At 39.0% G+C, this 72,089-nt stretch overlaps 3 protein-coding genes across 3 annotated transcripts; 2 read left to right on the top strand and 1 right to left on the bottom strand.

The window, feature by feature from the left end:
* The first annotated feature begins 20,343 nt into the window (after nucleotides 1-20,343).
* LOC306761010 (15-hydroxyprostaglandin dehydrogenase [NAD(+)]) lies at nucleotides 20,344-28,708 on the top strand. Its single transcript, XM_079247082.1, has 7 exons — nucleotides 20,344-20,507; nucleotides 22,393-22,516; nucleotides 23,035-23,141; nucleotides 24,888-24,984; nucleotides 25,920-25,996; nucleotides 28,078-28,235; nucleotides 28,517-28,708. The coding sequence occupies exons 1-7, from the start codon at nucleotides 20,415-20,417 to the stop codon at nucleotides 28,635-28,637; spliced, it is 777 nt and encodes a 258-aa protein (XP_079103208.1). The 5' UTR covers nucleotides 20,344-20,414; the 3' UTR covers nucleotides 28,638-28,708.
* A 3,972-nt stretch (nucleotides 28,709-32,680) lies between these two features.
* On the bottom strand, nucleotides 32,681-36,199 carry LOC306761712 (15-hydroxyprostaglandin dehydrogenase [NAD(+)]-like; the record flags this gene model as incomplete). Its single annotated transcript, XM_079247982.1, has 7 exons — nucleotides 32,681-32,795; nucleotides 33,391-33,545; nucleotides 33,636-33,712; nucleotides 35,111-35,207; nucleotides 35,372-35,478; nucleotides 35,829-35,952; nucleotides 36,107-36,199. The coding sequence occupies 7 exons, from the start codon at nucleotides 36,197-36,199 to the stop codon at nucleotides 32,681-32,683; spliced, it is 768 nt and encodes a 255-aa protein (XP_079104108.1).
* Nucleotides 36,200-39,602: 3,403 nt separating this feature from the next.
* On the top strand, nucleotides 39,603-58,035 carry znf346 (zinc finger protein 346). Its single transcript, XM_079248214.1, has 7 exons — nucleotides 39,603-39,667; nucleotides 43,816-43,919; nucleotides 45,103-45,192; nucleotides 46,796-46,943; nucleotides 47,118-47,333; nucleotides 47,469-47,568; nucleotides 55,150-58,035. Exons 1-7 carry the CDS (start codon nucleotides 39,610-39,612, stop codon nucleotides 55,475-55,477), a joined length of 1,044 nt encoding a protein of 347 aa, XP_079104340.1. The 5' UTR covers nucleotides 39,603-39,609; the 3' UTR covers nucleotides 55,478-58,035.
* Nucleotides 58,036-72,089: the final 14,054 nt, after the last annotated feature.

The raw sequence follows: 72,089 nt of genomic DNA, 5'->3' as shown, positions 1-72,089 counted from the left end.
CATTTTTAAGATATTTGCTTTGTTACAAACACTGTTTTATAGTTTTACTTTGGTTTGATGAAGATACACTCATCAGCCAATACATTAGGTCCACCTTGCTAGTACCAGATTGGACCCATTTTGCCTTTCGAAGTCCTTTAATACTTTATGCCATACTTTATGTACTTGGAAGATTTCTCTTGACATAAAGCATCACACAGTTGCTGGAGATCCATCATAAGAATCTCCCGTTCCACCACATCCTAAAGCTGCTCTAATGCAGCAGTTGTCAAACTTTTAGAGTCACAACCCCAAAAATAAGATACTTTGGTGTTTACGACCCGCACCTCCCAGCATCGACTGACTGATTAGTTGGGTGGTATATCAGATGAATCATCCTGCAGCCGTCTTCTAAACATTGGCTGGAAAACTGTCAGAATCTTCTCAAATGAGGAGAATGAAGTGGGTTTTGGTGGATCCGGTTCATCACTATGACACTGCACCTACATGAACAAAATCAGCATGTCTTGCAGAGATTATGCCAAATTAAGATATTTAATACAACATGTATTAACTATGTTCATGTGCTAAAAAAAATAACAACATTCTAATTTCACAGCTTTATCTTTATGTTAATGGTTTCATTTTGACAGCTTCAGTAAAAACCCCAAATTTATTTGATAAATGTCGGCTGTATTTTCGCTACAATTATCTGGAAACTCCCTGAAATTATTTTGTGACCCCAAGTTTGAGAAACAAACTCTACTGGACGTTGATTTGGTGGATGTGGAGGCCGTTGGAGTACTGTGAACTCATCGTCATGTTTGAGATGATGCTAGCTTCATGGTGCATCATCCTGCTGGGAGTTTCCATCTGAAGAGGCTGCACTGTGCTCATAAAGAGTCAGCAACAATACTCAGGTAGACAGTGGGGATTAAAACATGCTTATTGTTACTAAGGGGTCCAAAGTGGACCAAGAAAATATCCCCCCACACCATTTCATCACCAAGAATAGCTTGAACTGTTGATACAGGACAGGGTGGATCAATGTTTTCAGTTAAATGTGTCACTGTGTCCCTTTATATGTCTTGAGAAAACCATTTGTGACATTTATAATGGCCTTTTTTCAGTAAAGACAAAGAAGAAAAAAATTTGTTCAGTGTCTGAATACGTTTGTTTGGACTGACAGACACAATGATGAGTTTCTGCTTTGAAAACTTTCAAGTTATTTCCTGATTTCTTTTTGGAGTGGTCATAGTGAATTACTGTGTCAAATCCAATCTTCTTTCAATTAAAAACGGCAAAGTGCACACAGATAAATGACAAACAAATAGCAAAATACAAAAGAAAACCAATGCATTGGACAAAAAAAAAAAGAGTAATTTAGACCATTACAGAAATTCATTCTGCTTAATGTCGTTACAAAATATTCTAAACATTTACTGTTCATTCAGTATTTGGAAATAAAAGACAGACAATACAACAAAACATTGCAAGAAGAGACCAAAAAAAGCCCTCAAGATGTTTATAACAAGCCTTTACAACACTACAGGGAAAAAAGAATAGATCTTTAAAAAATTCTTTGCAATGTAAAGTTTTTAAATCAAATATCCAAAATAGTAGAAACAACATACTGTTTGAATGAATACATATCAAATACTAAGCAGCAATCACAACCTTTGAAAAATCTCTTAAAACGTTAAACATGACTTTTTTTTGCTACATGAGTGATATAATTACACAATTTAACTCGTCTGTGTCTTTTCTAAAACTGATGAGTAGCTGGGGAAGATGAAGCTCTGCTGATTGTTGAGTTACAGACGTCTGAATTAACTTGGAAAGAGAACAGAAAATGATCAGGGAGTTTTCCTTTCGTTTGATTACAAATTATAGGAAAAACATGAGTCTGAAAGTTTTCATGGCATAAATACTGACGTTTTGTAGGTTCTTCAATAAAGGATGTGTCATTCTGGGTTGAAGCATTTCTGTAAGGCCAAGATGATTTTAATCTGGTTGGAAAAGTATTTGCCTGTACTATCTCATAGTGGAAACACAATGATCATTCAAACTATAATAAATAGTGAGCAGACAGTAAAATGGCAGATCTTCCTCAGATCTTTGTCAGAACGAACCCAGTCTACATTCATTTATTTTTCAGAGTTCATTCAGATTTCTAAACTGATTACACAGATTTTGTTTTAATTCTAGCTAAAAAACCAAACAAACAAATAAAAAAACAACAACATATTTTTACATGCACCACACATTTTTATCTCCTTTTTGTTATTCAACAGATAGAAGTCTGGCACGCCCTCAGGGCAGCTGGTCACAACTCCCCGGAGGTGTTAAGAGGTCTGTATGCTTCAAAGAAACATCTTTATATGGAGTGTTACTTGAATATATCTTAATAGTGATGTGTAATTACAAGTTTGGAGTGGCAGGATTCAGAGGCACTGACTCACAGTGTTGCACTTTGTTTGCTGAATACGGAGGCCTTTAAATTATCTTCAGCAAATTTGTACTTCTAGAAGCAGCACAGTGAGTACAGTAAATATGGGCTCCACACAGCAAGACATGGGTCTCCATGGCCCATCCAGGTTATTTTATAAACAGTCATTTATTTTGGTCTTTCATCCTTCTCAAACTTGCAGCAACCCTGGGAGTAAAACTGTTTGATGTTCCTAGAAAGTTCACACCAGTGTCAGACCATGTGATGTTCAAGGCATCTGGGAAAAAAGAAATAAGAGCTACATCTCAGACTCTACAGACCTTAGTTAGTATCTTAAAGGCCCATTTATGCTCCCATATGTACGTAAACAGGGCCATCTGTTACAGATGTTTTCATTTGTTACAGCCATCCATCCATCCATCTTCTGCCACTTATCCGGGGTCGGGTTGCGGGGGCAGCAGACTAAGCAGGGAAGCCCAGACTTCCCTCTCCCCAGCCACATTTGCCAGCTCTGTGGGGGGGATCCCAAGGCGTTCCCAGGCTAGCCGAGAGATGTAATCCCTCCAGCGTGTCCTGGGTCCTCCCGGGGTCTCCTCCCGCAGGGACGTGCCCGGAACACTTCTCCAGGGAGGTCCAGGAGGCATCCTGACCAGATGCCTAAGTCACCTCAATTGGTTCCTCTCGACACGGAGGAGCAGCGGCTCTACTCTGATCTCCTCCCGGATGACCAAGCTCCTCACCCTATCTCTAAGGGAGAGCCCGGCCACCCTGTAGAGGAAACTCATTTCAGCTGCCTGCACACAAGCTCATTCTTTTGGTCACTACCCACAGTTCATAACCATAGTTGAGGATAGAGAAATAGATTGACTGGTAAATCGAGAGCTTCTGGCTCAGCACCTTCTTCACCACAACAGACCGGCACAGAATCCGCATTACTGCAGACGCCGCACCAATTCGCCTGTCAATCTTACACTCCATCCTTACTTCACCTGTGAACAAAACCCAGAGATATTTAAACTCCTCTACTTGGGGCAGGACCTTACTCTCGACACAGAGGACAATCCACCCTATTCCGACTTCATACTTCCATGTGTCTTTTACATTGCCATAGTGTGCATTCACCAGAGGGCAGTACTAAGTTCAGGTTCTCTGTGTGTTTTTAGTGGTACTTTATAGCCATGAAGTTGTTTACGACCATCCAAAAACACCAGAAGAAGCAGTACAATGTATATTTTTTGCTGTTCTTAGCTTCTTCTGACTCTTTTTCTGGAACTTTTTATTTGGCCATTTCTTCTCCTTGTTTTTCTTCTTTTTCTCTGGTTTATTTCTTTCACCACTTGCATGTTGGCTATATAACTCATTACTGCCCCCACGATTTCCAGTGGAATTGCTCCGTCATCTGCGTTGACTAACGCAACCTGAAAGGACTCTGAAAACGCATCAGATTACGCACGTAACCAACGCAGAAGACGAAATAAATACCCTGTCTGTCTGCATATCTGTCTTCTGTGTCAAGCATAAAAGGACATAAAATGTTAAAGTTAATGACAACACAATTTTTAAAAAGTGGCTTGTTTGCATCAGGAAACATCTTCTCTCTAAAAGGAACATTGTACCACAGCTTAACCAAGGAAAGTTTGTATAAACTAGTGATTTGTATCAACAGAAGGAGGTTCAGTGTCTTTACAGAAACACTGCAACATTAGATAAAAAAAGAAACATAAATGACAATGAAAAACAAAAGAGAAAGAGAAAAAGAAAGAATATTTGATTAAAAAAACTGTGACAAAAACATTAACAAGTTTAAAAAAAACAAAAAAAACCAAAAAAAACTTCAAGCTTAAATGAAGCAAAGCAGACTTGTTTTTTTCATGGAAGCTGCTCAAATGCAGCCGATATCAGGTTGGTCTTTAACCAGGAATTAAAATGAGTTCAAGCTGATCTGAGGCTTAGGTTTACAAAGCTTCATCTGAACGAACCACTACACGTCCAGAAGTATATGCTCTGTGCAGCGAAAACCAATGTGATGTTTTTCTTCAATGCACTTCATCCCATCAGGTGAAAACCAGACACTTTATACAGCCTTGTTATACCGTGTTATACCTTGTAATACTTTTGCGTTATCACTTAGTTTTTATTAAACGAAGACACAGCATCATATGCCATGTTGTTCATTTGAGGTTCTGTTCATGTGATTTTATAACCAGGTAAGGATCAGATGATTTACTTTAACATGTTCTGATACAAACATATTCAAATTGAAAGAGGATATATTTTCTCTTCCATGACTTTATTATCTGTTTGAGATGGCTAATCAACTAATCAATGTATGTCAGTAATGATTCCCATTTTTAATTCCCGTAACTGAAACTTGCTGTCAGCCAGCAGCAATTGTAGTTTCGTAGTAGCATAGCGTAAACAGATGCATTGTATTGGAGGGCGTAAACTTGGTTGCAGTGTGTGAATGGTAGGTGTGTAAACAGGGTGTGCAGGAGAGAGCTATGCTGTGAATGAGAAGAGGCATTTACAATCATATTTTCACACATTCACAGCTACTCTCCAATGCTGCGCAGAAAAATCTATAATACCATAAAAGATTTACTATTAAACTTAATTCCCTTTTGGAACAGTAAATGCTCACGATAAAACAGCGAATAACTATTTCTTGTATATATCTGTGTTTTCTTTTTGGGCACAGACATAAATGTATTGTTTTGTTTTTTTTTTCATTGACAAATTTTTTGAGTTTTTTCAGATGTGAATTTGGGAACAGTCCACATGCGGTCCAGGCAGCAGTTCATGACATGAGACACCACAGAAAATATGAGTTCAGCAACACAAATCTATGGGAAGAAAACTGAGAACCCTCCCATACATGTCCTCCCTGATAAGGACCAAAACTGTCTTCCAGAATGGGGTGTGGCGGACAAGACAGGACCAGCCTCCACTTCTGACTGCCGTCACACCTCTGGCTGTTGCCAGACATTTTAATCACATGTCTCTCCTTCAGTCAGCGTTATAGTTCAGAAAGCAAACAGTTGCATGTGTCTGTTACAAACAAACAGTAGTTGCATGTTGTTTAATTGAAATAAAGAATATTTGGTCATGAACACAGCAGTTTGGGGAGAGATATTTTATTTATCTTGGCGACTGTTATGTTAACTTTTTGTACCGTCTTTGCATTATAGAGAAAATCACACCAAAACGAGTGTATTTAAACAAGGTTTTTTTATTGGTTGGTATACCTGCCAAGCTGATTCAGTAGCAGTAGTGTGTTTATCCTCAGCGCTCTGAGGGCTAAGTCCATTACACCGCAACCTCTCTGAACAAGTCTGTGAAATGACAACATAAAGGAATGGCACTGCAGTATGGACAATTTCTGATACCGTGATGAGATTAGTTCAGTGTTTTTGATTAGACCACTAATATCTACCCCATATATCAGGAACGATCTGGGGCTTTCACACACACACGGTTCTGGCTCCGGTATCAGCATCGGCATTGGCATCGGCATCGGCATCGGCTTCGGCTTCGGCTTCGGCATCTGCACTGTCATCACCATCACCATTGGCATCAACATCACCATTGCCATTTTCATCGCCATTGACTTCGCCATTGACTTCAGCTTCGGTATCGGCACTGGCACCACCATCCCCATCACCATTGGCATTGGTATCACTATCACCATCACCAGCACCAGCACCGTCGCCATCACCATCACCATTGCAATCGCCGTCACCATCACCATCACCATTGGCATCAACATCACCATTGGCATCAACATCACCATTGGCATTTTCATCGCCATTGACTTTCCCATTGACTTCGGCTTCGGTATTGGCACTGGCACCACCATCGCCATCACCTGCGTTCACACCAGTTTAATCATAACCAAACGGGTTAGACTCTACTGCGCAAAAGTAAAAAATAAACATCTTGGAGATTTTGTCAACAAAGTTGATGGTTAAGTAGTCAGGCTCCATTATAACCACCAGTTTCCCAACATAAACAATATATTCTACTGAGTGAATTTTGTAAGATGATGGGATGTCAGCCTGAGCTTACATAAATCACCTACCTAAATTTAAGCTAGTTGCCCCACAACAGTGGGGTCCAAAGTCAGTCCTCGAGGGCCACTACCCTGCAGGTTTTTGATGTGTCCTTGTTCCAACACACTTGGCTTTCATTAAATGGATCCAACAACCAATGAAGTTCTAGACAATGACTGCTGAATTTGAGTCAGGTGTGTTGGAACAGGGATGCGTGGAAAACCTACAGGACATCAGACCTCAAGGACCGACTTTGGACACCTCTGCCCTACAACATAAAGCAGCAACATTTAGGATTTACTCTTTATGAATGATTCCAGTGTTTATCAACCTACATTATGTGATCTGTGCTTTAGGGCCCATTCTCACCAGAATGGTCCACTGGACTCGGTATGATTTGGGGGTTGCAGCATTGTTAGGGTACAGGTCTCCATTCACACTGTACTACTCAAACAAATCTGACCTTTTGAATAACTTCTTCCACTCCTTAGCCCCCCCCACCCCCCCCACCTATCAAGAATTACTGATAGAGAAGACGAGACACACAACTAAGCAGAAAGCAGGTTTATTGACAAGTTAATGCAAGACAACTTCTGTTTCCACAACATCAGATTAAAACTTGGAGTTGCATCAGATCCTAGCAGTCTTGGGTAGACCATGTTTCCATCAAAACGTTTTCTGCATTCTTCCACATCTGACAAAGAGGAATTTCTCCCAACCACAGGTTTCTGTCATTCTCCATGTGCATGTTTTGGTTGAATTTACCCACAATGCACTTTGTCGAAGCCACAATGAGTTATAGTCCACTTGTGTTTTGTTCACTGCAATTATACGAAGATCTACATTTGTAGGCTGACCGCAGTTCTTCTCTGTGATCTACATCAGTTTGTTTGCTCATTCACACCTCCCCAAACAAAGCAGACTTTCCGAGCAAACAAAGATGAACTCATAACACCATGTCCAGCTCCATTCTATCCCAAGTCTGTTTTACTGATAAGGTACTCCCTCCACTTTTTGAACAGCCTCCTGACTGCCTTTTCTTCTGTTTTTTTTGTTGTTGTTTTTTTTAACTTTATTTATTCTGTCTGTCCATCTGTCTGTCTGTCTGTGAGCTGTCGCTGCCTTCTGGATCAGTAAAACCAATCAGTTTTTGTTGATGACTGGTTTGTTGTCAGCTTTCAAACCTGTGTGTGAGATGTTACAGTCTGTAAATGTGTTTCTGGGAAGGATAAAATGAGTTGCGCTTGTTTCACAAGGAGAAGTTCTGAAAATCCTGGGGTATATTCAGCCATTACAGAATCTCAGTGAACTTTTGGAGCCGTAACACACTGAAGCAAATGCTTGCCCATTGCTGCACAACCACATGGTGAGCTAACTCCTTAGGTCTGGGCTCAAGGGTCCAAGCAGCAATTTTCTCCACATGGAGGAGATGGTCTGTAATAGTGCTTCCCAAACCATTTTCCTTGAGGACCACTTTAATGGAACTGTCTAGAAACTGTCACACCCCTCATACAATCACCAACATTGTATATTTTACAAAAGAGTTTTTTTCCGAGCACCTCTAAGAGACAACTTCTTCAGAGCGTGATGAACAAACATGATGGCTTATCGGGAAAATGACTGAGGTTTGAGGTAAAGTGGCTAAAAGCCCTTTATGCTGTGTTAGTTTGTAGTTGGTGTTGTCCTTCAGTCCCCCCCCCCAACACCCACACACATTGCATACTCAATTGTTAATGTTGTTGGAGCTGAAATAGCTCCATACATGACTGTGTTTGCATTCAGACATCATTTCCAACTGGTTTAACTGGACTGAGTGAGTAGAACTCTTCTTTGCTGTTCCAGACACCACTACCAGCCCATATAAGCTAATGCTAAAACGTATTATATATGTGTATATATATATATATATATATATATATATATATATATATATATATATATATATATATATATATATATATATATATATATATATACTATATATTTATGTTTGTGTGTGTATATTGTATTTGTATGTATATATGTAGTTCTATTTCTATTGAAACACATGAAAGAACTGCGTGTTTGGGTGCGTGAGTGTGTCTGTGTGTGTGTGTGTGGGAGAAGCCCTTGAAATAGCACAGAGGTCCTCTTGGCTTGATGATCTGTTGTCTGGCTCACAGATTGTCTATCAGAAAGATACCAGAGTGTGTCATTGTGCACCTGAGTGAGACTCTTTCATTGTTTGAGACAAACAGACATGTCTGAATGCACAAGAGATGAGATGTTGCTGTCTTCCTATTAAGCTGTACCACCCGTCACACACCCTGAGACCACAAGTCTCTGAGCACACTTACACCAAAGTCGGTGCATTAACAGTCATAGTCTCCTGTGGGTCAGGGCATGTAGACACAGACACATGGACACAAGCTTCCCTCCACCTGTCTGTTGAGGCCCCGCACTGTAAACAGGCTGAAATGTTCTTCAATGGTGGCGGGCAGCCTGCTCTTTGTGGCCGATGACACTGGTGAAACGTAAAGCTCTCTGGTATTGTCCAGCACACTGCTGCTCTTTAGCAGTGCAATCACCAGTGAAATGGCAATGGGCCACTGGGATGAAAACACAGATCAGCAACTGGTCAGCAAATCACAGCTGAAAGCCCTTAAATGGTGGATTTGCAGAGTAAGCAAGACGAGGTCGTGGGGCCTTTGTGAAGCTCGTTTGTGCTTGCAGAGCTAGAAGGAGGGATTTTTCATAACCATTTAGACGGCTTAAACTCATACCTTGTCATTTTGGAGCAACATAACTTTAACATTTAACATCTTTTGCACAGAGACAGACAACTTATCAAACTTTACTGCAATACTGAGGGCACATCTTTATCTTTTTTAACACAAGTCCTCATCAGTATTATAATTTGACAAAAGAGAAATGTGAGGTGAACTTAGTATCTTCGCTGTGGCCTGCTGGGGCAGCAGTACATCCAAAAGGGACATCTCTCGGATTGACAAACTGATCCGCAAAGCTGGACAGGTGGTTGGCTGTCAACTGGAGACATTTGTGACAGTGAGGGACAGGGGGACTCTGGACAAACTGCTCTCTATTATGGACAATCCTGCTCATCCACTCCACCGGACTGTAGAGGGGCAAAGGAGCTCCTTCTCCAATAGACTTTTACAGCTGCGCTGTCACAGTGAGCGCTACAAGAACACATTCTTACCATTCTCTATTCAGATGTACAATAACTCCCCACTTTGTGACAGATAACTAACATTCATTTCAAAGCCCCTGTGTAAACTGGCACTGCATTTAGTCACATGTTGTATATATTGTAAATTTCTAAATTTCCATATTCTATATTGCCAATTTTACTTTAGATAGTTTTATTTATCTTTTATCTTTGTAAAAGTGTACATATTCCAGATTGCTTTATGGATAGTACCTATTCTATTCTATTTTATTATTATTATTTACTTTTTTTTTTTTTTCTTACCTACTATTGCTGTTCTGAGCTACTGTGACAACAGAATTTCCCTTGTGGATGAATAAAGTCTGTCTAAGTCTAAGTCTAAGTATCATTTCAGGAAGTATTTTCTAGTTAATAGGAAGTCAGTTTTGCTTCACAGCAAGATCATATTTTAATATTTATTGAATTCTGTTTTGAATACAAAAGCTAATTTAAGAGATGAGGACAAACGAATGAATGATCCTTGTGAAATATCAGCTGTGCATCTTTGTAAGAGGCCCAAACAAATGTAATCTTGATAATTCATCATTTTATTTTGTTATTTTATATAATAGCTATGCATTTAAAAGCCTCCTGTTTTCCATTTTAAAAAGTATAAATTAACATCTTCACACATAAAGAAACCTTTTTTCTCTCTGTGCCCTGGTGTTTAACATGACTGTGTGTGAGAAACTATGATGTGATGGTGGAAGTTCACCTCGATGCTCCATCTAGTGGCGGGTCCGGGTCACAGCTTTGTGCTCCTCTTCATCATAAATTACTATAAATACATATTGTATCTTTTCCAGAGGAACTTCTGCTGAACAACAGAATAACAATTCATTCTCACATATTATGTTAACCGTGTGTGTGCAACCTAAGTGCACCTGATGCGACGCAACTTGAACAGAATCACCTGTGATGAAGCGCTAAACAAAAAACTGTCTTTTATCCAAAGAACAGCTCAAGCTTGTTGGAGCTGTGCTGGTTTTTACAGTCAACAGCAATGTATCTGAATACAGCCTCACACTTTACACACATTTCATGACAGGTTTCACCATTGATGGGAGGTCATGCTTGTTTTAAAGGTAGAGTATGTAAGATTTTCAATATTTAAAAAAAAAAAAAACTAAAAAAAAAACCTAAAAAAATAACTACAATCATAATTAGATAGTTTGTTTTAAACATGTAGGTTCCAGTCTGTCCATATTTGATGTGTTTATTAAATTACAAGCTTAATTAATGACAAAGACCCTTCTTAGATGTTTGCCTACCAGTAAAAAATGTACATTTTGTCTTTTTTCATTAATTAAACTTGTAATTTAAGCTAATTTATTTTGAAAATATTGAAAATCTTACATACTCCACCTTTAAAGGTCCAGTTCTTCTGGCTCAAATCCTTCATCCAACATCACTTGGAGCCTTCTGTTTTAGTCTTTAGGCTTGTCATTGATCCTGCTCTGATGGATATTTTCATTTGATGCATTCTCCATTCTCTATTAGGATTGAGATGCAGCTCATTTATTTCATTTTCCCAACATCCTTCCATGTAAACCCAGCTGCCTTGTTGCTCTCCTTGTTTGTCACCCGTCTTATGCCTGAACTGTATCACGACACTTTCTGTCCTCAGAGCACCTGGCCTCCCTCCTTCTTTTCCATTGCGGTGTGATCCCAGCCTATCACATGTGGTTAGTGGAAGTACAAAGAATCAGCTTATAAAGTCAGCTGTATTGCAATGAAACTGCTTTTTCATCTTTATTGTGTGTAATTTCATGCAAAAACATACTGTTCATATGAAATATATAAATATCTAAAAGTAAGAAACAATTCGAAAAAGCCATTTGCTTATCAGATGTCTTTCTTACGCAAGTATTCACACACAACAAGCCGAGTGTTTCTTTGTTAATTCTTGTCCTTGAAGTTCACATGAACTCAACAAGTGAAATTGTAACTAATCAGATTTCTTTTTTTTTCTTTTGTGCAAGTTTACACCGAAGGAAGTCGTTTTCTTCCTATGAAGTCATTTTCCCTGGACTACCTAAAACACTCTGGACTTGATGACATCACCATGAAACACATTTGCATCATCATGCCACCCAAATGAATAGTTTGGCATGCCAAGAGATGATGGTACGTTCTAGTTGTCTTGTTATTTTGAGCGGCTGAAAGCAGGCAGAAATCATGACAAAGTAGTTGGCATTCAACTTGGAAAAAATGGACGCCTCAAAACCAGCCAGTTTGCGAGCATCTACAAAGACTATATAAAAGAAAAAAACCGCAAAACTGCGACATGTGAACGGCAGCCTTGTGTTTAAAAAAAAAAAAAAAAAAAAAAAAAAAGTACATACTGTCTCAATTTTTACTAACAATAACAACAACTCTGCCGTTTCTGCTAGAAACTTAAAGGACACACACACAAAAAAAACCCAAACATGCAGGATTTCTAATAAAGATAACAATGAACTGGGCAGAGCTACTGGGAATCCTCTAAAACTAATGAGTTTCCAGCTCAGAATTCTGAGATTGCTTTTTCATTTCCAGCAAAAAAAATCTCCAGGTTTGTAGTTCTGAGGAAAACTAGAATTTACGATTAATGAGCTGCTGACCTACAGATCAGCTGACCAATCAGAGCAGGCTGGACCCAGTGGGCGGTGCCTTAAAGAGACGGGAGCAAAGATGTAGTGGAACAACAACAACAACAACAAAAGTCTTAAAGAGCAACTAAGCAGGGGTAGGAAAGTTCAGTCCTCAAGACCTGCAGCCCTGCAAGTTTTTAGATATTTCCCCATTTTACCACATTCGATTCAGATAAATTAGTCACTTTGCAGAATTCAACAAGCTGTTGAATCATTTCATTTGAGTCAGGTGTGGTCCAGCAGGGAAACATCTGTAACCTACAGGACTGCGCTAGGACTCAACTCTGTACTAAACCAGTGTTTTTCAACCTTTTTTTGAGCCAAGGCACACTTTTTTTTTCACTAAAAAATCACAAGGCACACCACAAACCAAACTGTTTTTTTTTTTTTTTTTTTTTAAAATCCATATTATTAATATAAAGTCCATCTCATCCAATCCTCTTGAATACAAATCAGATGAACACAAGAGGAAGGAATTTTATTTATATCTTTCACTGGGGCCTGCTTGGATGAACAGAGAGCTGCTTTTTAAACCAATTCAGTGAAACTGAGTCATTTCTCGTGGCACACCTGTGTGCTACGGCACAGTGGTTAAAAAACACTGTACTAAACCACTGTATATATACATACATATATATATATATATATATATATATATATATATATATATATATATATGTATATATATATATATATATATATATGTATGTATATATATATATATATATATATAAACACAAAAATGCCACCTCCTTCTTTGGAAAAACCTATAAACTACAAAGCTATTTTAAGTATTCATCGTGCCTCAGCAATGCTGTTGCTTCTGTTGCAACCGTTTCTTATGTTTGTGACAGAATGCCTGCACAGCGAGTTCAACCATGATAGTAACATGTACTGTCTTGCAAAGTATGTTTATCAAAACCCCTTTAAGCAATAGTTGCCTTGAACCAACACACTTGTATATTCAACCATACGCAACGTGGAAAACCCAACAGACAGAGTGCTTACTGGACTGGGAAAGGCGGAGGTACGCCTGTAAACGCTTTTAAACTACTTATACAAGAGGCTGAATTTTGACCCTTTGTTCGTGGCCATCCATGAACTCCATAAGTGAAGTGAATACACCGAATTGAGACAATAACATCAACAATGTGCCCATGTTTGGTTGGTAAAACCATCTCCTTAAGCTGCCGCTTAACTTGTAGTTTGCTTTAGGAGCAATAAACATTTAACCCATTAAAACCTATTTGATTCATATAGCTTCTATTGCATTGCTATTGCATCAGGTTTGGTAGAAACTTAGCTAAAACCCTTCTGCATGCAGTCTGAATCTTGTCCTCCTGTTGCACTCTTATGGTCCTGACATTTCACACAGTGAAAAACTGTAAATGCATGCAAATTATTTTACTTTATTGCATTTTGCTAAATGATCAAAGACTTCAGAATAAAATAATTAGAAAGTTCTGTCCATTATTTCCCGGGTTAGACATTAAGAGGTTAACCAAACAGGATTGGGGATAGATAAGAAGAGTAGCTCTTTGGAAAACTTTGCTTTTATTTTATCAGACAGATCAGAGGTTGCGTATCTGACAGGACATTTTTGCGTTAAAAAAAAGCTGAGTGAGTAAGAAATCCAGCTACAGTGTCTCAGATGATAGTCTGGATAACGCGAGGAATGCCGATCTGTTGTGCTTTCAGGGAAAGACAAGTTTCTCCTCTTAAAACTGGACTTTCTGAGCAGTCAATGAAACGCTTGAAACAATGATCTTTAACTTTTACAGTATTTCAACAGGAAGTAAAATCTGTTAGAGAAAAACCACCAGGTGGGAAAAAGGAGAGAAAGGTTTTCTACATGGTCTTTGAGCTAGTTTTTCTGGATCACTCTGAAACCGGATGTTCCTGATTATTAATCTGATGAAGGTGAAAGAAGGTGGTCATAAAAACTAGCTTTTTATGCAAATTAAAAGAATTCCAAAGTTTCTTTAATACCAAAGTAAATACGTTGCTTGACCGTGTTGGTGCTTCAGGAATTTCGCCCAATAATAATGATTTTTATTTCTAAAACACTTCAGGTGCTGTAAAACACAGAATAATGAAATGGTAGAAAATTTTTTTAAATCACGTGACAAAAAACAGTTCAGATCAGATCAATTAAAACCAGGTAAAATGGGTTGAATAAGATACCATAGTCATAATAAATCGAAGCAGTAAAGCGGTGGGTTTTCTTCTGGAAAACGTTGCACAAAGGCCTCCTCAGTTCTCCTTGCTGACAAGTTTAAGGGAATATTCACACATTAAAAGTCATTAAGGTAACTGAAACTACCCATAATTTCATTAAATGAAAAATACTTTATCAATCGCCTGAGGAGAAATAACAATTCCTTAATACGCTTTCATTTATTCTGTTTTTTTCTTTTCTGTAGAGAAATAATTCTCCTCCGTCACTCTGCTCTGGAGGGGGATGGATGTTGGCAGGAATTACTTCCTGTATCTTTCTTTCTTGCAGAAAAGGAAGAATTTAAAGAAGCTTTTAAATGTATTGCAAGGTGACCACAAATAAATTGTATTATTATCATGTTTCTAGATCCTCTGGCTTCCTCAGACTGTCCATGAACATAATTGTTTGATTAGTTAGTGTTCATAAATTCTACTTAAGAGTGAATACGGGTTGCTTTTCTCTCTGTGTTGGCCCAACAATGGATGGACAGCCCATCCTGTAGCCTGCCTCTCAGTGTGACAGGCTCCAGCCCTGCATTGAAATAAGAGAGTATGTGATCTATCCCCGTCCCACATGGAATAAATTATGTCTCTCCCAAGAAAAAGTCCTGGTTTTTTTTTTGTTGTTTTTTTTTACCAGAAAATGACCTATATTTGCCATATTCCATTGATGACGTGTTTGTTCATACATGAATCATGTGAGATTGTCCTTATCCACTATGAAACACAAACCTTTCCTCCAAGCTAAACGAATAAAATTACTGAAATATTCTGAAGGAAACAAATAAATTAGAAAAGTTGAAATAAAAGTGATGTGTCTCTATAGCGCCCTCTAGAGGTCACATCTATCTGTAGCAAGGTGAGACCTTCTACCTGCTGTTGCTCTGATTTCTGCTTAACAGTGTTATGTTACCAGTCAAAAGTTTGGACACACTCTCCCATTAGATTTGAGGAAAGTGTGTCCAGTTTTTTTTTTAAATTTTACTGGTTGTGCAGATAAGCAGCTTAACAAACAGACAAAGAGAAAATGAAAATAACCATAGTTGCAGGTGAATATTAAACGCCACAGCAGGCCGACACACTGCTGATGTGTTGAGTTAGAGAAGTTCAATGATCAAATATTAGTGTGATAAGCGGAACCCTGAGCTTGTCCAGACATCCATTTTTCCTTTTGGGGGCTAAAAAAGAAATAAACAAACAAAAAAAAAAAAAAAGAAAAGAGAAAAAGGAAACAAATTAAACTAATGATTGTTGCTTTTGTAACCAGTGTGCCTCTCTGAGTTTATAAAAGGCAGTAAGTGTGAGAGGGTAGCTGGGGTTTTTAGAGGCTGCCAGTGAGGTGAGCCTGGTGTGGAGAGTGAGCTTGTGTGGCCACAAGAGTTTAAAGAAACTGCATCGACTTGTTTGTGGCCTTGTTATGTTGGTTTAAGTTTTAGTTTTGTTGTAGATAGTCTTAGGCCTCAAAGGGCATAAGGAGTTGTACTGGTCTGCTGTGAGGTGGACTAATTATTCTTGTTTGTTTATTTTTCTTTTCTTTTCTTTTCTTTTCTTTTCTTTTCTTTTCTTTTCTTTTCTTTTCTTTTCTTTTCTTTTCTTTTCTTTTCTTTTCTTTTCTTTTCTGGGTTCATTTGGATTACTCCCCCCACCTGGTGGTCATGTAGACTTTGATTTCCTGGGCCTCTGAACCCTGACTTCTGAAGGTTGGTATTCACGAGTGAGACTTGCAGTGATATTTGATTGGTGTGCTTTATTGTGCCACTTTTGGGTTGTTCCTCAGGGTTCTGGGTATGCTGGGTCATTTGGGAGTGTATGACCAGTCTGGGTTAAACTGAGGTGGGAATTTACTGAAGTTTATGCTAATAAAATTGTTTGCCTGTTTAAATACTGAGTTCTTTGTTTATTGGTAGAGTTTCTTTGGTAACGTTATCTCAGCTGTCCTAAACTGATAATGACTTTCCAGTTCACAGTTTCGCCCAAGAGGCTGAAGTTAGCTTATGATTCGTTGCTTCGCCATATCTGTAAAGGGTGATTCCACTGAAATTTTTGGGAAACTAGACTACGTTAGACCAGGTCCTCTTAACCCTTTCATGCATAGTAGCCATATAGTGGACACCTATTTACAAGCTTTTTATTCTTGCGTATTCATGAATGAGGATGGTATTTTTGTAAATAAACCACTCCAGTGGATGTTAGTGAGACATTCAATACGTTTCCACTCACTGGAGAATAAATAAATGATATGATTGAACATAGTGTAATTACACAAGTTTGCCTTTGTGATAAATAGGAAAAGAAAATGATACAGCTATCTTTTATACAATATTTACATAATTATGATAAATATTATTTTATAAACATTTTATAGAATATATTAAAATAAATAATAAATTGTGAAAAATCCTAAATATCACCAATAAATAAAGAGTATAATTGCATATGTCTGTAGAGGTAAAATACTGTATTTAAAATAAATGTTGCTTTTTCCTTTTTTTTAATTTAGTTATTTTATTTATTTATTTTTATTTTTATTAATTCATGCATGAAAAGGGTTTTAAAAAAAAAAAAACTACAAAACTAAACTCATCAAACCTGGACTGAAAAGATTCCCAGGGATGAATGTGAAAATTCCTGCTCAATTTTGATGATAGAAATTGATTGATTCATTGCAGCAACAATTCATTAGGCAGTGAAAGAGTCCTGAGATTGTTTACCATTGAATGACAATAAATATTTGTTTTACTCAGAGTAATTTAAAGTCATCATTAATTTTATTAATTTAGTTATTTTTCTCTTGCTGTAGGACAAAACAGCTGAGGCTGTAAAAAAAAAAAAAAAAGGAGAAAAGAACAAAACGAAATAAAGAATTTGTCAAATTCATTAATGATGGCAAAGGTGGAGAGGAAAGGTTGAGCATGTATTTTACTGAATCTGGATTCCGTAAGGCCTGCGATGGACTGGTGAGCTGTCCATGGTGTACCCTGCCTTTTGCCCAATGACTGCTGGGATAGGCTCCAGCTTCCCTGCAACCCTTCATCGGATTAAGTGGTTAGGAAAATGAATGAATCAATAGATTCTAGTAGGACTGGCAAACTGTCCAGGATTCACCTGCTTTCCAACATTTAGCTTGCCCTGTGATCTGACAGTCTGTGGTTCGAGTCCTGCTCCTCTACGCTGCTGCAGCCCCGAGGGGACACTATTGTTCTCTGAGGGCCGGTCCCAAGCTTGGATAAATGCAGAGGGTTGTTGGAACCCCTTGCATCAGGAAGAAAATACTATTAACCTGGGGGGAAGGAGGGTCTGGTAAAAACACAGAAGAGAGGTCGCAAACAGGAGAGGAAGAGCAGGGTCTACAATAATGGCACACAATAATGGAAAGTTAGTTAACATGAATAAACTTTAAAGTAGGCTAATCAGAAGGAAGTACTGTCAGAAACATTGGTCAAATTCTCTAGAATAAGGAATCTGAATTGATGTATGTCTAATACAGGCAGCAATACAAGCATTGCAGATACAGAAGAGCATGACATGGACTGAGACAATGCAGCTGGGAAACAGAGAAAAACTGACTAATGATAGAAAGAAGAGCATGAAAACAGAATTAAAAAATGTTTATAAATAAATAATAATACTTTGATCTAGTGTTTTTGTCAGTGAGAAGTAGGACCTTTCAGTAAAAATAAAGCTTTTTATAGAGAAACAGGCCTTCTTTAAACACAAAGGAAAAGAAAAAAGCAAGGTTTTGTGGAGGAGATTTAATTCTTTTATTTAATTTCTTATTTTTTCTTCTCTCTTTCAGACAATTTCTCATTTAAACATTTCAACTTATTCAAACTCAGCAAACAGCCCACGGGAAACCCATATTTCTGAGTCCAGAGCGCCACACACTCCACATGCTCATAGCCATGTTTCTCTCTCACACGATCCACAATGAAACTCAGGAACAGACACAGGAGAATTTATCAGATTTCCAGATGGGTCAGTGCACACACTCTTATTAAACTGTAATAACAGAGTCGGATTACTGCCCCAACCAGTTAGAGCCTTATTCTGATCACTTTCAGAAACCAAAACTTCCACCCAGAGATGGTGGACCTTCCAGATGCCTTTCAGACCAAATGTGTACAGAATGACATTTCTCACCAGATCAGATTCTATAAGGTTGATTTGGATTCCAGCGAAAGCAACCATGAACCAGTCCTCTCATCTCTGAGTCCATGAGGTTGGAGGCTGGAGTCTACTTTCACGATGATCAGTCACTTCGTCTGGGCGGTCAAACGAGGAATCCCATTCCTGACACATGATTGTTCTGGGGGAAAAAGAAGTTAATCATGAGTCTCAATGAGAAAATTCAGACTGAACTTTATTAAGACTGATGCATACGGAGAGCTGTCACACAGATCCACAAGGACTCTGCTCACAGATGTGTTTTCCTTACAGAGGTCTTTTGCATACTTACAGGCACAAACAAAGGTTCACTATAGTTTGGTGTCTTTGGTGAACTGTCTGCCTTGTTTAACTTATTGTGCTGAGGTTTGGGGCAATACATATAAAAATTCTCTTTACTCTTTGGTTATTTTACACATAAAAAGAGTAATATGAATGATTCATCATGTTAAATGTCTGGAACATACTACTGCATTAATTTTTAAATAAAAAATATTAAAGATTATGGATATTGTTGAATTTCAAACAGCACAAATATTGTACAAAGCAAATAACTTATTACCATTTAGCATGCAAACACTGTTCTGGGAAAACAAGGAGGTTTATAATCTCAGGGGAAAATTGAACACACAGGGTGAGGACAACACTGAGGGGATGCTGTGTTTCGGTACGAGGGGTAAAGTTATGGAATGGATTAGAACAAGGGTTGAAGCAGTGTCCAAATATAATACAATTTAAAAAACTGTATAAAAACATAATATTTGCAGGTAGATGGCAGCAGAAGAGAGTTAATATTCAACAAGGGTCACTGATGATGCTGGATATATTTTTGTTGTTGTTGTTTGTTTATTTGTCTTTTTCTTTATGTAAATATGTAAAGAACAGTTAAAAGTTCTGAAATATTATTTAACATTTGTAAGTATGTACATATGAACACGCAGTAAACACTGATGGCAAAGGGGTGGGGTTTATTAAGTTTTTTTTTTTTTTACTTCTGCCCACTCCTTTTTGAGTATATCTGGTTTTGTTGTTTCTTTCTTTCTTTCTTTTTTTTTTTTTAAGTTACTTTAGTTTTTTTGTATGTTTTATTTTATTTTATTGGACATATCAAAATAAACTTTCCAAACCATAAGTTGTGAATTGATCAAGTACAAACAATAAAAAATAAAATAAAATAATTAAATTTCCTCCACAGTTTGAAAGTTCACACACTATGTAATTTCACAACCTTCTCTCTCTCTCTCTCTCTTCATATTAACATTATGATCCATTTTATCTTTCTATAAAAGATCAGTGAAAAGAGAATACCTCATTTGGGTGAAGTTTGTGCAACAAATATTTCCATATAGGAAGGATTTTGACAAATGAAGTAAAGGTTTCAAAAACCAGAAACAATGTTTTCGTGAATCTGCACATTGTGAAGAATATTTCAGTCCAGGTTTGAAGAGTCAAAGTAGTTTCATTTTTTATGAGGAACTGGTCAATTATAACAAGTTTCCCAAAAATTCAGTGGAATCGCCCTTTTACAGAGAAGGCGAAGCGGAAGCTCCGAATCGGAAGCTAACTTCAGTCTCGTGTATTTCCCAGAAAAACTTTGTCAACTCGCACGAGCGTGTTTAAACTCATTTAGAGCCAGAGGGCGGCGACAACTCATCATTCAACAATCGACATAAACAATCTAGTTTCCTGGTGGTTTCTTAATCTCTCCACTTAAAATGGCTTTAAGCGGTAAAACTGCGCTGGTGACCGGAGCAGCGATGGGAATAGGAAAAGCAATAACAGAGATTCTTCTGCAAAACGGCGCCAAGGTAAAGTTCCGCCTCAGCCCAGATGTTTGGGTCAAACATCTGTCCTGGCTCTGAAATAAGGGGTCAAGTTGAGTTAAACTCAAACAAATAGTTGTTTAGATCTCTGTACTTGATATGACTCGTGTACTTTTGTCTGGTCTGCTTCACATGTTAGACTAGTTAATGGCTGTTAACCAACAAGAAGTTTGCAAATAACTAACAGGCTACATTACGCAATACTAAGCCACTGAAAAATACTGAGGATTTAAAAAAAAGAAAAGGCGTTGCAAAGTCCACTGTTCTGAAACTAAAAGTTACTTTTCTAAGAGTAAAGGTGAAAACCCCATAAAAAAAAACTCCCATAAGGTCACTTAAACATTTGCAACAATGTGACGGGTTTGACATGTTTCACCTGGCATGCTTTCTGTACAGTGGCTTTTATATATGTCATTATAATTTTTGCACACCCTTTTAATTATGTCTTAATTCAGTGGTTACCAAACTGGGGGACGGACCCCCCAGTGGTGGGCCCAGATTTATCCCTAAAACTAGGCTCAATAAAACTTGGGAGTTTTTACACTGGATGAATTTGTAAACAATACTCATAGGAAATTATGATAAATCAGCAAGAGAGAATTCAAGTAACCAGCCACTAAAACTAAAGAGGCATTTCTTACTATGTTTCTTTGTTTCATGTGAGGAGAGGGGGGTATAAGATTGGCACTGACTATAAAGGCCCTCTTCTAGCTGTATAGACCGAGCATATAGTTGATGCATTCAAACTCTATGGCTTGTTTCTATGTTCTTTACTAAATCTTTTCAGCGTTACAGGAAAGAGAAAAAGGATATACAAAAAAATAAAGGTACTCCTTATGATTAAATACACTTAAACATGGTCAAAGACTAGTGTGCTCTCTAGGCTCCACAGCAAGAATTAACAGAAAAGAGAAACTTAAGCTTCAGTGATGACTTGTTTAAAAAGAACCAATCAAAAGCTGGAGCTCAGAGCGGCCTTAATTGTCCTCAATTAAGCTTGTTAAGCCCAAAACTTTCTCATAATAAACAACTGAATATTTTACCAACAATATGAACTAAATGGCTCTAACAGGGTCTTGACTGTCGATGAAAAGGGGGCCGTGGAGAAAAGGCTTGGAAACCACCATCTTAATGTGACTTTAATTGTTTCATTGTGTATTAGTCTCTGTATTCTTTCTGTCGGCAAAGCAAACTGAATTGCTTTCACGTATGGAACTGAAGTAAAAATGCAACAGTACCATAGACTGTATATAAAAGATGGACGTAGCCTCCGTGACGTCACACATAGGTTTCTGAAGAGCTGAATTGAAGCTTGGTGGGCTGTTCCTACCATCGCCATCTTGCAGAGGCGCGTCGTCTTGGAGGTAAGCGGGCTAAAGCTAAGTCACATTGTTAACCGGCTAAAAACTGCGGTTGTTCTACGTTCTCCTGACTTGAAGCAGGAGATTAGGTACCTGTCAATCAAAAGGACACGCCCCTAAATATGCCGAACTTCGAGATTAAATTACGTTTAAACGAGCGAGTTAGAAAAACATTCACTCCCCCCACAGTTGTCATGAAGGTAAACCTGACCTATTAAACCTAAAATGGATTTTTGAACCAGGCTGTAAACATGTTTATTTCTGCTGTGAAGTTGGTCTTTTTAACATGGGAGTCTATGGAGATTTGCTCTGTTTTGGAGCCCCTAGTGGATGAAGGGGGAACTGCAGTTTTATGCACTTCCGCATAGGCTTCACTTTTAACCGCCAGAGGTTGCCGATTGAGACAAAGCAAAAAGAACAAAAGCTGAAAAAGAAGCCAAGCGGGGATGAATACATTTGCTCACGTCTTGCCATAAAGCACCTTATCTGGTTTTTCTTTGCCTATGCAGGTGTCTCTCTTGGATGTAAATGAAAATACAGGAATGGCTCTAATGGAGACCCTGAATCAAGAGCATGGAGCAGGAAAGGCTTTGTTCCTGAAATGTGATGTTCAATCTGAGGAGCAGATTAAAGGTAACACACACACATTTGACGCACAGATTGTCTTTTGTTGATTATGATGCTAATATGCCCTACAAACCTGTAAACCTGGCTGATAAAATGGAATTGATCCATCTGATACCTGAAACAGAATAACCTGGATAAAATAAAAGCAAAATAAACTAATGGAAACCTTGGAAACTGGCCACTGTGTTCACATTGTCTTAACTCTGAGAGTTACTGGAGTTAATAACAAACAAATAAACCTCTGGTTTTAATAATTTGACTGTAAGTTTCATTTATCCAATCTCAAAAGTACACAATTTGTCTACATATTGCCCACTGACTTGCTCATGGTAATATGTGTTCAGTTTTACCATCAGAGGACACCCAGACTGGAAAGGCTGAAAACCAACTAAAACTAGCTAAGAACTGATGAAAAGCTGATTAGCAATCAGCCGTAAAAATTTCCCTAATAATAAGAAAGTCAAAAGAACAGCTCATTTTGGTCATAAAACTAAATGTTAACCCCAGTTATTTGTCCTCTCAAGCTGCCTTTCAGAAAACTGTGGAAACCTTCGGAGGAATAGATATCGTGTGCAACAATGCTGGCATCTTGAACGAGACAGACTGGGAGAAAACCGTCTCCATAAACCTTGTAAGAGCCAACACACTGCTTGTGTTTGTACATTTGCATCACCGGTGTTCTGATGACCACTTTTAACTTACCAAATACCAGTTTTCTCATTTCCTTCTTTCCTTCAGTTCCAGAAATGTGCAGAATGAGCAAACTTAATGCCAGTATACTTCCTCTGTTTGATGTCACAACATTTATGCAAGAATGACTGGCCACATGTACTCATAGGCCCAGCTCTACTAAAGGATTGCGTGTACTAAAAAAGTGTGTGAACTCACTGCACACGCAAAACAAAGAAGCACAAACTGATTTACTAACAATGTAAACTGAGGATTGCATCTTTCAAAGACACAAAATAGCGTATGTCCATCCAGTTAGTACGTCTGCCACAATGAATATGCAATATGTTCACACACTATATTGCAGGAGACATCGAAACAGACGCAGAGATCGTGTTAATGTTTATGGTATGAACAAGGAAACAATCATGAAAACATATGGCTTATCCAGCGTTGTCATTTTGAAGCTGTTGGAGGAACACACTTTAACACAACTGATTGAAATAAAAGGCTCATCAGCCGGCTGCAAAGAACTTGATGACCACAATAAACCCGCAAAACACAACTGAGCTGAGGGCTAGAAATACTGACAGAACTAAAGAAGCTGGTGGAGACGCAGGGGGCCGTGGAGCTGGCGGGGACCCCCATGGCATGGACCTGAAAGCCAATCTGGTTCCCCAGAAAGGCGACTGGACCTCCGGTTCTTCATCCAGCCCCAGCAGCATTCCCATAAGCTCGTTCCAAAGTAATGCTTGCTGGAGGTTTGTGCCCACGCCGCTTGGATGGTCTTCCTCTCCTGGCCTGTGAAGGGGGACAGCGGGAAGGCACAGGGTCAGTCTGCACACAGACTGGGGCATGTTTATCAGCCTCTCTGTGGAGAAAGTCAAAGAGAAATCACCTCTGCTGGGCCCGTAGCTGGCGGGTTCATTCTGTCATGGGGTGGCTGCTGAGGTGTGGACCCAAATGCAGACCAGAGAGGCGGGGATGCAGAATCTAGATGAAGGAACACAGGAGACATGAAGAAGCACAGGGGCTTACGGAGACTAACTCTAACACAATGAACCTGCAAAACACAACAGAGCCGAGGGCAAGAAATACTGACAGAACTTAGGACACAGGTGTAAAGAATGAACTCACGAGACCAGGTAATAAACAAGAACAAAGGCTACACAGGAAACAGGGAAAAACTACAAAATAAAACAGGAACATAGAACACATAAATCACCACATCATAACATGCTGCCACTAAAACTAAAGACGCATTTCTTAGTGTGTTGATGTGACGGGAGAGGGGGCTCGACGTTATTGTTGTTATTGGAGAAGAAGTTTGGAAACTACTGGTTAAACCAGCAGCATTAATTTTTTTTAAAAATAAAATCGCTCCAGTACAGCGTTTCTTTGTGTAGCAGTCAGATTCCTTTGCTGTACGTCATGTTTTTTCTCCAAACTCGCCATGCTGCAAACCACGTCACACGCAAAACCCACATTTAAATAGGGAATCTCAAACACGTTGGCACCTGCCACCCATTCACATCACCGTGGTTCAGCCCCAGGCGCAAAATCATGGATAGCACACACAGATTACTCCTCACAAATTGGAATCTTAGCCGATCTGACCTGGTTAGAAAGACCTTTTTTTTTTTCCATTTGTATTTTCCTTTTTGTATTTTTGCCTTTCCAATAATCACCTAAACAATCTCTGTTGTAGATGGGCGTCATCAGGGGGACTTATGTTGCTCTGGAGCACATGAACAAGCTGAAAGGAGGTCAGGGAGGAGTTATCATCAACACATCTTCTATGGCAGGTAAAGGGCCTGATTTATTCTATCACACATGCATAAATCGCTAAATGTCAGGGATTTCCATATGTTTAAAGTAATCACATTACTTTGGAGTTGAAGTACTGGGTGTTTGTTTGTGCTAAACAGAACACTAACACATTGTTTACCGTATGAATGATGCAGGCATGGTGTTCTCCTGAGATTCACACCAGTTCAAAGATCAAATGGCAACGATCCATTATGAAAACGTCGATCAAAACACAGTAATTATTTGTAAAACAGGTGGATTTGTCTGCATTTCCTTTGCTCCTCTAACAATTACCTGTTTCCTTTGGTTTGTCTTCGATGGATTCAGACTTCCATCTTCTTTCTTCCCCTTCTCTGTGAGTCTGTGTGAAAACGTTTCCTGTTCTCAGCTGACAGGAGTGGCATCCATGGTGCCTATCTGCTTCAAGGCTGGACATGTTGTCTCTTCAGAGATGCTATTCTGCATATCTTGGCTGCACCCAGTGGTCATTCGCGTTGCTGTTTTCTTTCTATCATCTCCAACCAGCCTTCCCATTCTCCTCTGACCTCTGACATCAGCTGCTACTCAGTCTATGTAAACCCGAGAGAAATTTCCAGTAGATCAGCAGTTTCTGAAATACTCACACCAACAACCGTGCAACGTTCAATTAAATCTCTGTTCTTCCTCATCGTGATGCTCTTTTTGAACTTCAGCCACTCATCTCGGCCATGTCTACAGTAATAAATTCATTGAGATGCTTTTGTGTGATTTTCTGAGTAGATATTTGTGTTAACAAGCGTTTTAACGTAGCTGATGATTGGAGATATTTGTATTTGTAATAAAGGAAAGCTGATGTCCACCCAGTGCAACAACAAACTAACTATTTAGAACTATGAAATGCTCATCCAAATGGTGAAAATCACAATTCTTACAGACTTGACCTTGTTTTCAGGCATTGGTCCTTTACCGGGCAGTCCTGTCTACACTGCCACCAAGAGCGGCGTGGTTGGCTTCACTCGAGCCTTGGCGGTAAGGAAAGGTTGCTTGTCCTTTTCCAGAATAAGTCAGATAATCTCTTTCATGAGCTAATACAAACGTAACATAAGTGGAGGGAAAAAAAAACCTTCAAATTCGTTGTGAGCCTGTAAATTATAACTAGAAGCTGTGCACAAACAGACAGACATATTTATCTGAAAGGATTAAAAAGAATCTCAACAATTTTATAGTTTGCTTGCTGAACAGCTTTGGTCAAACTCCTTTCCACTGAGAAATGCAATGAATTTTCCCACCTTTTTAGCAAAAAAATTAAAACAATTAGACAAAATAATAATGCCGCACAGCCGAACAAGAAAACTAGTCTGCTCCCAAAACCTAGAAATAATTCTGATGTTATGTCACATCTTAATATGATTGGTTTAAAAATCCTGCAAGAAAGAGTTTTTTATGTGAAATCAACAACGTGCAGTGTGGAAGCGCTGCCATCCGACTTTTTAGAAACTTACAGTTAAAAGCTTTTTTTTTCCAAGGCACTAAAAATCTGAACACATTTTACCATTTTTACACTGGTTTCCAGTTGCAGGATAGATTTTTAAAACCCTGATAATAATTTACAATCCCAGAATGGTTCTGTACCAGAATACATCTGTGATATGTTCAGAGAATGTAAACCAAGCAGAGCTCTTCGATCCAAAGTCTCAGGTCACCAGTCCAGACCAGAGTCCAAACCAAAGTCCAGATCAGAGTCTAGACCAGAATCCAGACCAGAGTCCGGACCAAGCGGCAACCTCCGGTGGTTAAAAGTGAAGCCTATGCGGAAGTGCATAAAACTGCAGTTCCCCCTTCATCCACTAGGGGCTCCAAAACAGATTAAATCCCCATGGACTCCCATGTTAAAAAGGCCAACTTCACTGCAGAAATAAACATGTTTACAGCCTGGTTCAAAAATCCATTTTAGGTTTAATAGGTCAGGTTTACCTTCATGACAACTGTTGGGGGAGTGAATATTTTTCTAACTCACCCGTTTTAAAGTAATTTAATCTCGAAGTTCGGCAAATTTAGGGACGTGTCCTTTTGATCGACAGGTACCAATCTCTGGTTTCAAGTAAAAAGAACGTAGAACAACCACGGTTTTTAGCCGGTTAACAATGTGACTTAGCTTTAGCCCGCTTACCTCCGTTAGCTGGTTAGCTCCCATTATCTCGGGGTTAGCTCGGTTAGCTTTGAGCTACAGAAAGATCGGAGTTCGCTCGATGTCAGTCATCCGCCATGACTCTCACGGCTGCCCTCTCAGCTCCACCTCTTTGCCCATATTTGTATTTTCCGGGCGAGACGACGTGCATGACGCAGCCAACATGGCGACAGTAGGAACCGCCCACCGAGCTTCAATTCAGCTCTTCAGAAACCTATGGGTGACGTCACGGAGACTCCGTCCATCTCTTTATATACAGTCTATGGTCCGGACCAGAGTTTGGACCAAACATAGAGAAGCAGCATTTAGCTGATAAACTGCAAATGTGGAACCAGCTGCCAGTGGAGATCAAACTCTCAGAGTGTAGAAACTTTTAAATCCAGGTTAAAACATTTCTTTTCTCATGCATGAAATCTGCACGCTAACTGTGGACTTTTCTTACTTATAATGATTTGAACTTAATTACATGACAATAATGTCAAACTGGACTATAAGTTTTAATAGATTACTATCAATAACACAAAGTTTAACCACTTGCTTCCCAAGAATCCAGGAGATCTTGAAATTATAAGTGTCGCCACCCAGCGGCCCATCAGCGATGGTCACACAACGTTGTACCAAAACCAGCTTGTCTTTTACAGCTTGACTTTTGTCTTGGGCCCAGGTTGTCAGTGCAAATGAGAACTGACTTATGTGGATAAATTAAGGTTAATTTAATTTCAAATTTAAGGCGAAGGAAAAATAGCGAAATGTCCTTCAAAGTCTTCTGGTACTGTTAACACATATGTGCCTGCACATAATGAAAACTGCTGAATTAGTCAACATGATGACTCAGTTTCAGCTGTGTCGTCATTGTTGAGACAAAACAAATGAATTTAGCAGTAATAAGAAAGCGGCCTAAACTGCATGTGTCTTCTTCCAGGCTGCATCGCAGATATCCGGCTATGGGATACGTTTTAACGCCCTTTGCCCCGGTTTTGTGCAAACTAACCTTTTGAGTGACATCAAAGAAAAAATGGGACCATTCTCCCACTTGGCTGATTCAGCACACCAGCTGACAAATAAAATTGGGATTATAACGTGAGTATTTGTTCGCTTTGCATGAATAAAGCAAACCAGCCCAGCAACATCTGCATTAGGCCCCATTGAGTATGTCTGGTGTTTGTTCTGCAGGATGCATGACATCTTTATTTATTTATTTGTATGCAAATTCCAATACATCAATTTTTATACCATTGAATATATTCTTTATTCTAACTATAAATAAAACTGCATGCACTAGGGATGCACTGGTGTCTGTATTGGTGCATCCCTAGCATGCACACATATTCAATCATATCTCTGTACCTTCTTTGATGCAGCGTGTCGGAGGTGGCCGAGTGCTTCCTGGAGCTGGCAACGGATGAGACCAGAAATGGAGAAGCCCTCATTGTGTTCACAAAAGGAAAACAATACATACAATTTCCATCTTTAGACCAGTAGATGCTGATGGCAGCGATGAACCCCAGCTTCACTCAGGGTCAATCATTAAGCTGGATCTTGCTAACATACTGGAATCAGTTGTTCCCCCTTCTTGTTTTCTGTGTAAGTTTGTTTGCTTCTACATGGATGTTTATTGAGTTGTTCATTTATTTATTTTTATTATAAAAAAAAAAAATAGATGAATGAATGAATCAATGTGTCCATACAAGCATATATAAAATAAATGTGTTCTATGTTTTTAAGACTTTATTAATCAGTGCAGTAGAAATCATCCTTGCCTTAATAGCTTATTATAGTTAGTTTAAGCTGTTATTGCCTAGAGTAATCTGTACAGCTGGAAATGCATGCAGTATCTCAGTATCTTCAGATCTTTTTCTTGTGAAAACATGCACCATACCAAGATGACAAGGAGAACCTCAACTTAAAGACTTACTAAGCATTGGCATGCAAACGAAACACAGTTAAAACCCCAAGCAGTTATAAAGTAATATATGACAAACATGAGAACAGCATCATCCTCTTAATTGCTCCTGCTTGTTTCTCCACTTCACACATATCACGCAAACAAGGTGTCGTGTGAAAGCAGAGGCTCTGCAGAAGCTGTTATGAAGCTGTCCGTCTCATCGCTGGGAAAGAAATGAAAAAAAAAAAACCGAAAAAAAACCTGAGCTTCCAGCCAAAGAATAGGAAACAACAAAATTACTCAGTAAATCATGTCTTACATTTGATCTTTTGTGGACAAAAAGTTTAATTTGAAGTCTGAAACACTGCTAATGTGTTTCCTCTTCCTTTGTTTGAAATGAATCATCAGGTTCTGGTCGTGTTCATGAAGATAAAGGAGGTGTTATGGCAAAGGATTCACTCTTCCTACATCATACTATCTTGGGCTTCTATTCTGTCTGAATCCTCGCGGTGTTTCTAAGGTTAATTTGAGGTCGATTCTCCAATTCTACCGACTGATATGGATAGAAGAAGTGTTGATCATCAGTATTGAAGGCTTCCTAAGACATATCCCTGCTTAATGCCTCTATTAATGTATTAACCATGTAAAAATCCTCACCTTTTCACTTATTATTTTTGCACAGTTCCTCATCAGACATGACTAAATCCTGGATTAACTGGGCTGCTATCTTCTGGTTTTCACTTAAAGTAATGCATGGAGGAATGAACCATTTCTATTTTCTGTTGTGTTTGAGGAAAATCTGCGCTGACAGTTACAGTTAGGAGAAAGAAAGCACAATTTCTCTAAAAAGAACATGGGAGGACGACTTATGTCTTTTTCCTTTAACAGTGTCTTGTGGATAGACCGGACTAAAATGGAGATGTTTGGTCATAAAGCACAGAACATGGAAATTCTTCATTAAACAATCGGTGAGAAATAAATTCACAAAGACCCAGTGGTCTTCTGTATAATTTATGATGGTGCAGCAGGAAAAGTGCAGGAGTTGCATACGACTCATTCCTCCTTTAAGAGTGTGTTTACTCATCCCACACTTCCCTCAGCCACTCCCTGCAGTGTTGAGCATGTGGACAAAACATCTACACCAGCTGCACATGAGACTAAAGCTGGAATAGGATATGGCTAAATCTAAACGGGACCAGTCGGTTTGGGTTCTGCAGAGTCTTAAGCACTTGACATGACACTACTCTCAAATAAAACTTGACATTAGCATGGTTTAATATCATTGTGTCGATGTATATAAAAATGATCATCTATCTTCTTAAACACTTAATCCAATTGAGGGTTGCGGGAAAGCTGGAGCCAATCCCAGTATTCATTGTGCGGGAGGCAGGAACACCCTGGATAGGTCGCCAGTCCATCGCAGGGATGATCAGAATGTCCATTTCACAAACAGCATATCAGTACAAACATGTGTTGTGGAAATTAGACACATAGCATATTTTTACTGTTTTAATGTTACTCATTCATTATATGTTCTTTTATGTAGTGCAATATATATTCTGCATGGTTTAAAGTAGTTTAGAAAGCTTGCTTTAGTAAGTTTATGCAAAAACTGAATGTTCTGTTTCAGCTCTGACTTTGTCTATTATCCGGTCGAAGGTTGTTTGTGTGTGCCGAAAGAAGGCTGTAACACCCTGAGTGGGAGGCAGAGCTCTCAAGGCCTCTCGCTTGCAACAACTGTGCGTTGTCAATAAACTGGACAGAACGCGGTTGATTTCTGGATTTATTTTTCATCAGATAAATTGCACAACACGCCTCACTCCAACTGTGAAGCACGGCGGTGGAGGGCTGATGATAAGGGCTTGTTTTGCAGCCACTGGACCTTAAATAGACAAGACCTTGCATCTCAGTCTTTGAGTAGACCATGAACATTTCTCGATACCATAGTGCTATCTTCACCTGAATCTGTAGATTCTGTAGAAAAGAACTGAGGTCTGATATTGGTGATTTTGAGAGTTTAGGGTGGGTATAGAAGTGGGTATACTCAATGCTGACTGAAAAGGAAGAAGGTTTACTCTGTATACCTGTGTATACTGTGGAGTACATCTCTGATCTCAGCCATTGACAAAGCTGAGACTTATTTTATTATTTTTTGTCTTCTTTCTGGCTTAGCTGTCACACATGCAGGGCTTCGGACCCAAAGAGTAGACGGGGAATGTAGCACTGAAAAACAAACTTTATTACAGAGCAGGCGGTGGTCCAGGGAGCTGATAGAATTGCAGGCCGGCAGACAGTTGAATGGATGTTTGGGAGTACAGGTGGATCCGGGTGTGCCGCAGGACTTTTTGAAGAGTATGTTCCAAAAGATTGAGGATGACAATAGGATCAGACTGGATTCTCTAGGAGTACAAATAAACATTAAACACGAAACAAGCACTTCGGTAACTTCAAGAATACTAGAGACCAGATACTACTAGTTCGTAGTATGATCTGGCGTTGATTGCTGGATGGACTCGGAGGGATATACTGCTGTGTGATGGGTTGATGAATGACATCTGTGACTTAGGCGTCTGAAAGAGACCCCCCCCCCCCCCCCACACACACACACACACACACACACACACACATATACATAGAGTCTGAAGACCCATGACATTAGCAGCAATAAAGCATTATTATATAGACAGGTCAAGTTTCCTTTTGGTTCACTTCTGCCCGATAAGTCTTTACAACACTTGCCAGAGCCATACATGGCCTGGGGCCTCATTCCCTCTCCTGACCAGTTTACCAGGTACCTTTACCAGGTTTACCAGGTACCTTACCAGGTACCAGTTTTGGCAACTAAATTCTGAAGTACTGCTCCAGGAGTCCCTGATTCTATGCAAGCGAGTCTGTTTCACTGAGATTTGTATCAATTTTAGGTTTTAGCCATGAAAAAGCTAATATGATCTTATTATTGCATGGCCTCTAGCTCTTTCTGAGAGCTAACATCTTCATTTGAGGACAACATCTTTTTGACTGTCTCATCATAATACTAAATGTTGTATAACTGGAACCAGTGCTACACATGGGCATGGTGTCAGAAGAGACAAACACAGAAGACATTTCATTCTGGAAGTCAAAGCTCAGGTCTCAGAATGGTATGAACAAACTCCATCCACAGCTCCACTTCTCCACATTCAGCTAACCTGTCTATGGTAGCTTGTGTTGACAAGAGGAAACAGCAAGAAAATAACAATCAGAGCTGACTGAGTCCCAGGAATCTGAGTTTATTGTGTGGGTCACATAAAGTATTTGCAAGAAAGAAAGAGCCAGGTATAGACACGTTTCTCGGCAGTACATAGCTCTGCATTACTTTGAATAGAACCTTTATTGTCATTTACAAGAAAACAATGAAATTCTGTTTGGTAGAATCTCTTACAACAGCTACAATGTCTGTGATCTTAATGGTTTTTTTTAAACATCTGAATATTAAACCAGGCTTCAGCAAGTTCTTTAACATCTGTGTGAAATTAAAATGTCTTTCAGGAGTTCATACTGGAAACAACTGGGAAAGAAATATCACATGCTACTTCTATGGGTGTGTGTGTGTGCTAAAATAAAAAATGAAAAAAAAAGGAAGACAGTTTTAATAACATGGTTAAAACTTGCGAAATGTCACATATTTCTTCCCATGAACGTTCACTATGAGGGCCTCTCCATTTTTGGTCTCATCCGTCACCAGCTCGAGGGCACACTCGGCTACATCACACACACTAAAAATCCAAACAAAAAAATGAGAGAATAATTATTTAACCTCAATCACTCACTTCAAATTGTGAACAGATTTCCAATGCATGATTTGTTAATGATTATTTGAGAAGGTAAACTAGAAAGTTACCCGGTTAGAAATTTTAAATATAAAAGTAACAGTTTGACTAAAGTGATCAAATCATCTACCAGCTCGGAGACAACGTGTTCTTTGTGCAAAAAGACACGAAACAAAAAAAGCACCGGGACTAAGGTCTTTGGTAAGCAACCAGCTAAAACCCTGCAAGCAGACAGTAAAGGTCTGCATGTGAACAAATAAAAAATATGAATTTGTAACGTCCTTTAAAGCGACTGGGCAGCAGGTGCACCAAACGCCTTTGAGGTGCAATCATCAGGGAGGGATGTGTTGTTTTTTTTTGTAGACACATTTGGTTACTATGGAAACAAAAACACCTATTTGCTTCCAGCAGAGCAACAACCAATATGAGGCCACACTTTGATAAAAACCCATCCGAGCGCTTAAAACGAAATCACAATTAAACTATGAATCCGTTCCATACGAGCCTGGGATTTTAACATGAGATGGAAGTCAATACTCACTCCAACGCCCCCTTTTCTGCATGTTTCTGGACTACATCAGCCATTTCAGAGAATTGTCCCAAGTTGTTACAAATGCTGGAGAGGAGATCTGTTTGAACCAAACCTGGGCAAATCATATTGAAGCGTATCCCGTATCCCAAAGCAGTAGAGGCAGCCTATTAAGAGACATACACGTATACGTTTAACATACAACACATAAAAATAAATCACGTCCTTAGAAATTTTTAATATCCATCGATCCTTACCGCCATGGCTAAAGTGAAGCCAACCACGCCATGCTTGGTGGCTGTATAGGTAGGACAGCTTGGCATCGGGCCGAGACCTGCGGAGTAGCCGTTACGTCGGTAATGGTTAGAAGATCAAGGTCGGAATTTTTTATTAATAAAAATCCCGTCTTGGTTTGTTTGTTTCACTCTGCACTTTTCTTCTATGCCACTGAAGAAATGTACTTAACCTGAACAAACATGGCAACAGATATACAGGGACTGGCCCGAGGCTTTATCGGGTACCAGGCAGAATTTATTTAGCCCCCTTCAGGGTTGGGGAAACTGGAGCTTACCCCAGCAATTATATGTATAAGTCTATTCAAGATTATTTTATGTTTAGGATAAGGGACTGAAAGTCAAAAGTGAAACCTTCAGTTTTTGCTTCTCGAGGTGGTCATTTTTAATATTAAAGTATCCTGAGGTTATCTTCCTGTTGTAGAAACCATTTTTTTTAGCAATACTGTAGTGTTCATCTATCAAATTTGCTGTCATTTCACATTTTAACTGAGATAAGAACGCTAATGTTGACGTAGTATTGCTGAATCAAAGTGCTGAGAGCTGAGCCAAAATATGAAACTGTGGATTTACTGGCTGAAGCGCGTTCCATCAGGAACTGCAGGTTGTGACTGAGAGACATAATAAAAGCTTCCTAATAAGAATGGCTGCTGTCATCCTCAGTGACAGGGGAGAGAGTTCAGTGATCCAGGAGAGGCTCTATAAACTACCTGCTTCTTCACATCTGAAGGAGGAAGACGAGATGCCTCACCCATCAAAGCATGTGTGCTTTAGGGGGGACTTGCTAGAGACATGACATCTCTGGGTTGGTTTCGAAACTGGTTTTCCCTGGAAGAGCTGGAAGGGTGGAAAATGGATGGATGGATGGATGGTTGGATGGACGGATTGACGGACGGAAGGATGGATGGATGGATGGATGGATGGCTGGACGGACAGACGGAAGGATGGACAGATGGACCGACGGATGGATGGATGGATGGATGGACGGATTGACGGACGTAAGGATGGATAGATGGATGGATGGACGGACAGAAGGATGGATGGATGGATGGATGGATGGATGGATGGATGGACGGACAGAAGGATGGATGGATGGATGGATGGACGGACAGACGGAAGGATGGACAGATGGACCGACGGATGGATGGATGGATGGATGGATAGATGGATGTACGGATGGATGGACGGACAGATGGATGGATGGACAGACCGACGGACAGAAGGATGGATGGATGGACCAACGGAAGGATGGATGGATGGACGGACGGATCGATGGATGGATGGATGTATGGATGGACGGACCGACGGAAGGATGGATGGATGGATGGACGGAAGGAAGGATGTATGGATGGACGGACGGAAGGACGGATGAACAGATGGACGGCTGGACGGTTGGATAGATGGACAGGCGGATAGATGCCTTTAGTCTGTACCTGTACCTGCTGTGGATGCTGTGTTGAGCATAACTCCTCCCTGACCACCAGTCAACTTGCTCATGTACTCCAGAGCCAGGTAGGTCACCTTGATGACGCCCATCTGCATCACATGATTGAAATGACAACTTGAACACAGAAGATAAGCGCGTGCTTTTCAGTCTTTCACTGAATAAAATTCAGTTCAGCTAAAAAGACTTTGCTTATTTGGGATCTAGAGGCTGTTATCTGTAGGAAGCTTGATGATGCGAGCTCATAAATTCTTACCAGGTTTATGGAGACTGTTCTCTCCCACTCGCATTCGTTTAAGATGCCTGCATTGTTGCACACAATGTCAATCCTTCCAAAGGTCGCCACTGTGCTCTGAAAGGCAGCTTGAAGACAATGTTTTTACCAGTTTAATGCAGACCAGAACTGTTATGGAAAACTGAAACATGAATGTGTGTTTCTATTTTCTTCTGAGTTTATTTCTGCCGAGCTGGGAGATCATTCCCCGACATGTTGCTCCTTTACTTCCTGTTTGATTGTGTGAATATTATTATAATAAACAAATAAATATTTCTGCCCAATCATAACATATATATATATATATATATATATATAATACTATATCTTAACTTTGTTTCTGAGTTTTAATGTTACCTGATGTTTATAACTAATTCATGTAAAAGCTGAATGTATTGCATTTTTTTTTATATGAGGCTGAGTCACAGTGCATTATAACCTTTGATCTGCTCCTCTGATTCAACGTTACAGTTTATGAAAATAGTTTTCTCTGGTCCAAATTGTTTGTCAAACACTTTCTTCAAAGTCTTCCCTGCAGCTTCGTTCACATCCAGGAGGACAACCTGTACGCATTAAAGTCAGTCAGGTGAACATTTCCATGCTGTCAACAGTACATGAGTTTAAACGTGCTTAATTTGACAAGATTTTTTTTTAATCACATGTGGACAGAAATGTTGTCTTTATGCAGTCTATAAAAACCACAGCAGCTTACCTTACCTTGGCACCGTTGTGCAGAAGTATCTCAGAGATTGCCTTCCCGATGCCCAGCGCTGCGCCTGTCACAACTGCAGTTTTGCCACATAATGCCATCTTGGCTGCTCGATAAATATGATGATTCTTGATGGAGGCAAATTTGGAATATGTCAGCGAGAACGTGCGCAGACACCGTGACCGCGCATCACCTGTTGTACAGCGTTGCATTGCCTGACCCCCTCCTTCTCCCCCCAGTGAACAACCAATCAGCATTTAATATGCTAATGAGTTAACAAGCGGCCTGCTTGTTGGGTGTCAGATTTCTCCCCCTCGCTGAGGTGCTGCAGCGGTAAAATTTAAAGAAGTGAAGCTCCGTTAAATACCTTGTAGCGATTTATATCGTGAGATAGGCTACTTAATAACTAATTAACTATAAATACAGTAGGATATACCATCTATATGTTCTGTCAACAGGTTATTGTTGCTTTTTTAAGTGTGTAAGCTTGTCAGTGGGCGCATTACTCAATCATACATGAATACTGGATGTGTGTGCCTGCTCAAAATCAAACAGACTGAGGGAAAATGACCCGTGTGAGCCAGACCACGTCAGAAAGCTCCGTCCAGACTCTAGTTCTACATACTGATTTGAGGATAATCACACTAAGTTTTACTTTTTTTTCCCCCAACTCCCGCTCTTTCAGCAGTTCATGTTTGCGTCTGCACCAAGCGGCAACCTCCGGTGGTTAAAAGTGAAGACGATGCGGAAGTGCATAAAACTGCAGTTCCCCCTTCATCCGCTAGGGGCTGGCTCCAAAACAGAGCAAACCCCCATAGACTCCCATGTTAAAAAGGCCAACTTCACGGCAGAAATAAACATGTTTACAGCCTGGTTCAAAAATCCATTTTCGGTTTATAGGTCAGGTTTACCTTCATGACAACTGTGGGGGGAGTGATTTTTTTTCTAACTCGCCCGTTTTAAAGTAATTCAATCTCGAAGTTCGGCAAATTTAGGGGCATGTCCTTTTGATTAACAGGTACCAATCTCTGGCTTCAAGTAAGAAGAACGTAGAACAACCGTGGTTTTTAGCCGGTTAACAATGTGACTTAGCTTTCGCCTGCTTACCTCCGTTAGCTGGTTCGCTCCTGTTATCAGGGGGTTAGCTCGGTTAGCTTTTAGCTACAGAAAGCTCGGAGTTCGCTCGATGTCAGTCATCCGCCATGACTCTCATGGCTGCCCTCTCAGCTCCACCTCTTTGACCATATTTGTATTTTCTGGGCGAGACGACGCGCATGACGCTGCCAACATGGCGATGGTATGAACCGCCCACCGAGCTTGTATTCAGCTCTTCAGAAACCTATGGGTGACGTCACGGAGACTCCGTCCATCTCTTTAAATACAGTCTATGGTCTGCATCCATTTTCTCCCAACTCAAACTGTAGACAGCGTGTATTACGGATTTGGTTCTTACGGACTAATAACATTACAAAAACTATTCTGCCATACTCGAAGTTTAATTCAGTTCTCTGTGATGCATCCATTCTTCAGAGCTTTTAAAAAAGGTAGTGTTGCTCCTGCTTCCACCAGTAGCAATGGAGCTGCTAGTACCTCACAGACAGCAGCTAAAACACAGCTAATGACACCCTTATCAGTAAGCACTGCTTCTCCTCCCTTGTGTGCTGGTCCCTTAATGCAGCCTACTAAGTAAGGTCTCCCTAGTGATTTAAATGGCAATGCACCCTCTCAGCCAATACTAAGTAGCTACCCAAAGTGTGCATTTGGAACAACATTAAGATCATTAGCATCTGCTAATGAGAAGGATGTTGTTTTTACATTAACTGGTTTTAACAACTGGAAAGCAGCACTTGATCGAGAAAAGGGGCTACAGAGGCATGTGTCCAGTTATAACCATGTCCATACTTCCAGCATTTGGACTCAGCACAAAAACAGAGAGGCTGCAGGGGGGACTGTTGACTCTTTGCTGGTTGGTAAAACACAACTTGAAAAAAACCATTACTATGTCAAGAGTGTAGGCAATGCTGTGAAGTTTCTCTGTGTCAATGATTTGGGGCTGCGTGGGACTGCAGAAACTCTGACATATGACAGGCCTACAGCTGAGGGTGATTGTAGGAGCCTAAATACAATGATGAAATTGCTTCAGGTTTGTTTCTAAAACTGATGGAATACACATTAGAGAAAGTTGAAAAACTGGTAAACATTGCTAAAAGTATCCCAAAAAATGCGAAATACACATCTAAGGATATTCAAAATGAAATAATTCAAACATTGGCAGACATGGTGCTCGGAGAAGTCAAGAAAATATGTGAAATGCACGTGACGTTAATCTAGATGGGTGATTGACGTGATGTTAGGTCACAATGGACAAAAGACCAAAGAAACCATCAGGCGCCCAATTCAGAAGGAGAAGGAAAGAAGAAATAAACGCTGAAAAGATAAAGGTAAGCAAGAGTGACGTTAATTGTAATTAATGTGAAGGTAAATATTAAGGCTTAAAAACCAACGTTTAGGTCTTGCTGAGTACCTTACCGCCTTCTGCTCCTCATCAGAAATCAATGATGATTATGATCATTAATGAATATGTCATTGATGTTTTGTTGGAGGCAGTAGATTTCACACACATGTCTATAACATATAGTAAATACAATGTCAAAAATACACAAAAAAAAAAATTTGAAAAGTGTTTCCGCCCGGTTTCGAACCGGGGACCTTTCGCGTGTTAGGCGAACGTGATAACCACTACACTACGGAAACCGATGGCAAATAACACCGGGACCAAGAATCAAATATGTCATATTCAGGACACCTACGTGGACCCAGGATATGTTGTGAGTATTGATAACATTTTTTTACACATTATATTTAAGTATTATTAAATTATATGGATTCGTGGTATTCAATAACTTATTAGATGTTGACGCTGCAAAAAGAAAAACAACCACGGTAAAATGTGGTGTCATAGTATGAAGGACACGTAAAAACTTTAAAAAGCCCATTGTTGTGTAGTTATTTTGCATCGTAACCACACTGATACCGTGGATTGCGTCTACCAGTCAATGAAAATAATTTGTCTCCATCTTGTGGCAGACTTTGGCAGCGACTCAAAAATTTGCACGCTAGAACTTTCTTTTAATCAAGAGAAAGACTCTAAAAACAAACCATGCTTTTAACAGATATTCAGAATTTTATTATGATTTCATTGTGATTCTTTCAATTTGTTACTGCCTTTTACTTTTCATTGCTATCCTTGCACCATAATAATGTTTATAATATTTTATGTAAAGCACCTAAAGTCTTGTACCTGAAATGGGTTATACAAATCACTTGTTTTTACCATGATCTCAGTTAAAACCACAAGTTAAAACAAAACACAACAAAACTGTTCTTTATGTTGAAGACCCATTCCCACTGCACGCGCATGTTTTCTGAAGTCGTTGAACGCCTCGCGCTTTTGCTTGTGCTCATTGTTGGCGCATGCGTTGTTGAAAGCAGTCGGTGGAGCGCTGAAATAATGGCGGAGAAGATGCAGACCGACGATTTTCCTTACCTACCTTCGGGGTTAGCGGAGGGTATGACCTGTAGCTTTACCTCTTTCATGTTTACATTAATAAATACCAGTTTTAATGCACCTAGTTGAAGTTTCTGTGACCATAGCCTGCAAGGCCATGGTTGTTTTTAGCCTTCTTAGCTAAGCTTTAGCCGGTGGCTCGGGATGAGCGCAAGGCTTTGCTAAAAACGTGCTAAGCTAAACTAGCCGTAGCTTTTCAGGCTCCAAGGTCGATGAGAGCATGTCTGCATCCGTTGTTTCCTCAGACTAATTAGGAGTGTAGCTTTCTGCTTGTGCGTTACTGAGGTTTTATGTAAGCTTTTTACGATCCCTGACAAGCTTCTTTTAGGTTATTGGCCAGTGGAGCTTTTCTGCATGTTGGGTGTAGCGTGGATAGCAGGCGGCTTAACGAGGTGCACACGCTACTGTACGTCTGATCTTTTGAATGGATACCTTCCCGGTTTAACTTTGTATGAACTAGCTTGCAATTTTAACCCAGAAAACTAGGAGACACTGCTTGTACCTGTGCACAATACTGCACAGCTTTATTTGTGTTGGACTGCTAAGGAGGGAATCATCTAAGTTCTGCAACACACGTTGTAAAACTTATAAGTCAACTCTTAGCGTCATTTTATGGGTCATTTAATGAATAAAACGAGACTAACCCCCATTTTTCTTTTGTTTTGAAAAGATTTTAATGTGAAGATTTCACATTCTAAAAATTCCCCCCTCTAAACCATCATGTGTTAATATCTGAATCACAAGGAACTGGCAAAAAAAGAAGCTTTTTTTCCAGTTGCAAACTCGAAAGCGCTATTAATATGTTAATAAATGGTTTTCAAATATATCTCAGCCGCCTTATATTGTGATCTGTTACTCTCCTCAGTGATTTATTAATTAGTTGAAATTGCTGCTTGGGGAGGTGTAATTGAGAACATTTTACTTTGAATTCTTGTTATTCAGTTTTTGTTGTAAGTTTACAAGTTATACCCCTTGTTATACCTTTTATTGCTTTGATAGGCTACTTAGCAGAATGGAGGTCTATCTTTTGGCTTTCCTTAAATGCCAGTCCACTTTAACTCTTCTCTAAAATGATCTAAGTACATTGTAGTTTCCACTTTTGCCACATATTTACAGTACTGTGTGAAAAGTCTTAAATCCCTCTTTCTTTGTAATTGTATATTACCAAAAATATTGGATGAAAGTGCTCAGAGTTAAGATATTTACAACTGCCTGTCATTCAGGGTACATGTCTTTCAGGTTTACCATTGGATTTTTTGCCTATTCTTCCAAGTTATGCCACAGATTCCAAGTTAACTTAAGGGCTGGGTTTGACTCTGGTAATCCAACACATTCAAACATCCACTTGGCTTCGGGGGCATTTAAACTGCCACTGTTTGGTCTGCTTTAAAGTGGAACTATTATGTGCATTTCAGGCTAATTTATTTTTATTTCTGAGACCAGAAGGGCTGGGATTGATCAAGTTATTGTCACAAATCTCTTTATTTACTTCAGACCGACCCTCTCCGTAGGCTGTCAGATCAGCCTGTGGGCAAAACGAGTGGATTGACACTCTTCCGCATTAAGCCCCGCCTCCCGCCACTGTACTACACCGGGAACGCGCACCGCAACTGCTTTTTGCTGTCATTGTAACATCTCATAAACAGAAGGATTAGGCTAATATAAACTCAATTAAAAAAACAAAATACACATAGCATATAGCCCTACATGTTGGAACCTGAATCAGACCCTGAAAACAAAGTGGAAAACAGCAACCCACAGCAACGAATGCAGCAGGATGTCTCTTTGGTAAACTCACCAGCCATCGTTGGAAATAACTTCATCCGACGTTTTCCACCCGCCTGATGTATTTATACATGCCCTTGTTAACCACTAGAAGGTAACCAATCACCAAACCTTATCCCCCGAGACGTCACAAGGATTTCCAAGTAGAAAAAACTCTAAAACGACGCGTTTTTCGTCACCATGGAAACCGAGAGCGTGAGCGTGAACTCAAACTCAAACTCAAACATGCGTTTAGGTGATAAAAAACAGTGCCGTTCACATGTCTGATGAGGATTCAACACTGTAACACTGTAGAAAGCTCAGAAAACTCCAAATACCATAATAGCACCCCTTTAAGCTTCCATGGATAGTCTGGTTCATGTGATCCAAACGGACCGGACTGGTTCGCTTGAAATTGGGATATCTCTGTTTGCTTGAATGTGAACTCTGCTACGTTGTGCTGACAATGTAAAAGCAAGGAGATTACCTCCTTCTAGTGAGCAACTATTGAAAGTGTGTGAGATGGTGGTTTTGTCCGCTTTTGTAAAGTGCAGTGTGTATGCAAACCAAAGGAGGGTTTTCAAACATTTTTGGAGTTCGTTGCCCAATCCCAATAGTTTCCCGGACTATTCTGATAGTCCCATATCTCATTGAAACAGGTTTTCCACAAGAATTTCTCTGTATGAAGGACCATCTGTAATTTCCTCAAATCTGACCAGTTTCCCCAGTCACAGCTAATAAAAAGCATCTGCCCTGCATGATGCTCCTACCTCCATGCTTCACCCTGGCCCATGTGTGTGCAGTGTATAGTTTATAGTGGTGCTATGGACATTTACAGCAGGTGCAGCTTATTGTACAGGTGTTGCAACAGAAAAAAATCATGCTTATCACTGTACAAACCTTGTTTGTCATCTCCATCCACACCCACTTCCATGCTACACTCATGAGTTTGTTGACTTTTCCTGGTTTGTATCTTCTAAGCTGCATCGGTATTTCTTTCATTCTTCCTCCTGCGAGTCAGTAGCGTGAAGCGTGAACTCCTCAGAGCGACACACTCAACACCATCTCAAACAGTGGGGTTGTCTTAACATTCGCAACATGAGTTAAACCCTCATGCGTTGTCTGCCATCAACGCACACTTATCAGGATACAGTTTGCTTAGGTCTCACTCTTCTGGAAAGGAATTCTGATTAATCCTGGGGTAGATCATCACTCACCTGGATTAACCTCAATACAGAGGTTTAAGTAGAAATCCCCTGCGCTTCTGTTTTGGTGTTATTTTCTTTACAGACATTTAATTGATTTATTGATTGATTTTAATATATGTGTGTTAATAGGAAACAAATAAACGACAATCTCCACAATTTGCAAACCACTGTAAATGGAAATATGGCATTATAAACCAAAAAGAAAAGGTGTCATTTGATAATATGCTTGAGCCAATATTTGCATTGATAACCTTTACTCTTCAACACAGCTGGAACCTTCTTAGATAAGCCTTAATTTCACAAGAAAGGGAAATGGAGTAAAAAGGATTAGATGAAGGCTTCAAAAGCACCCATCACATCCCTTGTCAGCCCCCCATTTCTCAGGGACACTGCATTTAGTTACTGTTTAATTTATTCAGTTTACTGTTAAGTTTTCAGGCCTGCTGCTGCTTTTGTCCTTCACCTGTCCAGTTTCCAATTTCTTGTAAGGACACCATGCTGACATATTTCATGTTTGTAGCAGATAGTTCTTTGGGGATCGCTTCATTAGTGCAAATACAGTTTTATGACCATCAAACTGCTGCCTTTTGGGATTTTTTTAAGAGCAAAGGTGTGTTTTTGTGATGGGCTACTGGTGACAAAATGTCTGAACAGCAGAATAATGTCTTTTGAAAGTGGTGTTTAGACTAAAGCTTGAAGAATAACTTTTAAAACGGACGCTGTTGTACAATTTACAAAGGGTTGTCACGCATATGGAAACTTAAAGTTGCTCCTGCACACCATCCTTTTGTAAAACATCTATTTGCCTTTATGCACCTAGTTGAATAAAGGATCTCAAATTGTCGGAGCCAACTATGGTTATGCAGAGATGGTCTTAAAATATGCTTCTGCATCTTGGCAATACTTGTTCGCTGACGACTGCGGGTGGCTTCTGGTATCCGTATAGCAGGATTTGCTGCTGATGAAAGCAGAAGCTGTTCCCCAGAGCTCGGTGAATTGAAACAAATATCATGACCAATAACTTTGCACGTGCTCGATGTGTTGCTTTTCCGTTTAGAAATTAAGAGTATCTTGAGCTTAGCGATTATAATTGATAGCTCTTTACATTGTTGTATGATTGCATTTCCCCAAAAGATGTAACCTAATTTAAAATCTGTTATTTTTCTCCCCCCTGCAGTTAATAAGATGATAAAGGAGCATGGCGACCTGTTTTCTGACTCCCAGTGTAAAGTCTGCAGTGCTGTCCTCATTTCTGAAACTCAGAAGTTGACTCATTATCAGGTCAGTGCGCCCAGTTTCCTGCTGCTGTTTTACCATCGGGGGACTTAACTCACATGCTTAATTATCTGCCTAAAGGTGTGATTATATAAATCACTCTGCATCGAAAACTGCAAAAGCATGCCCACATGGGGCTGACTGGGGTTATGTTCCAGTAGGTAATTTGAATCATGAACAAATCATGGCAAATTGTCTACTGAAAAATATATTAATAAAACAACTCGGCTGTAGTTTCAGCTCTGTAAAATTACAAATTAAATATAGCTCATGAGAACAGAACAGATGTTTAACCAGCTTATACTCGGCAGAGACGGGAGATTTCTGGCCACACTCCTGATTAAATGTGGCCCCGATGCACATTTTTATATCCAGCCAACTAAGGAATGGATAAATGGAAGATCATTATCAAATCAAATTTTATTTGTATAGCACTTTTCATACAAAAGCATATAAAAGTACTTGACATTAAAAATTAAAATCAGTTTCACATTTAAAAACACACACACACACACACATTACCCACACACGCACACAACCCAACCCTTCCCCTGACCATTAATGCCAAAATAAAAACTAATAACTTTAGTTCATTTGTTCTTGTATTTTAGTTTTATAAAAAGATTAACAAAAATGACCAGGAAAAGGTAATCAACATTCATTTAAAAAAAACAAAACAAACAGAAATAGTCATTTTTTTCCTGGTGAAATACCCTGACATTTATTTATTTATTGACTGGAATCAAGATTTCTGCAATCGTACTGAAGTGTAACCAAACTGAACTAAACTTAGTTTCGAAAACTGGCTGAAATGTAAGTTTTTAGATTTAAGTGGAAAATATGTTGCGTCTTTTTTAAAGTTTTAATGACCTAATGACCTAGTTATTTGGTTAAAAAAGCATTTATTTTTAATGATTTAAAAAAAAAAGGAATGGCTGAAGCAGTAAATTTTCCCTTTGTTACGTATGTCTACTGTGATAATTAGTATGTGGGTGACACATTATTTGGATGTCAGTATGGAAGTGTGACGTATTCTAAATATTCAAGACATTTGATAAGAAATATGTGTCTGTGGCAGTAAATATTTCTTACGAAGACTCCAAATATTATCAACATTATCCAAAAGTTTAATGGTTCACTGTAGTTACTGTTTGTCCTGCTTTACAACTTCCTGTGTTTTTCGTTTCAGAGCAAGAAACATGCCAACAAGGTGCGACGTTACTTTTCTCTGCAAAGCGAAAAAGAAGTGGCCGTCAAGAAGCTAAAGACAAGTGAGACTGTGAGTAAAACTGAAATGTGTCTTTGAAACTAAAGAAACATGAAGAAAATGCTGCTGGACAAACATTTAATGCTTTGTTATTGGTCACTTTACATTCATTGGAATCAGTCTTCATTCAAAATCTATATGATAGACAGATACTTTATTTATATTATCTTGAGCAGATTAAGATGGTTTATCATCTTTGGGTTTTTTAAAGGCATTTTTTTTCAACATTTTGTCTTCTGAAAGGTAAATCCTTAAAATCTGCTCATTCAAAAATCGCTTGAAATATTTTTTTAAAATATATATATATATATATATATATATATATATATATATATATATATATATATATATAGATGTGGGTAGTTCAATTCCATGCCCTGACTACAAGCCGAAGTGTGACTTGACAAGACACTGACGCGCCTTGATGTGAGCGTGTGTGTGAATGTGACATGTAGTTTAAAGCACTTTGAGTGGTGAGGGTTACTAGAAAAGCACAGTCCATTTACCACGTATGTGTCAAGGAGAGCTGTGAGTTTGAATGAATTTTAATAAATTTATTATTATTCATTATTACTGGTTATTTCTGTCACATCTCCAACCATCTAACATCTACATCTATTTCAGTGGGAAATATTCGGTTAAACTCGGGCAATTTTGACTTAACCTTGTTCATAGCAAAACAAGATAATTAGTAGATAAAGGCTACATTATTTGTTAATATTCATTTTAAATGCAGGCACAAAGGATACCGTTGAATCTATTTTGCTCAAGAAGTATCCAGACTGGGTGAAATAACCCAGTAGTATTGGAGCTGCAGCAATGATGAAAGATGTTTGAATTATATATTCACAAGGGAAAAGGTGCTCTAGCGCTTCCTGAAAGATCTCCTTTGATCATTAAATACCTGGATGGAAGAAAGGCGATCAGTATTTCCCACAATTCCCACAAGTGACTGCAGCTTTCAAAGGGATGCTCAATGATGTTTATCCATTTGCACTAAAATGGATGTATACCTATAAAATGAGGACATATTTATCTCAATGCAGCACAGGCCTGATTTTCTCCTGCCACTTTTACTGAACCCCAATGTCTCACCGAAGTTTAGGAAAAAACATTGTGTCTTTTTGATGGTTCAACTGTACTCAGTCTGCGTAAGCAGCAATCATGTAGTCAATCCAAACAGTTAAATCGTGCCACCCTCTTGTTGTTTATTCTAATCTACCCACAGGCTTTGCTGAATTTAAGAAATTTTATCAAACATATGATTTCATTACATATAAATACACCACAAGTGATCACTTGTCGTATATTTGAGTCACTTAAATGACAGAATGCGATCGCCAAGAAGACTCGCAAAACATTTTTTTTCTGATGTGCCAGGTGCGGCTTTGATGTGCATCACAAGACGCAAGCTGCATACAGAAACCATAAACATGTAGTTTGGTTTCATGGCACCTTTAAATATAACGTATGATGCTTTCCAATGAGAGAAAGTTTCTGCTTTTGAAGTCCGTTAGCCCAGAGTAGCAGCAGTAGCACATAGTCGATCCTTTCCGAGTGAAACCAGATGCCTCCTGAGCTGTAAATGTTTTATGCTTTGTGTCTTTGTCAGCAGGACTGCAACAATGGAGACACAGACCGGATGAAGGCATGTAATTTATGTCAGATGACCTTCTCTTCTCCAGTAATGGCCGAGTCTCACTATCAGGGCAAATTTCATGCCAAGAGACTGAAGATGAAAACGGTTGAATCTCAGCCACCAGGTCTGTTCTTTCTCTTTTGTGCCATTCATAAACGTCAGCTCTACACCCAGTTTCTCCTCTATTTATTGAAATGTTTGCTCCCTTTACTCCTTTATGTCCTACGTTTATAATCTGCATTTTTGTAAAAGTTGTAGAAACTGTGATCGAATTGTTTTCAATCTGTCTCCATTTCAGCATCTCAGACAGCAAAGCCGAAGGAAAAACCTGCAGATGTTTCAAGCGGCGTTACGTCGACAGACAACAACAACGATCCAGACCGCTTCTGCTCCATCTGCAAGGCCCCTTTCAACAACCCGCTCATGGCCCAGCAGCACTATGCGGGCAAAAAACATAAAAAACGGATGACCAAGCTGAAACTGATGGAGACATACGGCCCCTCCACTGCAGCTGGTCAGCATTCGCAGTCCTACATTTTTATATCTGGCTCACAAACCTGAAGTATAAGAACCTTCATTGGGCAGCCACGACTCCTTTAGTCTTTAAAAACACACTGTCAGATCTCTAACCAAGTTTCTGTTTCTACAGCTTCCTCAGAAAATGGTTACCCGTGTACCATCTGCAACATTGAGCTGAACTCTGTGGAACAGTACCAGTCCCATGTCAGCGGTGCCAGACATAAGAACCAGTAAGCACACACTTTTTTTTTAAATTTTTTTTTTTTTTTAAACCTTTATAAGAAATGGATTTAACAAGAAAAATCTGACTTAATGTTATTTATGATGTTTAGTCATATTCATGTTAATATTCGGTGGTTTAGAGAAGTATTTAACCCACTTTACAGTTTTCTGCCTGGAAAGTTTGCAGCCTGAAGTTAAATGGATTTTCCTTTCATTCTATCTGCAAACAAACTAAAAATTAGGGGTGGAGAATCAAGTTAAAAAAAAAAAAATCCAAAATCTGGATTTTTTGCTTCACAATTTAAAATAAATATTTATAATATATATATAATTTATATATATATATATATATATATATATATATATATATATATATATATATATATATATATATATATATATATATATATATAATATATATATATCATAATATATATATAATATATATATATAATATATAATAATATAATTTATAATATTTATAATAAATATTTTTGTTAACAAACAGATTTTTTTTTTAATAAATAAAAATAATTCCTTATTGATATTTTGTCATTTTTAAAAATAGTTTTTATTGATCTTTTTACTTGTCTTCTTGGGCATTATAGCAGCAGAATGATGGTCTGGCTACTCTGTTATTGTTTCCTAATTGAAATTTAGAAAAATAACAAGCAATACAAGTTTTGTTCATGTCGCAATTTAAATCAAATCAGCCCAAATAATTTCTCAGTTCTTTCCATCTTACAGATAGATAATGATGTATGTAATAATAATGAATTGAAAATCTTTTTGAATCGAGAATCGATTCCGAATCAAATCGTCAGCTCAAACATAGGAAACGAATTGAATTGTGAGTTGTTGTTAGATTCACATCCGTACTAACATGCAGAATATTTGTTGTTGTGAAACAGACAAAAAATGATGATAATAATGGTTTTAAAAAAGTTTGGTACACAAACCAGTATTACCAGTGATGTTGGTAGGTTTTCAGCAACATCCTACCATGTTGGATGTTGCTATATATTCTATTCTATTCTATTCTATTCTATTCTACAGTCATTTAGCAGAAGCTTTTATCCAAAGCGACTTACGTATGAGCGAGAACAACACAAGCACTAAATTCAATTCAATTCAATTCAACTTTATTTATATAGCGTCAAATCACGGCAATGCCATCTCAAGACGCTTTACAGACAGAGGGGAAAACATAATGAAGGCCAATTCATAACAGCCTATATAAGGAAACCAACAGATTGAGTTGAGTCCAACTCAATTTCCCATCCTGAGCAAGCACACTGGCAACAGTGGGAAGGAAAAATCTCCCTTTTAACAGGAAGGAAACCTCCGGCAGAACCCGGCTCAGGACAGGCAGCCATCTGCCTCTGCTGTGTGGGGGGAAGAGGACAGAAAGACAACAGACAACAGGAACTGCTACTCCCGGCCAGGGAGACCTGCTGAGACAAGAGACATACATGTTAATGATGCAACACTGTTATGGGGGGGGGGGGGGGTAAAAGAAAGAGATAAAGAGAAAAAGAAAGAAGCTCAGTGTATCAGGAAATGTCCCTCAGCAGTCTAAACCTATAGCAGCATAACTAAGGGATGCTAACCATCCCTAGCTATAGGACTTATCAAAAAGATAAGTCTTCAGCCTAGTCTTAAAGGTGGGGAGGGTGTCTTCTTCCCTAACACTAACTGGGAGCTTATTCCATAAGAGAGGAGCCTGATAACCAAAGGCTCTGCCTCCTGCTCGGCTCTTTGAGACTCTAGGAACCACAAGTAAGCCTGCAGTCTGCGAACGAAGTACTCTACTTGGTATATAAGGAACAATGAGGTCTTTGATATATAGTGGTGCCTGGTTGTGGAGGGCTTTATATGTAAGGAGAAGGATTTTAAATTCTATTCTAGATTCAACAGGCAGCCAATGAAGAGAGGCTAAAACTGGAGAAATATGATCTTTCCTGCTGGTTCTGGTCAGGACTCTGGCTGCAGAATTCTGGATCAGCTGAAGGCTTTTCAGGGCATATTTAGGACAGCCCAGTAATAGAGAGTTACAGTAATCTAGTCTCGAAGTAACAAAAGCGTGAACCAGTTTTTCTGCATCACTCTGAGACAGAATGTCCCTAATTTTGGCTATATTACATAAATGAAAGAAGGCTGTTTTAGTAACCTGTTTAATATGTGGGCCAAAGGACAGGTCAGGGTCAAATATTACTCCAAGGTTTCTCACTGTAGCACTGGAAGCTAAAGTAATGCCATCCAGGTTCATTACAAAACCGGAAAATTTAGCTCTGAGTTTTTCAGATCCAACGAGAATTACTTCAGTCTTATCTGAGTTTAAGAGGAGAAAATTTCTAGACATCCAAGTCTTTATGTCTATGAGACAATTTTGTAGCCTATTGGGCTGATTTGTTTCATCTGGTTTAAAGGATAAGTATAGTTGAGTATCATCTGCATAACAATGAAAGTTTATTCCATGCTGTCTAATAATTTTGCCTAAAGGGAGCATATATGGCGTGAAGAGTATTGGTCCAAGTACAGAACCTTGAGGAACTCCATAACTTACTGTAGTTTGGGAGGAGGACATGTCATTTACATGAACAAACTGAAGTCTATCAGATAAATATGATTTAAACTAGCTTAACGCTGTACCTGTAATTCCAATCACCTGTTCTAGTCTTTGTAACAGAATGTTATGATCGACTGTATCAAATGCAGCACTAAGATCAAGCAAGATAAGTACGGACACAAGTCCTTTGTCTGAGGCCATAAGAAGGTCATTAGTAACTTTCACCAATGCTGTCTCAGTACTATGATGAGCTCTAAATCCTGACTGAAACTCCTCGCATAAATTATTTCTGCTCAGGTGGGCATGTAGCTGAGCTGAAACTATTTTCTCCAGAATTTTGGACATAAACGGGAGGTTAGATATAGGTCTATAATTTGCTATCACCTCTAGATCCAGAGATTGCTTTTTAAGTAAAGGCTTGATTACAGCAGTTTTAAATGATTGTGGTACATATCCTGTCACTAAAGACATATTGATAAGACTTAGTAGTGATGTATCAATTAAAGGGAAAATGTCCTTAAAGAGGCTCGTTGGGAGAGGGTCTAAGATACAGGTGGATGGTTTAGATGAAGCTATTATTTTAGTTAATTCAGAGGGTTGGACAGGACAGAAACTATTTAGACACAAGTCAGATCCTGGTTCTAAGGATGCTTCGGAGACCACAACAGGCTCAACATTATAGGTAGAAAGAAGAGTATTGTGAATTTGATCTCTAATAGTGTCAATTTTATTCCTGAAAAAATACATGAAATCATCACAGCTAAGTGAGAAAGGAATACATGGCTCCACAGCGCTCCGGCTCCTAGTAAGCCTAGCTACAGTGCTGAAAAGAAACCGAGGGTTGTTTTTGTTTTCCTCTATCAATGATGAATAATAAGCTGTTCTTGCTGTACGTAAGGCTTTTTTGTATACGATTAAACTTTCTTTCCAGGTTAAGTGAGACTCCTCTAGTCCTGATGAACGCCATCTGTTTTCCAAACGCCTTGATGCCTGTTTTAGAGCTCGAAGCTGGGAATTAAACCAGAGAGCCTTCATAATCTTACCTAATTTCTTCTTCTTTAGGGGAGCAACATTATCCAAGGTTGTACGCATTGAAGCTGTTATAGTATCAGCATGTTGATCAATCTGAGCAGGAGTAAGGCTTAAAGGGGGACTCTCAGTCATGCTAACACATGCTAGAGGTGGAAAAATTGATTCAATTGATTGTTTAAATTTTGTAATATTATTGTCTGATAAACATCTACTATAGTAGAATTTATTTTTGGTCAGTGAGTAATCAAATAAAGTGAATTCAAAGGTTAACAAGAAGTGATCGGACAAGACAGGGTTTTGAGGAAATACTTTGAGCTTATCAGTCTCAATACCATATGTTAGAACAAGATCAAGAGTGTGACCATGAGAGTGAGTGGCTCCATTGACATTTTGTGAAAACCCAATTGAGTTTAGAATAGAGCTAAAGGAAATGTTTAAACTATCATTTTCAACGTCAACATGAATATTAAAATCACCTAGTACAATGACTTTTTCAGTAGTCAGCACTAACTCAGACAAGAGATCAGAGAATTCGGTCAGAAACTCGGAGTAAGGTCCAGGTGGGCGATACACTAATGCTAAAAGGAGCGGTTTCTCTGAATTCCATTTTGGATGAGATAAATTTAATGTCAGGAATTCAAAGGATTTATAGTTAGTTTTGTGCTTAGGATTAATTAAAAATTCTGACTTAAAAATAGCTGCAACACCTCCTCCTCTGCCTGTAGTTCTAGGAATGTGAAAGTTTAAATAGTTAGCTGGCGTAGCTTAATTAATACTAACATAATCGTCTTGCTGTAACCAGGTTTCCGTAAGACAGAATAAATCAATGTGGTGATCACCTATCAAGTCATTGACTAATAAAGACTTATTTGGGAGGGATCTAATATTCAGTAGGCCACACTTTGTCTTATTTTCAGATTTTTATTAGATCCATTGTTTTTATTTTTATGAGGTTTTCACGATTAACCCCAGAAGTGTTTTTGTGTTGTTTAATTCTTACTGCTGGGGAGTTGTATAAGGTCGGTATGGGGTTTTGGGTGGGCGGCGGCAGGTGGGAAGCTGCAGAAAAGTGTGTAGGACTGCAATTCTGCCTCCTGGTCCCAACCCTGAGTTGTCAATTTAGCTGACTAATAAAAGAGTCCATATTGCTAGATAAGAGAGCGGCTCCATCCAACGTGGGATGGATGACATCTCTCCTAATAAGACCAGGCTTTCCCCAAAAAGCGCTCCAATTATCTATAAAACCCACGTTGTTATCGGGACACCACCTAGACAACCAGCGGTTGAAGGATGACATGCGGCTAGACATGTCATCGCTGATTAAATTTGGCAAGGGACCAGAGAAAACTACGGAGTCCGACATGCTCTTGGCAAAGTTACACACCGAAGCAACATTAATTTTAGTGACCTCCGATTGGCGTAACCGGGTGTCGTTACCGCCGACGTGAATTACAATCTTACGGTATTTACATTTAGCTTTAGTCAGCAGTTTCAAATACGGTTCGACGTCGCCCGCTCTGGCCCCAGGAATGCATTTGACTATGGTCCCCGGTGTCTCTAGAGCCACGTTTCTGACTATGGAACTACCTATAATCAGGGTTTCTGCCTCAGCGGATGTGTCACCGAGCGGGGAAAATCTGTTAGAAACGTGAACAGGTCGGTGGTGGCCAGTGGGTTTTGGTTTGGGGCTACGCTTCCGCCTGACCGTCGTCCAGCCCGCCTCGGCTCCCGGCTGCGCGGGAACTGCTGAGGGACGGCTCGGGATGGCTGCCAGCTCCGCACTGGCTAATGGGGGCTTGCTGACTAACTGCTTCCCTAACTGAGTGCGGAGCTGGGCTTCTAACTCACAGAGCCTCCCCTCCAAGGCTGCCAAGCTGCTACACTTAATACACCTACCGTTATCACTAAAGGAGGCGGAGGAGTAGCTAAACATCAGACACACCGAGCAAGAAAAGGTAGGGGTGTGGGAAGAGAGCTAGCAGCCATGATAAAACCGAGTGCTTGAGCTGTTTAAGTCAGTAAACAGAAAGCCAAAGATCCCAAAAATAAATGCAATATATAGAACAGTGGTTTGGGAAGATATTGTGCGCTAAAGTGAGTGGTTGGTTAACAATAGATAGAAGTTAGAAAGAAGTTAAAGGAGCCAACGGCTCGTAGCAATCCGCAGTGACACACGCTAGGCAAACAGGAAATGACACAATACGTTACCGCAACGTCAGCGCGTCAGCACTAAATAAAACAGTAAAGGACATTGTAGGAAGGTGCTAGAGGACTGTCCAGTTGGACGCAGGTCCTTCCATGAAGGGCTACAGGCTTTTTTTTTTAAATTTTATTTTATTTTTTATAATATATGTATGTTTGTACAGTTGTGCTCATTATTATTTATTCATACCCTCTCATTAAAGAAGGGGAAAAAAAAACAGCTGCCTGTACAATAAACTGAAATTGACTAAAGAAACAATAAATAAAGATTTTATGAAAATCATTACATTATTTTCTAATTCTGGTTCAATAGAAATATTTATTTTAAAAAGCAAACAAATAATATAATTTATTACATATTACATCACTCATAAACTAATATTTAGTTGAACAATCCTTTAATGTTTCCGTTCCAGTCAGGTGTTTTCTGTTCCTCTGTCAGACTTCTGCACCTGTTGACAGGTATTTTGTCCCACTGTTCAACAGAAAAGTGGTCTGATTTGTCCACGACCAATTTGTTTTTGGTTTTTTTTTCTTTCTTCAACTCAATTAAATGAAAAAACAGTGTCTTATATCACTAAATTATATTTGTGCAAATTTTTAGTTATTCCTTTTTTAAGTCTCCAGTTATTTGAGTGACTGTTGTAAATTCAGCCTTTTCTTTAATGAAAGGGGATGAACACATACGAGCACAACTGTATGAATGGCAAATTTGCTTAATGATGAAAGAAAATGATACAGGATTTACATAATATAATTATAATATATTTTATAAATATTTTATTGAATTGTGACAAAGCGGCCTCGTCACATTGGATGCCTGCAGACATCCCTACATCCAGCCACACACACTCGTGCACACTAAGTGTTGGTAACTTACAGCATGTTGACCTGTTCCCTGCTAGCTGGGAAAACCCGAAGTTTCGTCCGGCTGTGCTTAAAATGCGGATAGATGCCGCAATGCGTCAGTGACGTCATGTGACGCCCTGAAAACGCAGCATCCCGGCGTATTGTGGGGTTTAATGTTGTTATAAAGGGTTCATTATTGTAATGTCAACAAGGTTTAAATGTATCCAGTGTGGAATGTATCTGTTCAAATATTTGTGTACGGAACCAACAGGAACAGAAGAAAAATCATGTTAATTGAGAAGCTTCCTGTTAGGGGAGGAGCATGAGGTTTATAGGGACTCATTCAGAGCAGGAAAGGGTGGAGAGTAGGTTGGATATTAGCAAACTGGCTTTGGAGAAATTTGTGTGGAAAATTCATGTAAATAGTGTACATATTGTACATATTTGGTCGGGAGCACTGGATATATTGTTGCACTTGGGAATAAAAACCACTTCAAAAGAGTACCGACGTTGCCATCATTCTTGTAATGCACAGAACCCCGTCACAAGAATACAATAAAATAAATCAGAAATTATGATCATGATTCTAAGTATCACTGAGAAACAAAAAAAGTATCATTGCATGTGTCTGTAGAGGAAAAATACCATATTCAAAACAAAGGTTGCATAGTTTTTTATTTCATGCATGAAAGGGTTAAACTTTCTTTTTCATTTCACTTCACCATTTTGTACCGTTACGCCAAGGTCCTGACATGAAACACACACAAAAAGAGAAGTAAATGATTAGTTATTTGCAGGTATATGAAAAACGGCAAGGTGGGTGAATACCTTTGCAATCTACAGTATTTTAGATAAATTCTTAATGGGAATCTGTTTTCACCATTTCATGCTCTCCACTGAGAAATCTCTCTAAATGAATTTAAAACTTTTGTTTTAGAGTGAAGAAATCCGGTCAGAAGATCGCAGAGAACCAGCAACCGGAAGAACAATCCCAGCAGAGCAATGACAAGTACATGGCTGAAGAGAACCAGTACACTGCGGAAGAGAACCAGTACACTGGGGAAGAGAACCAGTACACTGCTGAAGACAACGAATACACTGCTGAAGACAACCAATACACGGCTGAAGACGACCAATTCACACCTGACGACGACCAATATGCACCTACGGATGACCAGTATGGCCCTGGAGAAGAGCAGTATGATGCCAATTACCAGTACGCCCCAGAGAACTCAGAGTTCTCGGAGCAGTACCAGTATACTTGAAGCTGGACTGGGGTGGACTCCGGGGGCTTCAGTCAGGACTACAGTCTACAACCAGCCCCTTTAACTCACTAACACAGCATCAGCCCTCATGGCTCTTCAGCTCCTGTCTTACTCTCCTCTCAGTCGGTTTTTCTGCACAACAGTCATGTTTGGACCCTGGAACCAGCTCAACACAGTATTTTATTGTTTCCACCTGAGAATATGTGTTTCACTTTGTTTCCTGCTACTGAAAAAAGAGCTTTTAAAATGTGCAAATCTAAAGTTACAGTCCCCAGCAGGATGACAAATGATCCAGCTACTCTTGTAGAAGAACATCTGCTTAGCTTGTGTTACACTGACAGAAGAAGTATTGTTCATATTGATGTACATCACGGCTGGTCATGTAAATCTAGTCAATATTAGGGTTAAGTTGTCTGTTTTTATTATTTAAAACTTTTCTTTTATATTAAGGAAGACGGAAAAAAAAACCCCACCAGGCCCAAACAAAATTAAGCTGAATTATTACTGAATGAATGTCTAATCATATAGCAAAATGAATAAAAGATGCAACTAAAATTCCCCAGATCACAGATGGAAAAAGCAAAACGGGACCTAATTTAAATCTGGCTGCTCCTACGCTGATGTGCGCAGCGTTGAATGGTTTCCAGCGTTCCCTGGAAGTCCTGCCGTCACCGCTTGCAGGTGCAGCTTTGCAGCTTCGTCCTGCGGAGAGCAGACGTCGAGCTCTTGTCGACGATATACTGCTGACGAACACAAATAAAGTCCCACCGTTTATTCTGCTTGTTCGATTTGGCTCAATGCAATTATAATCTTCCACAAAATGAGAAGACGGCAGCAGAAACTTCTGATCTGCAGCTGTAAATGATCAGAACAGGAAGTCCTGAGAGCACTCCAAACATGCCAGGAACGCTAAAAGGTTTGGGAAAAGGGAAAATTGGCTGAATTTAAGTTGAAATATTTAATTCATCAGTGTTCAAAGTATTGAACTCAGCCTTGGTGTACATCAAAATGAGAAAAACTTAAATCCTTGTGGAGAAACTACTGTTAACATTTAGTTAATTCTAAGCAAGCTGTTAAAATCATACAGTTGTATCAGAAAGGAGGAATCACACAGCAAGAGGACCAGCTGTGACATGAAGCTGAGCATGTACTTAACGCTCCTCCCACAAAACCTCTGTTTTGTGCTCCTACGTGGACGATTTCATCTGGGTTTGGGATTGAGGATTAATGGTCACCGAACGGCTCAGACCAAACTTTTTCCTGTACAGACTGAGAAGCGAGTGATAGTCCATTAAGCTTCATTCTCAGCAGCTCGTCTGGCTGGCCAGAGCAGCGTTTGTGGAGGCAGGCGACATGATGACAACACATGACTGTGTGCAGAGTGGCTGGAGGCATTGTGTCAGCTGGCGATGAAGTCCGTTTTTCTTTGTTTAGCACCAACATATAACTGGTTTTATGTTTTACATCCAGTAAGCAGTGTCTCCAAAGCAAAGCAATCTCCGCTCAGTTCTCCCAACATGCAGTTAGTCAAGGTGAAGCTTTGGTCCATTTAAACTGGCAGTGATGGTGGAATTGCAAGCAGGTTCTTCTTTTATCCTTTTTTAAAAAAATTTTTTTTTATGCAACCTAGTTTATTTCCTTTTTTTTTATTACTATTTTTGTTTTTAAATAGAAATGCTTTCCTATGTTGCAATTTTTTTTCTTATATGTGCGGGCCAGGACTGATTCTCTCTCCTTTTTTCTTATTAGTTAAGTCCTAATGTGAAATATTTTCTCCCTGACATTTCCATATGCCGCTCTGGAAATAAGTAGGTTAAGCTCAGAATTAGTTGGAAAAAAAAAAAAACAAAAAAAAAAACTCTACATGTAGTGTTTTCTTATTTCCCGTCTTCAAGTGGTGAAAGATTCATTAGCTTCCCCATTGAATACTTGGAGCTCTGTATGCGGTGTCTATCAGAGATCACAATATCTACCGAGTGATGTCAAACTAGAAATTGATGTCAATATGAGAATAACATTTTTATTGTCAATTTATTCTCAAATGAATCGGTTAATAATATAGTGCTGAATGTCATCAACTGTGTCTGAAGAGAGATTTTTTAAAGTGGAATTTCTACGGACAGGGCTCGTGCATACTGTATAGAACACCATGTATGAAAGACAAAATGCCTCGTTTCAGTCTCATTGTTGGTGTGTTTGGTGTTTTGTGATCAAAGATTTACTTTCAATATGAGTTATCATTAAAGAAATGCTGCAAAAAATGTGCATAAAGTGGAGAAATGTTTTAAATGGGCATGTTTTATTTTAGGGAAAAAATGGTTGAATTAACTAAACGTTTACAAGTGAAGACGAGGTTGAATTCAGCCAACTGGTTGGTCGGCTGTACCCTGCAGATACCAGGTGAGCAGTTGATGATGAGACTGGTAGCGGGAACTAAACTGGTGAGAAGAACTGGTGTGTAAGGATACAGGTGACTGACGGCGTTACAGGCTGAAAGAAAACGACTTTGTTGAATCGGGCTGAACCAGATCTCCTTCCCGACCGCCTCCAGTCATGAAGCCCAACGACTCATCTCCATGAGTTTTCACCTTTGTCGTGTCAAATGTTTAGAGATGGAACGTTTTCTCAAATATATCCTTTTTGAAAATGATTTATTTTTACTTCTGTCAATAAATGTGTATTGCTTAATGATTTTTTTTTTCTCCACGTTTTGAAGTAAACACATTTAGATTAAAGGCATAAGGCAGAAAATAACATTCATATTTGCGTCTCCAGCCATTGTGTCTAAAACAGCTTTGCAAAATGTTGGGGTTTCTCTTGTTTACTTAATTTTTTTTTATCAGGGTTTCAAAACAGATGCTGTAAGTCTCTTTTTTTCTAGTGACTAAGTATAATTTACAACCAGTGAAAGATGGTGGATGTTGGGCTTCTGTGACTGGAGGTGGATCTCTGGGTCTGGGTTAAACGCTTCTGCACGTATCTTCGATGCTTGTGTCGCGGGGAAGCTGGAGTCTATCCCAGCTGGAGTACATGGGGAGAACATGCAAACTCCACACAGAAAAGCCACTATCCAAACCCCCTCCCCAGCCAAGGATTGAACCAGTGACCTTCTTGCTGTGAGGCCACAGTGCTAACCACTGTGCCACCGTGCAGTCAGATTTAAGTCGCTTTGGAGAAAAGCGTCTGATGATTGACAATAAAATAGAAAAGAATAGAGCACTGCAGCCACAGGTGAGGTTGTGATTTCTTAGTTTAAATAACAATTAACAATGTTGAAGGGTTTTGTTTACTAGGAAATAAAAACTTTAAAAAGAAAAACCCTAAAAACACAAATTCCCTGGCAAAGTTAGGCAGCGGAAATAAAAAAAAACAATGAATTATAGAGATCGCTAAAGAAATAGACATAAATATAAAAGGAAACTAAAAAAGCATTATGAACGATCAAACAGTGAAAATGTGAAAATATCACCACTTTCAATGCAGTGAATGGGGCAGGATGATCGTCATGTAATACACTATGTCAGAAAGTTGCTTGAATTGTACTGAGAGAAAACAGATCCTCAAGGTTCAGACAATTTACAGAAGGAGCAGCAAGAATAAATGTTTCCCCTGTTTACTACAGACATTCAGGATAGATTGGAACCAGGACATTAAGTTCTAGTAAAGTAAAGTAAAAAATAAGATAGATAGATAGATAGATAGAAAGAAATTCAGAGGGTTCCAACATTCATTCATTCATTATCCTAACCGCTCAGTCTGATTAAGGGTCGCAGGGAAGCTGGAGCCTATCCCAGAAGTCTTTGGGCGAAGGGCAGGGTACATCCTGGACAGCTCGCCAGTCCATTGCAGGGTGGTGTTCCAACAGTTCCTTTAAAAAAAAGAAAATATTAATAAATTAAATTAAAGATGAACATTTAACAGTCAAAAGTATGACAGAACACACGTTGAGTTTCCATGAGCACTTTCTGGAAGATGTCTGGAGAAATTCATAAAGTACAGAAGCATATTTTATTCATTTGGGGAACAAAAGACTAAATGAACAAGACTAGAAAATATATTTTTGTTTTTCTAAACTAATGAGTTCACATCTGTTCAGGTTTTCCTTAATTCCCCTCTCAGATCTGCGTCCCAGCTTTCACCTGCAGGAACTGAAGGCAGCATTTGAGAGGACGACTCTGACTCTGTCCTTTCAGCTGCACCTCTGCTATCCAGTAAGGAAAAACTGCCATTTTCCTCCAGTTGCAGATGCTGCAGTTTGAGAATAATATCATAAGGTTTGCAGTTGTCTGAATATATTTACTTGATAACAGATAAAATTTGAGATTCTAAAGACTTTTTTCTGGTTCACAAACACGGTCCATAAAGAAAGGCTTTTCTTGTTTGGTGTGAGGGGACTTGTCTACCCCCCCCCTTCTAGGCCTTTTCTCTAAAACATCTGGAATGATCTGACATGACTGGAAGCTGGGTTTAACCAAAAATGACTTGTTTTTTTGTTGTTTTTTGTTGCTAAATAGTAGTTAATGCTTCACGTTGTCCACATGGTGGCGAACTCGCTCTTTGTTAGATCTGGATGAAAACTCACGTTGAGTCTCAGCTCATCAAACAGTTTGTTTGGAGGTCATTCAGACGATAATGGAATTACTGCTGTGATTTTTTTATTTTTTATTTTTAATTCTTTTAAATTTGATGTTTTTATTGTCCAGATCCATTGATAGGGGAACTGTTTTACTGTACTTGAGCTCCACATCAGGTGTGAAATGCAGCGGATTTCCAACCGTGCCACTGCACGGCAGAATTTTCACAAATGTCTTTTCTCGTTGTACAAAATAAACTAACATTTGTGTTTTTTTCTCAACAGAAGAGAAACAGATTGTGCTGCAACATTAATACACATGTTAAATACAACAGTTTAAATATTTGGCTTAAATGTTACGAATTCTTTCCCATAAACCTCCAGATCTGACGGACGGCAACAGTTTCATGTACATTTCCACATCAGTAACTTGTAGAGCCCCTAAATAGTCCTCAATACTTCCCCTGCTTTCTCTGGGGCCCCAGCGGAGGTCAGTTTGCCATAAATTAGAGTGTGTGTTCTCATCCATATGTGGGGGGTGCCTTGTGTGTGTTCCTTTCCCAAAATAAATATGATATATTTTATGAGCGGCAACAACAATATTTAGTTGAAGTCTGTGTGAAAGAACGATTCTTTTAGACATGCGATGTGAAACACTGCTGTATTTATGGACGCAGATTTTGCCCTGAATACTTTCTTTAATGACGTAGTTGGATTCTGGGCCAACGGGTCAGTAGGTCTGCCTAAAGTGGTTGGTTGTTACTCTTTTCATCATTTCAATTCTGTAGTTTTGTCTTTGATCTTAGTTTTTTTTTTTTTTTTTTTTTTTATATATATATAACATTTTCATTTCCCTTCTTCATTTGCTTTTCTTAGTGAATTTAGGAACTTTTCTAATTTTCTTTTAGTCATCTTGAACTTGTTAAAGGCTTCCAGGTTGCTTGGTGTGTGTTTGTGCTGCTTTTATGTTTCCTAGTAGTTGTTTGAGGTTTCTGTTGAGCTGTTTTGGATTATTTTAGGTCTCTGTGGTTGTTTGTTCAGCCATCTGAAGTATTTTGGTAGTTTTGTGATTTTGTAGTGGTTTGACTGGGTAACTGTCTATTTTAGCTGCAGGTTCTAACACTTCTGGCCTCTTCCCGTCCCACTGGTACACTGGGCCACAGTAAAGCTTCCATTATTAATAACCAATATCTGCTTCAGCTCCCACGTAGTGAATCCCTGAATGACTATTCTCCCCGTTGTTCTGCTGGTTAGTGTTCAGACGCTGCAGAAACGTCACCTGCTGCTAAATGATCCAGAATCTCACAGCTTCATCTTCGTTTGCTGCTTGGGATTTGTTATCAAAATCTTTCTTGGAAATCACAGATTTTCCTTTGCCACCAATCTGTCTGGTACACTCACCAGACACTTACTGGGAGCACCAGATCATTTGTATGTTAACACAAACGGCAAATCAGCCAGTCAGTAACTAGATACATTAAGGCATGTTGACATGGTCAAGATGACTTGCATCAGAGTGGGAAGAAATGGGAATTTTAGTGACACTGAATGTGGTGTGACCCTGCAATGGACTGGCGAGCTGTCCAGGGTGTACCCTGCCTTATGCCCAATGACTGCTGGGATAGGCTCCAGCTTCCCCGCTACCCTGAATCAGATTAAGCGGTTAGGATAATGAATGAATGAACGTGGTACCAGACGGGCTGAATAGAGTATTTCAGAAACCGCTGATCTACTGGGATTTTCACACACATCCATCTCTAGAGTTTACAGAGAATGAAAGAGAGAAATTATCCAATGATCAGCAGCTGTTCAGACCAAAATGCACTGTTCATGTCAGAGGTTAGTGGAAAATGGGCAGACTGGCTGAAGATGACAGGAAGGCAAAAATAACTCAAACAACCACTGATTCCAACCAAGGTATGCAGAATACCACTGATAAACAGGATGTTCAACCTTGATGATGAGCTCCAACAACAGAAGACCACTCTGAAGGCCACTCCTGACACTGAATAACAGGTAACTGAGGCTACAATTCATACAGACTCACCAAAAACCTGATCATAGAAGGTATAAAAAAAAAAAAGGTTATTTGGTCTAATGAGTCTCCATTTTAGCGGCAATATTAAGATTGTAGGACCAAAATGTGGTGGAAATATCATGATTGCATAAATCCATCCTGCCTTGGATCAACAGGCTGCTTCTGGTGTAATGGTGTCACTTTGGGTTCCTCACAATAACAACTGAGCATCGTATAAACCAGCACAGCCTACCTGAGTGTTGCTGCTGGCCATGTCCATCCCTTTATGAGCACAGTGTAGCATCTTCTGATGGAAACTTCCAGCAGGATTGTTGTGGCTAACTGTCCAACACCATTATCTTCTTCTGCCGCTGCAGGCTAAACACGGGAGATATTGATGAAGCGCACTAAGATGTAACTATGTGCAACTATTTGTAACTTGTGCATTCACACCCTCCACCCAAGTGCCAATCAAGCGTGCACACATCAGCATATTCTCAAACACTGATGACTTATAATATGGCTCCTACAAGGATGATGCACCATGTCACAAAGCTCCCATCATCTCCACCATGACGATGAGTTCACTGTCCTCCAGCGGCCTCCACAGTCACCAGATCTACATCCAGCAGAGCAGCTCTGGGATGTGGTGGAACGGGAGATTCTTATGGTTGTGCAGCAACTGTGGAGCAAAATCCCTGAGAGTTGAATCTCTGACACCAGAAATGAAGGCAGCTCTGAAGGAAAAAAGGGGGTCCAACCTGGTACAAGCAAGGAGGGCCTGAAAAGTGACCAGTATGCATGCATCCAAATTTAGTTTTCCAAAAATGATTAAACATAAAATGAATTAGACTTTTACTTATGGTGGCTGAGAATAACTTCTTGTTTGCAGCTTCGTAGCTTTCATCAGCTCTCAGACATCCAGTGAAGCACTGCAGCTGTGCTCTGTCAGGTTCAGTTCGTACTGTGTGGAGCACACAGGGTGACATCAGGATGCTCTGCAAGAGCTGCCAGACAAGACAATTTGTCTTGGTCTCCTAAAGCTTGAATGGCCTTACCGTGATTGTAATTCCATTAGGAGGCAAGCCAGTGTTAAAACACTCATATTCTGATCTTCATGTAGCAACTGCATCTTTGTTCTCTGTCTACCAACACACAGTCCTGAATGTATTGTTTTTCATTGTCACTTAAATTTGTCTACTTGCCTTAAAATTTCTTTGCCTGCCACAGTCTGTTTGTGAGACAGTTCAGCTGTCATGGAGCTCTATATTTCTTATTGTCTGTATGTAAAATCAGTGGCGAGTTGCACTGATATGCATATTAAATGTTGAAAATGTTGCATCCAGGTGTTCCTTCTGCTCTGTCTGTCCTTGGTGGACAGCTGTTGCATTGGAAATGTCACTCAGCAGCGTCAGTGCGGTTCATATTACATTTTCACCGTAGAATAAAACTATTCTCTGTGCAGTCATAAGATATTTAACTGCACTGTTTGAGGAATTGGACCAAACGTTATCTTGCTGTAAATGTAATTCTGTTAAGTTGATGCAAACACAAAAAGTATTAATAAATTTATATGTTTTTTTGTTTGTTTTTCTAAAATGAACTTATCGGCTTTTATTCCTTTTTTTCTTTTTAAACTCCTTTTTGGCCTGTATGTGGGGGGAAAAGCATCTGAATGAAGTGTTTCCAAAGCACTGACCTTTTAAAGCATGTTGTTGAAGTGTGCCAATATAATCGTTGTATTTGTGTGATCATTTAGCTGTTTATATGATTTCTTGTCATATAGAACAGATCAGATTCATTTTCCAAGTTTCATAATGTAGTATATATAGTATCCTACACTGAACCGGACTCATTATGACAAAATGCTCGCATATTCTCACATATCATGAATATCCTCACATCTTTTTAGATTTATAGTACAACACTATATTTTTCTGAAACACATGCGGTGACATGATATGATCCATTGTGTGCCCAGAAGACAGACATAAAGTAAATACTGCAGACTGTATGTACACTGTAGACAAGCACAATGACATTTTTTAATCTGTTAAATATATTATAGAAATAATTGATATAAATATAACCTGCACGTTGTCTTTCTGCAGACAATCAAAGATGACTATGGATCATTAAGCTTGTTGTCTTCAGTAACATATTGCTCAATAACCTGTTGACATAAAAGATAATGCCAGTCAGCAGAACCTTTTAGGAAAATCTTTTAACAGCTTGAATGGACTTATAGTCTGCTGACAGTGAGTTGAATACATGCCACTTCTCTGTATAAAGAGTATTGTTGAATATCTACTGATACACTGTTGACATCTATGTACTTATGAACAAATGATTAACCTTATAGTCTGCTGACAGTAAGTTAAACACATATTGCTCCTCTGTTAAAAAAAAAGCTTGTTGAATTGTCAACAGATACACTGTTGAGACGCAACTGAATATTTTATGATAGTTTGTAGAGTGTCAACTAATGGACTATCAAAAATATAGTGTTACCCCGTTTTCTGTTGAAATGGATGCCTATCCATACTCTAACTGTACCCCCACATGTACATGCATCTACAAGGGAGAGTGGCTTATGTTGTTTCTATTGTGTTTTTAATGAGATTTTAACCTATGTCTGTCTGATCAATTATTTATTTACTTTTAATACGCACTGAGAGGTGGAAGAGTGAGTGTTTTTAGTGTTTTATTGAGTCAACAGACAATTTGAATTCCCTTTTAGGGATGAACTAAGTCCTATCTATCTATCTATCTATCTATCTATCTATCTATCTATCTATCTATCTATCTATCTATCTTTCTTTCTTTCTTTCTTTCTTTCTTTCTTTACCCTGCCAGAGGGAAGAAAAATAGCCAAGAAAAGACAATATTAACTGAGAGAAAACAAGAGTCTAAATGGATGTAGCGTTTACCAGGTGGAGACAATTCAGCGGTTGGAGATTTTCCGCAGTGAAGTTTATTTTGGCGTTATGTTAAAAACACGGCAGGTAGTTCTGTCAGGATTTGGGTTTCTCCCTTTGCTTTGTTTTCAGGGTTCCTGTTTTATTTTGTAGTTTTCCTGTTTAGTTCCCTCGGTTCTTGTTTAGCTTCATTGATTTCCTGTTATTGAGTTCACCTGGTTTCATTTTGTTAATTACTTCACCTGTCTCATTGTGTTCTGTGTATTTATACCCCTCACTTTTTGTCTTGTGTTGCTGGTTCATTTGTTGGTTTTGGCCCTCACTTTGTCTTGGATTAAAGTGATGTCTGATTTCTGCATACCGGCTTCCCGACTCCTGCATTTGGGTCCACATCCCTACCGCCACCGTGACAAGTTCAGCAACTTCTTTATCCTCCTGTCTGACTCGGATCGTTTACTGTTACTTGCTATATAAAATGGCACAGATGCTAATTTGTTTGCTAGCTTAGCTGGAAAAGCTCCATTGCTGCAGTTTTCAGCTGCTGTTACCCCTGACAGAAGTCGTACCAGCAGGCCACCGTGCGCTTCTTTGAGTCGTAATTTCTCAGAGTTTTTCATATAATTTATTTTAGTTGATTTGTCAACGGGGGGGTTTGGATCGATGTCCTCCCTTTAGTCATACAATTTTACTCTTAGCTTATTAGCAGATACATAGAGGGCATGCTTGTAACTTATCGGCATTAATAATAAATCTATGTATTGTCCTGTACTTCATGACCTGATGGGACACTGCGACTTGTGCAAGATGCTGACATTTTTACATGTGTGACTCTCTGTGGCTTCCGTAGTGGAAATAACGTGCTTAAACAGCAAGGCGCCAGAGAGCACTACTCCGTTGTTTTGGTTTGATCAGCAAACCTAAAAACAAACAATAAAAAAAAACAAAAAAGGTTGAAAGGTGCTAAAATTTTAATTTTTAAATAAGTACAGAGATGCACACAGGCTCTGGATGTTGGCCCTCAAAAGACTTCCAGAAGCGGACCAGCCAGTTAAAAAAGTGTGATTCCAGTGGTGGGATTTTTCCCGGAACCAGAGGTAAAACCTTCATGAACTGGGCTGCATGAAACACTCATTGTAAGATAAATATGGATTTATATTGGCTGAAGTGACTTAAATCTGATGTTTTTGCCCCTATCCGATCTTTTCTTAACATTCTGAAAGACACAGATCTGAGTTTTTCAAATGCGACCCAGGCCGCTTGGATTTGTGGTCTTTTGCCATGCAACTTCAGTCTGAATGGTTAGGTCGCATTAATCTTACTGATGTGTCATTGACACACGACAAACGTCTTTATTCTATTATGAACTCTTTATCAGAAAATGCAGTCACATCACTCTCCCACCGATCCTGACTGCGACTCCGTACCCAAACGTTTCTCTCTACAGTTGTTGCTGCCACAGCTCCACAAAAGGCCATGACCAAAACTTTTACTTTCCTCTTCCGTAAACGTCTCCTTAAAATGAACCCATTCACAATGTTGTGGCTTCAGTTGGACAAAACTTTTAACTTTTTTTTTTTTAACTTTTACGGTTGAACAAAACGTTTAAAATAGCAAATGCTCTGCAGCCATCCATATTTACTTCCACAAACACAAAGACGTCACATGGATGCTCACTACATGTCGCCGTGTCTTCTACGCATGCGGGACGCTTCTGGTGCGCGTGAGGTTTATACAGGAGATCACATACAAGTCACATTTGATCGGAAATGTGAACAGACTTTCAAAAAATTTGGATTTCACAAAAACATCCGATATGAGCAGCAAGCGCTGCAGTCTGAATGTAGCCTTTTACGTTAAGTTTTGTGTCTTATTTAATCCCAGAAATCTCTAGAGGTGAAAAACCCTTAGAAGGTCTTCTCTCATTTGGACATTTGTGCTGTTGGCTCATCACAACATGCTGCTGCCTCAGTCAGGAATACTATCAGCTTCAGTGATATACCTAATAATTGCAGTACAAATGTGAGTTAAGCAGTATTCTTTTGAAGGCTGATTATTCCTCCTTAATCATCTAATAAGAAGCACTTTCTGTGTCTGGGCTTTGAGTTGTAACAAGGAAACGCAGAACGGTATGCAGCTTTTCATTACTCTGGTGTGTCATTCCATTTCCTGAACTGCTTAGCTTGTGTGTTTAAAGATTTAAAAGAGAAAACAATCATCCAACAAAGTTACAAAAGCTTTGATGGCATCTGATCCTTGTCTTCTCTCCCTGCTGGAACGGGTATTTGATTCACGTCCCAGATCTGGAAGAAAACATCACAGTTTTTATTTAATCACATGGAACAAAAGACTCAGGAAGGAAGGACAAAACCCTCCAGAATCCACATGTAATTCTAGATATTGGAAACAGATCAACATCACTGTTTAGGAAGGAACATACTCTAGTTCCTCTTTTGGTGTAATCACTTATTTTGCTACCAATACAGAATTAATCTTTCATTTAATTATCCACTTTTAGTCATTATTTGCTTATTCAACACGATTCAGGGTCTAAATTTAGTGCTACTTAAAAAACATCATTTTTATTGTGCCCGTCCCGACTGGTTTTATTTTCACTGAATTACTTGTGTCTTCATGATTGAACCATTAGTTTTTGACTGGACATGGCTCAATGTGGTGAAGTGTCATGTTGCCTGTTTTGCATGTACTCTTGTTGTTTGCATGCTGGGAAGTGAGAAGGTAGCTGCTTTGGTCTCAGGAAAAAAACGTTGGCTGCTGTAACGCTGTAATTTTCCCTCAGTTGATATAAATGATTGCTTACCTTTCTGGCTGCATGCTGCATAAAGTCAGGAAGAATAAATGTTAAACATGGTTCTGGACTGGCAACCAGTCCAGGGTTGCCAGGCTGCCTCTAATCTGACAGCAGGGATAGGCCTCAGCAACTCAGCAACTTTGAACTGGATTATGAAGTAGAAAATGGATGATGGATAAACAGATATTTGAAATTATATTTGAGATGCATCCATGCAAACAATAGTTACACAAACAGTTGAGATTATTTGTGGTCACAGTGTGATATTTCCATCTAAGTGAATCATTGCTCTGATAACAGTTTCAATACAATTTCAATACTTTCTCCTGCGTCCACATTCATGTGTGGGCGATAATCATTCTTATATTATATTCACTACATGTATTTAAGTTACCTTATTAATAATTCAATCCGATGACACAGCAGTTGTAGAATCTAGATTTTATTTGAGAAAAGCAACAATCTGGAAAAGCTTTAAGTAACTGTGAGGATGAAAACTCAGTTTTCATCAGTTGTTTAGTTTTCTGGTGACATTGAAAAGAAATTATGTGAATAAGAAAAACATTTTTATTGGGGATTTGAATGCATGCATGTACACTTTAATGCCTATTGTGTGTGGTGTGTGTGTATATGAGATCACCTGACACATAAGTCCACATTTAATTCAATTCAATTCAATTCCGTTAAATTTAGTTCAATTCAATTTTTTTAAATAGCACATTTAACACAACCTTTGTTGATCAAAGTGCTGAACAAAATTAAAATCAAATTAAAAGTATGCATACTAATGATATAAATAGAACTATATTTGATATAAAAGAAAGTACTACAGGGACAACAGGTAGAAACAAAGTTAAAACAGATAAAAAAAAAATAACACAATGAAACCCAAGTAAGAAAAAAATTGAATTAGTCAACATGCAAATAGAAATAGCCAAGATATCCTGTTTAGCTGATATTAAATGCCAGGGAGAAGTAATGGGCTTTCAAGCCGGATTTAAAGTGCTCCAGGGAGTGTGATGACCTAACAGAGAGCTGAAGGCTGTTCCACAGTCTGGGAGCTTCCTCTCCTCTAGTTTTCAGCCTGGTTTTAAGCACTGCCAACAGGAGCTGATCTGCAGACCTTAGGGATCCTGACAGAGCATAGGGCTGCAGAAGCTCAGTTAAATAAGGAAGGGCGGCATAAAACACAAACATTTAAAAACACTTGATGAAATGTTAAACTGGACTCTAAAAGTAACTGGGAGTTAGTGAAGGGAGGCCAGTGCAGGAGTAATGTGCTCCCATCGCCTGGTTTTTGTCAATAGTTATTTTGTTACAATTGAGTGAAACAGTGAAAAGAAACTTTATGGCTTTTAAAAATAGAGCCCAGGGGAATCCCGTATAAAAAGAAAAGGACAGGCACCAAGACTGATCCCTGGGGAACCCCATAAACTCTTTTGAGTGCATTCATATCTCTGAGAAGTGGTAAAATAACCCATGTATGTTTAACTATGGCAAAACAATTTCAAACAGAAGAAGCAGCATCAGATTTCACCCATTTAGCACTAATAATGCCACACTAACTCTTCTCCTCGGGTCAGTGCAGAACCATTCACACTCTGAATCTTGTTGGTCAAGTAGGCAAACAAGTCCCAGGTGACAACAACCTACAGAATGAGTGAGATGGTCAGTGGTGCATATGCAACCTCAGTTGCTATGTTTACATGGGAATTTTAATTCCTCTTTAATTCAGAATAAAAGTTAATTCCGCTTTAAACTAATGAAAAACGACCATGTAAACACTTAATTCCTAATGCTAATTTTTATTCGGAATTAAACTTAATTCTGATGTAAGTATCTGGTATATTAACATTTTAATTCCGATACTTTTAGTTCCTCTGTCATGTAAACCTTAATTCTACTCTAAATTAATTCCGGTCATTCTGCGCATGTTCCTTACCTTGTCCTGTCCAGATGACGTGCGTTGTTTTCCCTCCCGTGTTCGGTGGTCTATCTTTCTTCTCCTTCTCAGTTGCTGCAAAAAGTGAAGTAGTATGCTCGTGTTGAGCTGCTACTTCACATTCATAATAGAAATAGAGGTGAAACTGGTACTTATGTAGTTTTTACAAGTTACGACTGAAAAGACTAGAAGCAGGGAGCCAACTTTGTTTATTTCCGGTATATGTCATACGTCACGTGCACCCTCTGTCCAATCAGAACCCTTCCCAACCCACTGCTCTAAAGAGAAATTAAGTGAGGACGTGTTTTATTCAAGCATCTTTGTTTTGCCCTAACTTGATGTCTTTCTTCCATTTTATTATTTTATTCCATTTTATTGCTTTGACACTGCATCAGTTTTAGCTTAGTTATATAAATGTGCACTTAGTTTTCTCTCTCAGACGTTGTGCTGCATACAGGCCACATGTTTTTGGACTTTTTGTTCTGCTCTTTCTGGCTTGCTGGTTTTCCACATCCAGGAAATATTGCAGGGATGGAAAGGAGGCTTCATAAGTTGACCTCTGTAGTTCATTTATAGAACTGTAGTATAACCTGCTAATACTCCTGGTACCAGCTAGTGTGGGCAGCAAAGATGGATTAAGTAGTTGACTAATCATGTGCATAGAAAGGGAAAACTTTATCAAATACCACAAAGTAAGCGGCACTGAATGTTTTTGTCTAAACTTATCTTGTGTCTCTACATCTGTCAGATGGAGCCATTGTTGGTGTTGGGGAAAAAAAACATGCCTCCACATTTTCTTCAAGCATGCTGGAAAAGAGGATGAATGTAAGCGTAGCGCATATTTATGGAAAGGGAGTTTTTCATTTATCAATTTAACATAATTTAAATGATAGAAAGTATTCATAATTTTGTAATTTAATTTACAATGAGTAGAAATGACCAATGTAATGGCTGCTTCTCTAATTGTATCAGACCATCAACGAAACTTTAGTTTTTGTGGAAGGTGTTTCAGGTCCCTGAATTGCAGAACAAAAGATAAAAGAGCAGCTTTTAGAACATCTACTGCATGAAACATGTACTAATGATGGTCTATTTTAACCCTTTTGTCTTGCATATGAATGAATGAGGATGGTATTTTTGTAAATAAACCACTTCAGTTGATGTTAGTAAGTCATTCAATACGTTTCCACTCACTGGAGAATAAATAAATATATAATATAATTGAACATAATGTAATTACACAAGTTTGCCTTTGTGTTAAATAGGAAAAGAAAATGACACAGCTACATTTTATAGAAGACTTAAATAATGTACAAATCATGATCAATTCTAAACATCACTAATAAACAAAGTATCATTGTATATGTCTGTAGAGGTAAAATACTGTACTTAACAAAACGTTGCATTTTTTTCTTTTATTAAGTAATGCATGAAAGGGTTCAATGATTGTATTTTGTATTGATTTTATGTTATTATTATACTATTTTAGACTTCTAAAATGACAAAGTACCAAAAAAAAAAGTTAAAATAACAAAGGGCTTGGGGCTAAAAGCATGTCCCCAGCATACCTCCAATCCCAAATCCCCCAACCTCCAAATATGGACCATCTGTCTTGTTGGATTTAATTGAAAATGTAGTTTTTGTGAGTATTTAAGAAAATCAGTTGACACTGTGTTCATTTGTGGAGTTATTTTCAAGTGTTGTTATGATTTGATTATAAAAGACAGAATTTTATCTCTATGTGAGTGACTAACTTTTGCTGTACAGTAGTGTTGTAATATATATATATATATATATATATATATATATATATATATATATATATATATATATATATATATATATATATATATATATATATATATATATATATGACTGACTTTACCAAACAGAAGTCATGTTATTGTGAGTTTTTCCCATGTGGTATTTACATAATTTTGTCTACCCCCCTGTACACATTCTGCACATTGTTTTGGCAGGTATGTCAACCGCACAGAGGGCAAAGCAGTTCCTTTATTTCCCAGTGTTTGTCAGCCAGTGGCTGCAGGTGGCTGTGTGGTCGCGTTACAGACTCAGTGAAAGTCCACACTCAAGCTCACTGAGACGCACATTCTGGCTTTCCATAACATCTGAAAATTCCTGTGGATTAGATCTAATTCTTGTGACATATGGACAAATGGTGGTTGTGTGTGAATGTGTGTGCACATGAGAGAGCAGCTGGGAGCAGTAGGTGAAACCTGCATGCAACAGGCTGCTTCATGGGACCGTCAGCAGACACCTGTTTGAATAACCCCCGCCAGACACTTGATACGTTGGAAGAAGGGTGGGAGGGTGAGGCGTTTGGTGGTGTTGG

Source organism: Telmatherina bonti (assembly GCF_933228915.1).
Source record: "Telmatherina bonti genome assembly, chromosome: 10".
In the NCBI taxonomy this organism is placed as follows: domain Eukaryota; kingdom Metazoa; phylum Chordata; class Actinopteri; order Atheriniformes; family Telmatherinidae; genus Telmatherina; species Telmatherina bonti.
This window is presented reverse-complemented; position numbering and strand designations above follow the sequence as displayed.

What these genes read in the sequence shown, in the direction of transcription:
- LOC306761010 (XM_079247082.1), top strand. Translation starts at nt 20,415, where the DNA reads ATGGCTTTAAGCGGTAAAACTGCGCTGGTGACCGGAGCAGCGATGGGA. An exon ending in AAACCGTCTCCATAAACCTT is followed by an intron (nt 23,142 to 24,887) that starts GTAAGAGCCAAC and finishes TCTCTGTTGTAG; the next exon opens with ATGGGCGTCATCAGGGGGAC. An exon ending in CAACACATCTTCTATGGCAG is followed by an intron (nt 24,985 to 25,919) that starts GTAAAGGGCCTG and finishes CCTTGTTTTCAG; the next exon opens with GCATTGGTCCTTTACCGGGC.
- znf346 (XM_079248214.1), top strand. Translation starts at nt 39,610, where the DNA reads ATGGCGGAGAAGATGCAGACCGACGATTTTCCTTACCTACCTTCGGGG. An exon ending in AGCTAAAGACAAGTGAGACT is followed by an intron (nt 45,193 to 46,795) that starts GTGAGTAAAACT and finishes CTTTGTCAGCAG; the next exon opens with GACTGCAACAATGGAGACAC. An exon ending in GGTTGAATCTCAGCCACCAG is followed by an intron (nt 46,944 to 47,117) that starts GTCTGTTCTTTC and finishes TCTCCATTTCAG; the next exon opens with CATCTCAGACAGCAAAGCCG.